This window comes from Pectinophora gossypiella, chromosome 4 (genome assembly GCF_024362695.1).
Source record: "Pectinophora gossypiella chromosome 4, ilPecGoss1.1, whole genome shotgun sequence".
Lineage (NCBI taxonomy): Eukaryota > Metazoa > Arthropoda > Insecta > Lepidoptera > Gelechiidae > Pectinophora > Pectinophora gossypiella.
This window is the reverse complement of record NC_065407.1, coordinates 15272773-15344861: the sequence shown is the minus strand read 5'-3', so window position 1 is coordinate 15344861 and position 72089 is coordinate 15272773. Positions and strand designations below refer to the sequence as shown.

The 72089-nt window shown below is 38.9% G+C and overlaps 1 protein-coding gene across 1 annotated transcript; it reads left to right on the top strand.

The window, feature by feature from the left end:
• The first annotated feature begins 24225 nt into the window (after window positions 1-24225).
• On the top strand, window positions 24226-40264 carry LOC126382413 (uncharacterized). The gene is made up of 4 exons (XM_050032286.1): window positions 24226-24351; window positions 32838-33044; window positions 37748-37890; window positions 39431-40264. Exons 1-4 carry the CDS (start codon window positions 24265-24267, stop codon window positions 39576-39578), a joined length of 585 nt encoding a protein of 194 aa, XP_049888243.1. The 5' UTR covers window positions 24226-24264; the 3' UTR covers window positions 39579-40264.
• The last annotated feature ends 31825 nt before the right edge of the window (window positions 40265-72089 follow it).

Here is a 72089-nt window from a genome sequence, read left to right as displayed (position 1 = left end):
ACATACATACGCGTACAAATTATTTAGAAATTACTTATACTAATATAAGACACAATATTAACCTAAACCTACAAACCACATTTAAATAAATTATAATATAATATATATTTCATAAATATATAAACATATTATATACTTTCTATATTGGTTTATAAAAAATACACACTATATACAATATATATATATATACCTAAATAAATAAGTAAACGCATACAAATACGACTAATGCAACTTAAGCAAGACTCAAATAATAATCCTTCAAGTTCCTTTTAAAACTACCCACCGTGTCACATTCCCGAGTGACCCTGGGTAGCGCGTTCCACAGTTTGACGGCCTGCACGGTAAAAGAGTCACCGTACATTTGCGTAGAATAGGGGGGAGTTTTCAGGTGCAAGTTGTAAAGGGGACGGTGAGTGCGACCAGATGAGGCGAAATACGTGAAACGCTCCCGCAGGTATCGTGGCGATGAGGGATTATTTAAAACATTGAAGAGAAGAACAAGTATATGATATCGCCGTCGATACCTAATCGGGAGCCATCTCAACTGTTTTCTGTGTTCCGAAACATGATCATACTTGCGAAGGCCAAAAATAAAGCGAATACACAGATTCTGAAGCCTCTCAAGCTTATTGACAAGCTCCTCAGTGGCGTCAAGAAAACAGGAGTCCGCGTAATCAGCTATAGGGAGCATGAGGGATTGAGCCAGAGAGATTTTAGTCTTAAGGGGAAGAAAACTCTGAAGACGCTTCAGTGAGTGGAATGCAGCATGCATTTTTCTGCTAACCTGATTAATGTGAGAGGTCCACGACATGTTGCAATCAAGCAGCAGACCAAGATTTTTTACCGACTCTGCGTATTGCAGTGGTGCACCATCAAAAATGACAGGTGGTAAATTAATATTGCGAAGACGCTTGTACATAGGTCGGCTACCAATAATTATGACCTGTGATTTAGCCGGATTAACAAGAAGTCCAAATGATTCAGCCCACTTACCAATACAGTGCAGATCATTATTCATGGTAGCGACAGCGGCGGTAACTTCGTCAACCGAAAAGTGAGAGTAAAGTTGCAGATCATCAGCATATAGGTGGTAGTTGGAAGTTATGACATTAGTGATAGAGTTAATAAAGGTTGAAAAAAGTAAAGGAGAAAGCACGCCACCCTGAGGAACACCGGCAGCCAGTTCACACCAGTCAGATGTCATGTCGTCGACACGAACACACTGCCAGCGACCTCTTAAATAGGAATCAAACCAATCAATCACCAGTGGAGATATGTTAAGAGACTCGAGGATACCTAGAAGCACGTCAAAGTCAACCGAGTTGAAGGCACTACTAAAATCAAGAAGAGTTAACAGAGTGAGCTGCCTGTGCTCCATGGCATGTCGGATGTCGTCAGTAACTTTGACCAATGCCGTGACAGTACTGTGGCCAGGACGAAACCCAGACTGAAACTGATTTAACAAATCATTTCTGACTAAAAAAGAACTCAGTTGACTATGGACTATGCTCTCTAGAGCTTTGGACAAAACGGGCAAAATGGAAATAGGACGGAATTGTGAGAAGGATGAAGGATTATAGGTTTTAGGAAGTGGAATGACGAGGGCCTTTTTCCAGACTGAGGGGAATGAGCATGTTGTCAGAGAATGCCCCAGAAGATGAGTGATGACTGGCAGCACTTCATCTATGATCAGACGTATCATCTGCAAACATATTTTATCATCCCCCACAGCATTGAAAGTGATAGAGAGGAGTGTCTTCTTAACATCACACATGGCAATAGAGTTGAAAGTGAAAGGAGCGCAATTGGGTTTAGAAGCGTCACGCAGTTGCCGAAGTGTAGCTAATTTAACATCTTCCGCCATGCGTACCGGGGGAGAGGAAAAATGATTATTTAGTGCATTTAAGTCAACACTGTCAGCAACAGACTCTGTAGTCCTTCCGACACCCAGCGATCGTAAAAACTTCCAAACCTGGGTAGGATTGGAGTCCTGAATAGTGGAAAATATGTGACGTCTTTTAGCATCTCTACACAGCCTATTGCATCGATTCCGCAGCTTACGAAACACGTTAAAGTTACTAAATCATATGAATATTTTATATATTTTTTTTAAAGAACGTCCTGCGCCGAAGTTTTTCTTGCCGCTTCTTGTCCCCGGCTATACAGGTTGTGAGAAGCTGCAGTAGTTTTAGGCGGATGAGACGTTCGTTATATAAGAATTGACGATTCAAAGTGTAACTAAGATATTTTTGAATTTGAATACGTGACAGACTAAGTATGCCCACATTCATGGATGAACTAATCGTGATTACATACCTGTTTCAGGTCACTGGACCTAAATTACCAGATGCGTGACGGTAATATCAGATATTAAAGACCGTGTGGTCACTTTGACAAATATCTATTTATCTATATATTCAGCTTTTATAGTGGTCTGAGAGCTAGTAAAAACAAAAGACGCGTTCGGCTGCTTATCTACCATTATAATAGGGGATAGACGTTTTTAAATGTCTACAATGTTGTTAATCTTATTGATATCTGTAACCAACCCAAAAGGAGGATTTTCTTTTGCAGCTTATTTCCCCGGCTATACAGGTTGTGAGAAGCTGTAGTAGTTAGGCGGACAAGACGTTCGTTATGTGAAAATTGACGATTCAAAATGTAACAATGTTACCTATTGAATAAAGATATTTTTGAATTTGAATTTAAGGGTTGAAAATTGAGTGCATTTTCATTTGACTGTACATTTATGAAACAAAATACAAAGTAAATAAACCGCTATGTAGTCATTTTGCGATCAAGTGCATTTGCGACGACACGTTATTATAATATCTAGGCGAAATGATATCTAGTCGTTTTGCGACACTTTCATGTAAGATAAGATAAGGATTCGATTCCCGATGGGGTCATTGTCGTAATCACTTTGTGAGACTGTCCTTTGTTTGGTAAGGACATTGCAGGCTGGAATCTCCTGATTGTCTGACTACGTAAGATGATACCGTGCTTCGGAGGGCACGATAAGCTGTTGGTCCCGGCTATTTGCCATAAAACAGCTGTAACAACCCGTAGTAGAGCAGCGTGGTGGAGTATGCTTCATACCCTCTCCAGCTGATTGAGGTGGGGCCTGTGCCCAGTAGTGGGACGTATATAGGCTGTTTATTGCATTCCTGATGTTATTACAGAGGTGTTACCTTTAACACCTCTGTAATAACATAGCATAACATAGAGGAAAGTACAAACAGGAACCCTGTGAGGGTACTACAACATAGCCAACACAAGTTGGTTTACTTAACATAAAATGCAGTAAATAGCAGTGTCGTGTTTTATTGAGCAAATTGTTTATAAGTGTATTGTATTCATTTTGGTTATTAATTAAAATCATAAAAAAAATTAATACATAATGAAAATAGAAAAATGAGAATAAAAAATAATTATTAAATTAAAAGTTTTATGAATTCATTTATTAATTAGTAGCTAACAGATTCGTTAAAAAACTCGTGCAGTTCTAACAACTGAACTAAGTAAATACGTAATAAAGAGAAATATTTTATCATTTTTATCATTCATTTTATTACATTTATTGTTTACTGTATCAATATAAATTGTGTAAATATTCCTTTTCTACTAGTTAAACACAGTTACTCAAGCTCATCTTACTTTAAAGAGAGGCTCTTGAAGATTGAGCCCGCTTTATAAGGCGCTCAATTCATTATTCTGAGCTGTAGAGCAATAAAACAGAGATAGAGAATTTGATTAGTACTAGTTAATTTACTTTAAAGCGTTGAGCTTTAGAAGAGTTGATTCATTAAAACGTTTTATTCCTCATAAACATACATCATCACTAATTTAAGAGCCACGCTCTTGTCGGTGTAGCATACTCCGTGGTATGTTTTAGGGAAAATAGGGTAGTTCTCTCTTGCCTTCTGCCTCGCAGTACTCGATTAAAGAGAAGGCGAACGTGTTAAGAAAGTGAAAGAGTTTTTTTTTAATTTTGAAGAATTCTCCATTCTTGTTTAACTTTGATAAACAAGAATGGAGAATTCTAAACCGACAAGAGTGTGGCTCTGAAATTAGTGATGATGACATCCGAATCGTGAGTCAACCACTCGACCGCAGATGCTGATAATGGACTCAAGCTAGCGACATTTAAATAAAAAGAAAAATATACCGATTCGTCACAGATGTCGCTAACTGACGTAACTGATTTTTTTACCGAATCTGATTTGCACCTTTTGTTATTGTCAATAAGACACAAATTATTTTAGGAAAAAAATGCAGATACGTCAAAAAAATAAATAATTCAAAAATATTTATTTTTCAAAATTGGCTTACAAAGTTGGCGCTTTTTGAACGTCAAAAAATTAAATTACATATTACGTAACTAGCTGTAAAACTACTACCACATCGGAATCTGTAACGCTGAGGGAAAGACGTGGCCAGAAAACCTCCCAGCACAGGGCCCTAGTCCTACTGTTTCATGTTTTCCTTTCTTTTCTTCCATGGTATTCCATAGACGTCAGTTTGTAAAGTCAGCCACGGATTGTCTGACGCGAGTGGGATGGCGCCCAGTCTATTTCAAACCTTACTAGGGCTCCTGTCCTCCACCTCTGAATAGTTCTGACAGTTACTGCTAAACATAAAGATACATACATAATAATAATGCCTAGTTCATACGTGACGGATGCGGGCAAGACAGTACATTCGGCTGAGTGGTTGGTGCGTATTGCCAAAGAAAAATCGACCTTATCTGATCTGACAAGTGAAGTTGAGCTAGACCACACCCCGGACATTCCATACAAAAATCTCGTTCTTATCATTTGTCTTCTAAAACGTAAGTGCGAGAGAGACAGATATAAGCCAGAGTGAACAGGCACCTACTGGGCGAGCTCCATCTTAGGCCTCGTCAATGCCTTCGGGCAAGTCTGGGGCTAAGAGCAAACCTTTGGCGGCGAGGGTGTGCTGCTGCCAAAGGATGTTTTCGGGGTACCGAACTGAGCATAGTACCCCGTTAGCCACAAGTAGGTAGTGTGACTGGGGATCGACGATCCAACCGGTGTTATGTTAGAAGTTGTATATACGCGCCTTGATGTGTAAACTTCGATATCGCGTTTCACGACTGTTTGACGACTGCATTATTGAATGTGGCGCCATCTATTGCATGTGGGCGGAACTAGGTGGCCAACTAGTTGGGTCCACCACAAATCCATCAAAGGTAAAAAAAGCGCGTTTCCCCTTACTCCTTAGCGGCTTAAGTAATACCCAGAGGGGGTGAAGTCGGCGCACGAACCGAATTGGTGCGGGGTAGAGAGTTACTGTTCTCTATGCTATGCCAACTGTAAGTACCTATAAACAAATAACTACGTCAAACAAGTCCATAGATTCTCTGTAGGTATAGAAAGGAAAATATTGCTAATTTAATATCGTTGTTCTCTGAATTTCACTAAGGTTGACTTTCCATAAGTAATGCTAAACAATACAGCACATTATTTATTAATATTGTTCCTTCAATGGCAAAGTTTACCCTGTACTTTAATAAAACACGACTCGGGCCATATGTTCCGCATATTGAGAGGAGTATTTACCTAGGGGAATGTAATATAATGAATACGTGTTACGCGACAGTCGCAGTTACGGATATTGACAGGGTGATAAATTACCGTAACATAGGTACATTACGCACATACTTACGACACACTTTAGACACAATTTTTATACATTATTTTCTATTATCGTGTGGGTTGTGTGATGGTACAACGCAAAATCCGCGTTGTGTGTGAATCTCCTAATAATTACGACGATATTTTATCAAAATGTTTGTCGCATAAATAGTTTTTGAATTCACTAACTTGATCAAAGATAGTTTTGACAAAGGTTCCTGAATAATTATTTTACAGTTTGGAATGAATAGTGTGTAGGCGGATAATGCCCACGCTTAATAATTAGTAAACTCGATTTATATTACAAACGTCTAACTACAAGTTAACATTGTTTTGACGTTTTCGTAGAATTATCAATACAAGGCAAATTAGTGACACGGTACAGAATGCTGAAGGGGATGATTCAGCTCATTTTCCGTCACTTTTTAAAATGTCACTAACACCGTGTATAATACAATGATGACAAGAGTGGACGCACATTTTTGATACAAGTTCTAAGTTTAAATAAAAAAAAATCTTATCAGAAAATAAGTAGGTGTATTATTATTAGTTGGTTTTGTATTCGCGGGTTTCATGGTCAGACAGACATCTGTAAAAACCGGACCTGTCAAATCTCCAGGTTAAGTGTACCCTGTGAAAAACGGGATAATGCTAGGGATGATAGTGATTATTATTAATGCGACCACTCAAATCCTGTCGGCTTCTGAATTCATCCCGCTCAGGGACGGCACTGAAAAATATCCAAGTAGCTTACGACGACCAACACTTCAGGACCCTGATATTGACTCCATCGGCGTGGTCGACGATTTGGATCATTGAGCTTATCGCGATCAACCAACTAGGTTCGGATAATTCTTTCAAATATAATCCACTCAAACAACGCCCTGAGCAGAGGTTTGGTTGTCTTAATTTTTTTACCAGGTGAGAGCTCTCAGCGCTCCTCATTTGTACGGACAAGTAGTTAATGCCTTTAGGCTAACCTACAATAAGGCACGTCAAAAAATTACAAACTCATACGTTATTCTTTCGGGTCTTGCGCAAGTCTCAATCATAGTTTTCCGACATACTTCGCAGTATCATCCAACCACTACGGCGTTTCATAACTGCCGTTTAACTCATAAACAATGTTAGGAGGTACTAACTTTATAGCCAAGTATTTATTAAGGTATTTTCATACTATGATACCCACATGCATACTTTCATTACATTTTCTTTCAATCTTACGAATCTAGACGATTGGTCAAAAATGTGAATACCTTAATGATACTGATGCTACTATTTGAAAAGCTTCCTTCTCTCTTTTGAACTTCTGTTTAGTTGTGCCCGAAAGGGTCTGTGATGTGAAACTCATATGTAACTTACAAACTTGTACACCATCATAGTATGCAAATAATTAATATTGAATATAAATCCCTATTAACGACTTAGGTTAATCAATCAATGAAACAAACTTTATTGCATAAAAACAAAACATAGAATCATTTATAAAACATTTAGTAACAGTACAAACTACTACTGGTACTTAGGTACAGTCATGAGCAATATCATATTGCACCCACTTTAGAACCCTGTCGCACTATCATATTTGACATTTAATGAGACTTACGATTTAATTTGTCAAAAAAGTCCAGTACCAATTACAAAATCTAATTACAATACCAGTTTTTTGTGGTCACCCATCCTATGACCGGCCTTTGCGAAAGTTGCTTTACTTCAACAATCGCAGACCGAGGGCGTTAACCGCTGCGCCACCGAGCTCCTCCGAGAATTAAGTACAAATAAATCTTAAAATAGCTAATGAATTGATTTATATCTACTACAGAGTTGCCGTTCTGTACGTAGTATTTGTTCCTTATTCTATGTTCGGGGTCAGTTTATAATTATGACGTACTTACTAGGCGAGACAGTGGTGCGTGTGTGTCTATGTATGCAAGTTAATGTATGTTTGTAGATATTAAACGCAGCATTATCGTTCCACATTCTAACGCACCCCATAAATGTGTAGGGGTCTTCACAATTCAGTCTTGTTCTGCAGAGATAAGGCTAATACACACTTAGTTTTGCAAATTAATGCACAGCGGAACTACGAAGAAGATTGCGTTTGTCCCCATAAACCTTTTATGGTAATTGTTTGGGGTCTTACTTTAAATAAACTATAAATATTTTAAAGGGTTTTATGATACTATTGCATACATAGTAATGAAACGGGTACATTTACATTTTGATTTTATTTTATAAACCCAGGACCTTAGATACCTAGACCAGGAGTCGAACGCCTTGACCACTAGACCACAGAGACTGTATCGCTTACACGTGGTAAACACATTGTAACTTGTTAATTAATTTGTTGCCAAATTGGGTAAAAGCTATTTGGTTGAAGAGTTGAAAACCTATTAAAACCTTGGGGATTTATAAATTGAAATCCCTTTGATACGAGTAATTAATTACATAAAACTTTTTTATGGAAACGTTGTTAGAATATTTTCATTAACTTGCATGTGTTTGTATCCGTACAAAAATCTCATTCTTACTGAGCGTCGTCTAAGCGCCAGCTCACACCGAGACGCGATGCGACGCGACGATCCGCGTACGGTCACGAGCATTAATATATAATATACACTTTGGTACCATGTCACATTAACTTTTTTGACAAATTGAACTGTAAGTCTCACTAAATGTCAAATATGTTAGTGCGACAGAGTCCTAAACTGGGTACATTATATTGCTCATGACTGTACATTTGAATAGAGTTATTCAAAATATACTATATTTACAACACAAAACGATACACATTTCATTTTGAGAATTTAGAATACGTCACACCACACAGCGCTGCGCCTCGTGATGCCTCGTAGCGTAGCGCGACGTATCGCGGCGCAGCGGTGCATCGCCAGTACGCGCGGCGTGTAGAGGTCGTGTTGCGTCTCGTGATGCCGCGCTCGAGGAGGCCGCTGTAGCGACATGTCTACTATTTCCGTTCAGACTTCGTTTAGAATTGGTGCAGTTCGGTCGAGTGTTCGAGTGAAAACATAATGATAGACTGGGATCTTGGTGTACGCATCCGCCACATGCGCTTGGAAATGGCAGACTGCACCCGCGGCGAGTCTACGATGCGTCTTGCGACGTCTCGCGGCGGATCGCGACGCCGCGCAGCGCGAAGTCGACCTCTTCGAGTATCGTCGCGTCGCGTCGCGTCGCGTCACCGTGTGAACTGACCCTAACGCGTAAGTGCGAGTGAGACACAGTCAGTGCGCTCTCCCCCTTAATCCTTAGCGGCTTACGGATGGTGAGGTCGGCGCCTGAAACGAAATAGTGCGGGGCGGAGTTACCGTTCTATACGTATAGTAGAGTTTTTTTTTTGACATGACTTATTGTAGATTTGCCGCTGATGGCATTAACTACTTGGCCGGACGAATGGGGAGCGCTGAAGGCTCTCACCCGGTACAACGTTTAAGACAATAGGGCTGAGGTTGCCCAGTTGGGCGCGAACCTCGGCTCAGGGCGTCGTCTGCGAGGAAAAATATTTGAAAGAATTAATCGAATTGAGGGAAATCGTCGACCACGCCGGCGGGGTCGGTATCGGGGTCCTGAAGTGACAAAGATAGAGTATTTTAGTGAAGAGAGAGTATTCTTTATTTTATGTCAAAAGTATTAGCTTTGATAGCTCTGGTATAATTTCATGCTAGTTCCTTGCACGTGTCAGCTACTTCACGTCTATTACGGACGGAGTCGCAAGCGTACAGCGCCCAGTAGGTAAACGTACTATTAGTTGTCAAAAAATGTCACTATTCATTAGAATCTACACGACACGTAATCACACGAGGAAGGTACAAAAAGTGTAAAAGTAAAAGTGAATTCTAATTACTTCAGCATGCGAATACTAATTGAATAGTTAGCATACTTTAGGTTCATTAACACTGGATGCAATAACAAGACATAGCAAGATAATTGGACACTTAATAAGACACGACGAATTTATTAAAAACAGCATAGGAAGACCAAGAAGAGCTTACATGGAACAGATTAAAGAGAAGGCGAACGTCGTGTCTTATAAGGAAGTGAAAGAATTGGTCTTTGATAGATAAGAATGGAGAATGATACACCGACAAGAACGTGGCTCTTAAATTAGTGATGATGGCATGATAGAGATCTCTATCTCTATTTTTTAATATTTCTGTTATTTTTTAAAAATAATTAGGAAAAATACACTTTATTACGGTTGGCAATCTTATCGATATAAGCGATCTTTTCAATTCTATAATTTTGCGACGGAAAACTCCACTTGATATCAACTCAGAATCATGGTCTGAATCATCCCTCGCATTATTCGTTACGATGTAACTAACACCCTCTATATATTTTCTTTCTATTCTATCGGCGTTAATGCTAATAGAAAGCAAAATCATTTAGTATACATATTGCTATTAGAACAGCATTTTCGCCAGCAATCATATTTATATAACAAGTTACAGTGATAATATGGCATTAATAGCAAAATTAACTGTTTATTGTCTGTTTGTGCGTGTATACGAGCGTTTAATTCGTGCACTAATGTGATTGTTGAATAATGTTCATAATTGTCACACGACACGCGAAACGAACGGCTTCCGACTATTTTGTTTGTTTTTTTTTTGTCATATTATGCTGTTTTTATGCTTGTTGCGCCCAAGCTGACTGCTCACCCCGGACACTTCATACAAACAACCTCGTTTTACACAGACACCACACATTGACGTTATCGTACACGCGCATCTGTGTGTGTGACGTTTGAAGTCATACGATTCAAGTTTAAAGAATGTTGGTTGGGGGGGGGGGGGGGGGTAAACCGGGGGGTATATAAAATGTTATAGGGCATGGGGGATGATCACCAAAGGGATTAAAAATCCCTTACCTCTAAAAATCCCTTTTTAAGCTGACTCAGAAAAATGCTATGAAAATGCCACAACGCTGATTTTCAGCTGTTCCCCAAAAAAAAATAAAACAACTTTAAACAATGAATAACAGCATGCATTCACGAATTCGAATATTATTGTAAAAGCAAGTTACAAACTTTACGCAATGAACTCAACCAAACGGTTCTTACAACGGCGGACAAAATAAAGTATACAAAATAATATATAAATATTATATATTATATAAAATATTATCGCATGTTAATAGTACGAGTAATAATTTATTTTTACTTTCTTAACAGTTAGGTTTAGGAATTAAAAAAAATTGTAGTAAGTAGGTAAGTGAAGTTTTTAGTGAAATCCACTGAGGTTGGTAATCTACCTCACAACCCACACGATAGAAGAAGAAGTTAGTGAGTAGTAATATTTGTTGGGCTTGAGCTTAAAGTAAAGACAAAAAGCTTTTCGTACACGTATACGTATTTTTTTTTATTTACTTTCTTTGTATTGTTCTATAAATAACATTATTAATGGCCGTATTCCTGGAGGTGGGGCCTGGAGACCTATAACACAGGGTATCCTAGTTTAGGCTCCAGCCTCTACAAATATTATTAATGTTCATGTTATAAAATGATTGTAAATTAGTATAAGAACAATGTTATTTGTAGAGGAAATAAATATTTTACTTTACTTACTTACTTTTTATAACCCGTCCGAATTAGATTCTTATATAGAAAAATGCTTTTTTTATTATACCACATAAAATTAACATTTAAACAGGTTAATTGCGAGCCCTGCACTGGGGTTTTCTCTGTATCGCAATAGCTCTATGAATGCACAAGTTTTATCCGTCCGTAAGTTTTATTTGCAAGCATCGTAATTTTGCTCGTCGGTGTACCGACTGGGAGCAAGTTTGCCGAAGGTCTACCCTGCACATTACGGGCACTTTCGCAACCAACTGGTTGTGATGGTTGATCTGGCCGCTAGGACTTTGACACTAACTAACTTTGCTAACTCTGTTGGCTGAGTTGAAGGACCTAAGCACGGAACCGCTTCGAACAGGTAAATCTGCTTTTAATTGATTAATTATACAATGCGCAGCGTGGTGGAGTATGCTCCATACCCTGTCCGTTTGATTGAGGGGATGTCTGTGCGTAGCAGTGGGCAATATAATCTGTTTATGTTATGTATTATACAATGATTTAAACAGTCAAAAATAATCACGTCTATCTTCAATGACAATGACGTCATAAATCGTCTGAAACAGACATATGAGATTTTTTTAAATAATGTAGGCCCGCGTTTGACCATAATCTCACCTGATGGTAAGTGATGATGTGGTCTAGGGTGGATCACGCTTACCTAGTAAATGCCTATTCATTCTAGCCTTGAACACTTCCAGATTATAACGATTTGAAAAAAACAGATGACGCAGGCAGATCCAATCTTTCGCTATTCGCATCAAAAAGGAAAGTCTATAATGATGATTATTATTTATCTAATGTTCGGAGGAACAACAGTTGCTAATTACATAATACGTAGTAACTTATGAGCTCTTGTCCTCGCTAATGGAATGGAAGGGACCAGTAGGTATGTTAGAAAGGACACAATCCTTCTGTTAGTTTTCGCGACACGCCCGTAAATTGGCAGAATGGATCCTAGATGATATTATTTTTTATTTTATGTATTTATTTAATTCGGTCAACTAAGGCCCATAATCGTATGCGTATAGGTATACATCGATATACCTTAACCTAAACATACATACAATACTATATTTAAAATATTAAACTATTTATGGACTTTATTATTCGCCTTCGTCTTCTTGAAGCGTCGGATCACCACTCCCTCTGGCCAGAAGTCCGCATGAAGCAGCTCCGCAGCGAGTGTGGCGGAGACATGAAGCTTGAAAGATCTTGAGCTTGTAGGCCTCTCAGGCTCGAGGAGAATAACCCCCACGCGCATCGGCTTCGTCACATTAGCCGCTGGGCTTCCTCGGCGCGTCTCCCTGATATGTCGGATGATATCCTCGGGTTCAGTATCCAGATGAAGCCTAGACACGTAGAGGAGAGTGGTATAGGCTCTGCAGCATATCCTCTTCTATCGTGTGGATTGTGAGGTGGAGTACCAACCTTATCAACCCTACAGCATATTGATTGGGGGTCTGTTAGGTTCGAATTTCAAAATGGTTTTAAAATACTCATCTTAAACTCAAGCACAATAGGCAAGCACAGCAGCTAATAAAACAACAAAATGCGGTTGGGATAGTGATCCACGAACCACGATCTTCATCAGATGTAATTATCTAATCTTCTATCGTGTGGATTGTGAGGTGAATTACCAACCCCATCAACCCTAACGACTACATACTTACATCAGTCAGTAGTAACCCGGACCAACGACTTAACGTGCCTTCCGAAGTACGGATCATCTTACTTTCGGACAATCAGGTGATCAGTCTGTAATGTCCTAACCAAACTAGGGATCATAAAGTCATTTTTGTGGTATTTACTACACTTCTGCCTACCCTTTCGGGGTTATAGGCGTGATAATTATAATTATAATTGAAAATTGTAACAGCGCGTACGATGTTCAAGAATTAAGATCTGTTTTTAGCACTAAACGGAAGAGACGCAATGACGAGTGCGTATCTGTGTAAAACCTTTTAAACAACTGACATCGACCGCAGTGTTGATAATTCACTAAGTAAAATAAAGTCAAATAAATCAATTTAACTTTATGATTTATTACTATTCATTTTATAGGTATTCCGAAACTCTATTTCCATTCATTTAAAGCAGAAATTAATTTAGAAATCCCAAATGAGAATTATGAAACTTAAACAAATCTAGATTCAATTAAAAGTTGAATGCAAGTGTGTGTTGTAAGAATCGCTGGGGAATATGAACCGTATAACAGAAAGGTTTAAACAGGGTATTGTTTGTGTTTTATGAAAACTAATATAATATTTCATTACTAGAATAATATTCAAGAGTCTCATAGGACTGACTATCTCAAATATTTATTTAAATTTAATATTGTCCAAGAGCTATTGCGCGGATACGGTTATTACCTCTAACCCGCAGTGGAGCAGCGTGGTGGAGAATACTTCATACTCTCTACGGTTAATTGAATTGAGGGAGATGCCTGTGCCCAGCAGTGGCATATATTGCTGTTTATACACACACACACACACACACACACACACACACACACACACACACACACACACACACACACACACACACACACTCACTCACACACACACACACACACACACACACACACACACACACACACACACACACACACACACACACACACACACACACACACACACACACACACACACACACACATTACTCCATACCTAGAAGTTTTATTTTTGTTAATTTTAAATATTTTTATTATGTTTCATTATTGTGTATTTTGATATAAGCAGTTATAATTTTTCATAGTGCTCTGTATTCTGTCCGTGTGTCCATTTTGTAAATCCTGACAGGAAATCGTACTCTGGCCCCTGCGATACAAGCTGAGCTTAGTGCAGGGACCGCCGCATATCTAGAGTAATTGGTCTTATTATAGTTGTCTATATTTTTATTAATGCAAAATTGTAAGCCTTTGTTCAATAAAGATTATTATTATATATATTATATATTATATATATATATTATTATATATTGTATGTATGTTATGTTATACATTCTAAATATAAGTAATATACTAACGAAAGTAACTCTGTCTGTTACCTTTTCACGTTTCTGTATGTTGAAGAAGATTAGACTGCAATAGTTATTCCAGATTATCTACTTATCTAACTGGAGAGAGGAGGTATAATTCCTCTTAATCAAGAAAATGAACATGAAGCCAAGTTATTGTAGAGTCACCATGCAACTTATTGACATAGACAGACAGATAGACAAAAAAAGAATTATCAAAATCGGTTCATAAACGACGAAGTAATCCGCGAATAAACATAAAAAAATATACGAATTGAGAACCTCCTTTTTTGAAGTCGGTAAAAAATCACTATTATCCCGTTAGGTTCTGTCGTGTGGGCTACGAGGTGATGGACCGGGACCAACCCAGGTGGCATAGACTTCTGATAAATGATTAATAAAGGATCCCAAGTAAAATCTCTCTTCGAATAAGATTTTACTATTTTTTGGCTTTTCTACCAACTTATATTAAAGAATGGATAGGTTAAGATGTTATCATTATTATTATTAGATATTATGTTTATAATTCTATTAAAATTAAAAATTTAGGGCTGTAACTCACTAGGACACCACGTCTGTGGTTGTGCCTTTTTTGTTGTTTTTTTCCGACGTGAGGTATTGTAGATTTGCCGCAGATGGCATTAACTACTTGGCCGGAAGTGGTTGTGTCACCAATGGGAAATTATTCGGTTGCCGGCAACCTGCAGCAAACTGATTGCGCAACCAGGGGAGGTACCTTTTGTACAACTGCATACATTGTGTTGGTGACGCCATCGTGGTATCCTGAATGATCATCTTATGCTTTTAAACACTCTTTTATTTAAGCCTTATTGTTGGCAACCCAACAAATTAACTTTTTTTATTATATTTTAATATGGCAATATTCTGTCTCTTTGCTACCAACTATTATAACGACGACATTGTGCTCCTCAATTTTAATTTATAATAAATTAATAATTATCAGTAACCAGTGCGTGTCATTGAAGTAGTGCATTAGTGGACCCACAACAGTGCTACAATCCAATATAATTATACAAGTTCGGTGTACCTAGTGCCGTACACTTATTACACCCAGGCACAACACATCTTCCATCCATTATTATTCTGATGAAAATAAAAAGAAGCAATATTGATAGCAACATAATTCTACACGCATCTAATCTAAATATGGAACAACAATTATTAGATTATATTTTTCAATATTTATATACCCCGAGCAATAGCAAAATAGGTGATAATCCGGTTAAATATGAACAACGCCATCTACATTTTTTTAGGCAACGTAGCCTAGAAAATCCCTCCTTGTACTTCACAATAGTCAAAGGAGACTTTAATCAATTGAGTATTCCAATAATCCTCTCTCCTACAAGACTTTGATGATTAAGAAAAAAAAAACACCGATTAAGATATCCCAAATATGTGTGATGTGTTGGTGGTAGAGCTGGCAGAGGAAGACCTAGAAGGACTTGAAAAACGCGGTGTTGCCATAATACAAAACATACATTTTAGTATGTACTACAGACTTATCACGGCGTTGGCATATCCCTTTAAGGTTATAATTAGTTTTTAAAGTGCCCTCCTGTATTGCATAAGGCATTTGGATGGCAAACCTCATAATTCTAAGGCACTTGCAGCGAACGAGTACGATAAGCTCATTTCCAACTGGCTCTCTAGAATACTCTACATCATGACACAGCTTATATCATTAACATGTTTACTATTTTAAAATGTGCACAAATGTTAGGCTAATGACCTAAATGGCTAGAATGGCGACCTTAATGCGATCATTGCAAATGTAATTGACTCTCCCAAAAATAGTTGACCAAATTGGAGATGTCCTTAGAAAAGGTTTGGTACGATCTAGTCTGATTGATGAACGTGGAGGAAGCAAGAGAAGTAAGTCAGGATCGAAGCAAATGGAATTCCATAGTCACTGATTACCTCGGTGGGGAAGGCGTGAGTTTATATATGTAAAATATCCCAAGCCTGAAAAGAATGATGGTCGTACTACACGAAGGCAACAACCCGTGAAAACTGAAAGCGTTCTTATCTAACTCATCACGATTGTTAACATAATGCTGTTATATCAGATTATATCAACTAAAAGATTATATCATCATTATGACTGCTTTATTCAAGAAAACAAATGATTCAAATTATAGTATTCTAACCGTCTTTATGGTTTGTGTTTGAACCGCATGCTATTTTTATCTTATGTAATACTAGCTTTTGCCCGCGACTTCGTCCGCGTGGCGTGTTATAAAAGAGAGATTTTTGTGTGTATGGGAGTGCATATCAAATTTCAAGCATCTAACTTATGCAGTTTAGATTTTTTCATATTTTTCAAAATACACCCATAACTAAACTTTATATTTACTAAGGTATGCATGCATGCTAGATTGAAAACATCTATCTTACGCGGTTTCGATTTTTTCATACAAATGTTTTTTCTCGCTAACTCCCGTTTCCGTGGGAATTTTGCAATATCCTGTTGCAACTAAGCTGTAGTGTATATATGCCTACTAACTCACCTGATAACCTCTTAGAGTTTAGCGAGTGTCTCGCTGCGATTCGATCCGTAATAGAAGTGGAAGAGAATAACGGTGTTGAGGCGTGTTATGTAATTGGGGACTTTAATGCTCACCCTAAGGAATTATTCTATAATGAAATGTTGAACTTTTGTGTAGACTATAATTGGTTCTGTGCAGATTTAAATATGTGTAGTAATGACACGTATACCTATGTTAGTGAGTCTCACGGCTGTAGAAGGTGGTTGGATCACTGCATTGTCACAGAGTCAGCGTGTAAATCATTACTTAACGTAAGAGTTATGTATGACGTGTTTTGGTCCGATCATTTCCCTCTAGTGATAGATTGTAAATTGAATAAGCTTACGCCTAAGATAATAAAGTGTCCTGAAAAAAACGATATGTATAACCGGGTCATATGGGGAGAGAGGCAATTGCAGCAAACTAATGAATACCATGACATATGTAATTCAAAACTCAAGCTGATAAATTTTCCACTACAACTGTCTGAGTGTTGTGATGGAAACTGTTTAAATAAGGAACATCACCTAGTTCTTGACAATATGTACTCACAAATTACAAACGTGTTATCGGAGGCAGCTGTTGAAACACATTATGAGACATGTTGTAGAAAGAAGCGTAAGCATGTTGTCGGATGGAATAAGCACGTCGCGGGCCCTCATCGGGAGGCTCGAATAAAGTTTCAGGTATGGACATTAGCTGGGCGACCGGCTAGTGGCTGTATTTATGATGAGATGGCAGAGGCGAGGAGACACTTTAAAGTCAGGCTAAAATGGTGTCAGAACAGACAAGACCAGCTAAAAATGGATATCCTCGCCTCTAATCACAAAGCCAAAGATTTTAAAAGCTTTTGGAAAAATACTAATAACATGAAAGCTAAAATGACCCTGCCGGTGAGTGTCAACGGTGTTTCTGACTATAAGCAAATTGCGAACATGTTCAAAGATAATTTCACCGTGTGCTCGCCCATAGATCCATCTTATTGTATGGATGGCGGTGATGAGACCATCGTGACTGACCGTAAAATCAAAATATCTGCTAAGGTGGTGGATAAGATTATAAGAGGCATGCAGCGTGGTAAATCCCCGGGTCACGATGGTCTCAGCATCGAACATCTTAAATATGCTGGGGTCCATCTGCCACGAGTTCTCTCGCTGTTTTTCAGGCTTTGTATAGGGCACTCATACTTACCAGAAGCCTTCATGCGTACCATAGTCGTACCTATAGTAAAAAACAAGACGGGTGACTCATCCGATATGAGTAACTATCGTCCCATCTCACTTGCCACTATCACAGCCAAGGTGCTTGACGGTGTGTTAAATGGGTGCTTAAGGGAATACATCAATGTGAATGATGCCCAATTCGGTTTTAAAGCAGGAGTATCGACAGAGAGCGCTATCCTTAGCCTTAAACACACCGTTAAGTATTATACCACTAGAAAGACACCGGTGTACGCGTGTTTCCTTGACTTGTCAAAAGCGTTCGATCTTGTTGTATACAATAAGCTCTGGGACAAGTTGAGGGGTGCGGGTGTGCCGGCGGAGTGTACCTCCATTCTTAGGTACTGGTATGCTAACCAGAAAAACCAGGTGAGATGGGCGGGTGCCATGTCGGATGTGTACGGGCTTGAATGCGGTGTGAGACAGGGGGGGCTCAGTTCGCCGCTCTTGTTCAACTTGTATATAGACCAACTTGTCGGGACGCTGGGCAGCACACATGTCGGTTGTCACATTGAAGGTACCTGTGTCAATAATTTGAGCTATGCTGACGACATGGTGCTGCTCAGTCCTTCGATAGCTGGTTTGAGGAAGCTGATATGTATCTGTGAGACATACGCGGAGGAGCACGGCCTAAAATACAACACAAAGAAGAGCGAGCTGCTTGTATTTAGAGCACGTAACCAGCCGCCACGCAGTGTACCACCCGTGTGTCTCAATGGTGTAGCACTTAAGAGAGTTGAACAATTTAAGTACCTCGGCCACGTCGTCAACAGCAGTCTAACGGATGACGATGATATAGAGAGGGAGCGTAGGGCGTTGGCGGTGAGAGCTAATATGATTGTCCGCAGGTTTGCTCGATGTTCCGCAGAAGTTAAAGTGTTACTTTTTAAGGCGTTCTGCCAATCATTTTACTCGAGCGGTCTGTGGGTGACACATACGCGTCGAGCCTATAACGCCCTACGCGTACAGTATAATAACGCTTTCAGGATGCTGTTGGGGCTGCCATGGCGCTGTAGCGCTTCTAACATGTTTGCGAAGGCAAGCATAGATGGCTTTCACGCCATAATTCGTAGGAATGCCTGGTCTCTGCTGCAGCGCCTACGAAACAGCACCAACGGCATCCTGAAAATGATTGCTGCTAGACCGGACTGCTTAATCCAACGGCACTGGGTCGAAGTAGCTATGGGTATAGTAAATAAGAAAAAAAAATAAGTAAATAATTAGATTTTAAATTAACAATACTAACATAGTTTATTAAGCACAATTGTTATTAACCTACTAATAATCTATGGACTGTTATACATATTTGTGTTGGTCTGAAATAAACGTTATATTATTATTATTATTATTATTATTTAAGTTAACTAAGGTATGCCAAATTTCAAGCGTCTATCTTAAGTGGTTTAGATTTTTCATACAAAAGGATTTTCCCGCTAATTCCCGTTCCCGTGGGAATTCCGGGAATTCCTTTCTTAGTGCACCTCTACGGTACCTAAGCTACGTCCCTTACAAGTTTCAAGTGCCTACGTTTAGCTGTTTAGGCTGTGCGTTGATATGTCAGTCAGTCAGTTTCTCCTTTTATATATTTAGATCTTTGCTAGCCGTGGTAGCCCAGTAGGTAGAACGGTTGCCTCTCACATTGAGGTCGCAGGTTCGAATCCAGCACAGGCCTAAACCAATGATTGTCGAATTTGTTTTCGAATTCATGTTTAGATCATAAATGATTATCACGAGCTCAGCGGTGAAGGAAAACAGTGAGGAAACCCACATTCCCGAGAAATTCATTTTCGGAGGTATGTTACCTAATCCGTGTTGGGCTGGTTTTTCCTTTACGGGTTGAAAGGTCAAACAGGCAGTCGCTTCTGTAAAAAACCGGACCTGTCAATAATTCTTCACGTTAGGTAAGCGGACCCTGTGAAAAACAGGTTAGGGCGATGATGGTGATAATGATAATATATTTGCTAGACTAGGAAATTTCACCTTCTCTTGTGTGGATTGTTAGACCAATGACCGATCTCATTACCCCTCGTGTCAGGGTTACTATTGAGTCGTCAAAGGACTCATGACTCATGTAACGACTACCGTACTGACATCAGTAAGTAGTAACCGGGACCAACGGCTTAACGTGTCTTCCGAAGCACGGATCATCTTACCTACAGATAATCGAGTGATCAGCCCGCATTGCCCTAAGCTAATAACACAAAATGTTTTTTTTGTGATATGTCCTTACCGGGATTTGAAGCTGAGACCTCTGGATCGAGAGCCCAACGCAACCCTCAACCATTGGATTGTAGAGGTCACTGAACTTGTAGCAGGAACATAGCACAAAGTTTCACTTCTGTCAATTAGTATGATGGAGTTATTAGTTGTACTTTTGTTTTCTAAGCGATGCAGTCGTTCCGGTAGACCGGTACTAGTACAGTCGCAAGCACAAGTGCTGCTCATGCGCAATTCATACTTGACACGTATCACGATAATAGCAACAATTATTGATCTCAATGATTTAACGGCCTCCGTGGTCCAGTGGTTGAGCGTTGGGGTCTCGGTCCAGAGGCCCTGGGTTCGAATCCCGGTGGGGACATATCACAAAAAACACTTTGTGATCCCTAGTTTGGTTAGGACATTATAGGCTGATCACCTGATTGTCACGACGAATTCATTAAAAACATCATAGAAGGAAAGCTAGAAGGAAAGAGAGGAAGGGGAAGACCAAGAAGAGCTTACATGGAACAGATTAAAGAAAAGGTTAACGTCGTGTCTTATAGGGAAGTCAAGGAATTGGCCTTTGATAGACTGGAATGGAAAATGCTACACCGACAAGAGCATGGCTCTTAAATTGATGATGATGACCTGATTGTCCGAAAGTAAGATGATCCGTGCGTGAACAACAGATTGCCACGTCTCTCGATTTTCGAGGTTTGGAACAGAGTTATTTTTTGACATGACTTACTCGTATAGTAGATTTGCCACATATGACAACTTTTGATCTGTGACGTGTGACGAGTTACCTATATTTTTCGTGTTGGGTAAACGTTTTAATAAGAGTTTTCCTTAGTAGTGTACCGTCGCAACTCGTCGGGCGCGTTCGGGATATTTCACCAGCGCGCGCGCCGACAATTACCGCCGGCTCTTGCGCAACCAGCGAAACCTCTAACGATCGTCCTCGTCCTGAGAGTAAGGCCTTTAAGGCTGCTGCTGATTCAATTTTTTTATTATTTTTACCATTTTATCATATACACTTACAGGTACATAGAATCACGGGTATTTCCCACTGGGTGAGACAGAGATAGATAGAGAGTAGATAATAGAGGTAGATAGAGTCATCAGAGAACTGTAGTTTTGCATGTGATTGTGTTCTGCGTATTGAATTGTAATTTGTATCTCGATTATTATTATTTTTACCACAAAAATGTGTACATAGAAATATATAAACCCATGCCCATTTCCCATCGGGATAAGCAGAGACAAAATACGAAAATGTGAAATTTTACTTTAATGGTACAGTTTGAACAGCCTCCGTGGTCTAGTGGTTAGAGCGTTAGGCTCACGATCTGGAGGTTCGGGTTCGATTCCCGATGGGGACATTGTCGAAATCACTTTGTGAGACTGTCCTTTGTTTGGTAAGGACTTTTCAGGCTTGAATCACCTGATTTTCCGAAAAAGTAAGATGATTCCGTGCTTCGGAAGGCACGCTAAGCCGTTGGTCCCGGCTATTAGCCGTAAAAACACCTCCACCAATCCGCATTGGAGCAGCGTGGTGGAGTATGCTCCATACCCCCTCCGGTTGATTGAGGGGAGGCCTGTGCCCAGCAGTGGGACGTATATAGGCAGTTTATATGTTTATTTATGGTACAGTTTCACATTTTCGCAGTTTCTGTAGACGAATATATATGAAATTACATTGTTTTAAGTTTACGCGGTTATTATCATAATTAAAACACATAATAACGGGTTCGGTTCATAATATCGGGAGTCTCATATCCCCATTTAAACGCGGTAAGAACCCGTTATTATGTGTTTTAATTATTTATGAAATTTTTTAGTGTAGCTATTAAACAAATAACCCTGCTGCTGCCTTGTGATTCCTTGACTATAAGGTTTATCATATTAAAATATAAAATAAAAATATATTATCACTGAGAGGAAATAAATAACATCATTTTCATCGTAGGACTTCGTATGTAAGTTGTCTTTGATTACTTGTAGCTCTGCCCACCCCATGAGGGATAACGGTAGTGAATTTATGTATATTTATTAAACAACTACATTATAGAACAATAACTTGTTATTATTAATCCAGTTTCTAGAATATTGGTGAAGTTCAACGAATTAAACAACAATGATGTAGACATCAACAACGATTAATTTATTCAATTCAAAAGTAAAATTCTGAAACTTATCCACACCAGTTTAAATTTATGTATTTACCTAACTATTTCTAATATTTATTGCGCAATAGCTTTCGTTTTCTTTTTTTTTACCATTTAAAAATTTTATATTCATTATATTTCCTTTTTAATTTGTTAACTTTAGTTTCATTGGCAGGCATACCGGAACTTTTCCTATGTGTATTTTATTTTGTGTTTGTGTATATACTTATGTTGATGCACCACAATAAATAATTATTTTCATAAATACTTACATGATTTCATTATTTTTAATGAATGAATTTTAATGAAATCATGTATCATACCGGAACTTTTCCTACGTGTATTTTATTTTATGTGTTTTTGTATATACTGCTGCACCACAATAAATAATAAATAAAATTTTCCTTAATTCTAGAACGTTATTCAATGGCAACTGAACTATGGAGAGAATGACATAAGTAAATATTGTTGTCTGGTCGGATGCCGACCTTTTGGTTCTTGACCCAGATGAAGACTGTTTACACGCTGGTGACTCAAACAACTGGCAGAAAAACTGCAAACAATGAATGATAGATCTTCTGTTTGAATCTGTATTGTCCATTTATGAAAAATCACACTGCGATGTGATTTTCTTCAAAAAACTTTCGATTTATTAAATTTAAACGACCACGAGAACGACCTCCGTGGTCCAGTGGTTAAGCGTTGGGCTCACGATCGAGATCTGGAGGTCCGGGTTCGATTCCCGATGTATGGAGACATTGTCCAAATCACTTTGTTAGACAGTCCTTTATTTGGTAAGGACTTTTCATGCTTGCGTCACCTGATTGTCTGAAAAAGTAAGATGGTTCGGAGGGCAAGCCGTTGGTACAGGCTATTAGCCGTAAAAACTCCTCCAACTCGCAGTGGAGCAGCGTGGTGGCGTATGCTCCATACCTCCTCTGGTTGACTGAGGGGAGGCCTGTGCCCAGCAGTGGGACGTATGCAGGCTGTTTATGTTGTGATGTTCCGCTTCTTTTGAATTCTTTTAACTTAGCGATTTTTCAAAAAGGCTCTTTCGAACTGTAATCCCTATGAGATGGGTGAAGCGTAAACAAAAAGGTTCAAGGTTGGTAATGGTTCAAATTGTTAGAAATTTGTTCAGTTACAAATACTTTATTAAAGATACTTAGATGGAGTAAGTGGTAGATAAGATGTCGATCTCATTATAAAGTATTCGATGTGCTTAAAGTGTGAAGATAAAATATAATTTATTCAGTTAAAACATTAAGTACGTATCTTTGAAAAACAAAGGTACAATCAAAGAGCTTCAGTTCAGTCACTGATCCCAGCGAATTATTTGTAAACAGTGGTGAAATTATGAACCATTAGTTGTCATAATTATAAAATTTATGATTTTGTTGGTGTTTTTGGTCTATTATAGAAACGACATCTAACCAGGTCTTAAGTGCAACCAGTTTTTTGCAGCACATTTGCACCTTATCGTACATAGACGTATTTATAGATGTAAGTGCCAGTGTGTATTATCTACCTTTCTCTTAAATAAAAGAAATTAAAAATCGATTAAACAAACAAAACAAAAACAAAATTAAAAACAAACATTGTCCAATAGACATGTGATAGACTGGAGACATGCATGACCTCGATTCACCGACAATAAAATTTAATGAAATGCCTATTCTCAATATTGAAATGTCAGAACAAATTGGGATTTCGTAAAGAACATTAAAGCGATCATCAACCCTACTACGGCGGCTTTGGCTTCTAGTGGGGAGTGTTTGGGCAATCACCACACAGTGTTTGAGCCTCAGTCGTTGTGCTGTCGTGCGTATAAGTAACTAAGGAGGAAATAGGTACAAAATGTGCGGAGAAATGGGCAAGGCAGTGCTAAGTGCGCTTACTACGGCTATACTCTGTGGCTTCGTGTCACATGCTGCTTATTTACAGGTATGTTATTGGTTTTTTATTCTGATTCGGCCTTTTTTCGTTTTTTTTACAAGAAGTTATAAAAATTAGAAACTATAGGAATCTTATAGACTCGTTAGTTAAAGTGTACAAGGTTACCCATAATAACGAAACGTTAATAAATTGTTCATACTTTCCAAGTCCTACTATTTCTGATAAATCTCGATAAAATTAAATGTTATACAATCATTTTGTTGTCTTTAGTTGTAAACTATGTACGGTCACGTCTCAAAACTTGCGTGCCTATATTTTAGGACTATGTCGCATTAACTTAACTCACAAATGAAATAAACTCTCACTAAATGTCAAACATGTTAATGTTACAAGGTTCTAACGTATATACGTACTTATTTTAGAATTGCCCATATCCGCTAAGATGGCTGTTTTGACTTAATGAAGTACAGCAATTCACTCCGTCAATGTAGTTGGAAATTAATGCGAAACTTTGTGGACATAATAAAGTACAGCTATTTGCTCTTTTGATGTAATTATCAATTCTTCTTCTTCTATCGTGTGGGTTTTGGGGTGAATTACCAACCTCATCAACCCTGGTGTCAGGGTTATTATTGAGTCGCCAAAGGCCCCTGACATGGCTCACGTAACGACTACTTACTTACATCAGTAAGTAGTAACCGGGACCAACGGCTTAACGTGCCTTCCGAAGCACGGATCATCTTACTTTTTGGACAATGAGGTGATCAGCCTGTTATGTAGAGATCACAAAGTGATTTTTGTGATATGTTCCCACCGGGACTCGAACCCAGGACCTCCGGATCGTGAGCCCAACGCTCAACCACTGGCTCTGATTTTCAAGAAGGCGCTGCTGAGGTGATTGTCACATAACACACATAAGTCACATCCTTATGTGGTACATGCCGTCACCTTTCACGATACTACGGTCACGACTTTGAAACCATGTCACATTAATTTTTTCGACAAATTAAACTGTACGTCTCATTAAATGTCAAATATGATAGTGCGACGGGGTTCTAAAGTGGGTACTCATGCTCATGACTGTACAGTCATGAGCAATATAATGTACCCACTTTAGGACTCTGTCGCACTAACATATTTGACATTTAGTGAGACTTCAGTTCAATTTGTCAAAAAAGTTAATGTGCCATGGTACCAAACTGTTTACATATTAATACTCGTGACCGTACCATACCGTTTTAGTTGGTTGTAGAGGGCTATATCTACCCTGGATAGATTGCACCGGGGTTGGCAAAGTCAACTAATAGAACAAACAAACAGACGTATAGCCTAGAGAATTGGCTTGTTTGTACAAGGGCCACAAGTTCGATTACGTGTTTGAATTATTATGTATTACTTAATTGCGTTATGTTTTGTTAGCGTAGTGATATCAGTCTTTGGTTTTGATTGTTCACACTTTTTATGGTATTACCCAATAGAATACATAGAACGCGAGCGTTAATATGTAACATGTACCATCTCACATTAATGTCTTTGACAAATTGATCTGTAAGTCTCACTCAATGTCAAATAAGTTAGTGTGACAGGGTTCTAAAGTGGGTACATGATAGGTCTTTATATAGCTGTTTATCTTCCCGGACATTTCGTAAAAAAAAATGTATAATTGAATAAATAAGTGAAACAAAAATCACTTTGTAATCCCTAGTTTGGTTAGGACATTACGGGCTGATCACCTGATTGTCCGAAGTAAGATGATTCGTGCTTCGGAAGGCACGTTAAGCCGTTGGTCCCGGTTACTACTTACTGATATAAGTATGTACGTAGTCGTTACAGGAGTCATGTCAGGGGCCTTTGGCGGCTCAATAGTAACCCTGACACCAGGGGTGATGAGGTTAGTATTTCACCTCAAAACCCACACGATAGAAGAAGAAGATTATATGACATGTGAAAATCCAAACAGTTATAACAATATTAAGAGAGGAAGGGGAAGACCAAGAAGAGCTTACATGGAACAGATTAAAGAAAAGGTTGACGTCGTGTCTTATAGGGAAGTCAAGGAGTTGGCCTTTGATAGACTGGAATGGAAAATGCTACACCGACAAGAGCGTGGCTCTTAAATTGATGATGATGATAACAATATTGTTACATCAGAAGTATAGGAGCCAAACTAAAACTAACTGCCTAACAAACGCATTCTGACTAACGACCGCAATAATTTTTAGCTTATAGCGCCTTCAGAACCAATTCATAATTCACAAAGGGTGAAGTTTTGATGTAATTGGTGTTTAAACTAGAGTTAGAACGATAAAAGGGCAGCGCTGGCGACCTTATAATATCTAGTAGCAATAACTTGCGCCCCATAAGGGAACAGTAACTTTTGCAATTTTCCTTTCTCCCGAAGTTCCCCCGAGCCCTTCAAAGGCGAATTACTCTTGGTTAAATTTACTTTCATTTTCGTGAAGAACGCCTGTTTTTTAGTTTCATTTCTTTGATCAAGCCCCTCGTGGAAATTGTTTGAAACTTGGCCGCGGCGCCAAATTGGTATTCAGGAGTAATTTCACAAATTCTCACCTTGCACGGATGTTTTTTGAGATACCCTGCTTATTGAGTTCCCAGTAATGCACTGCCCGTTTGATCTTTATGCGAGTCCCATTTCTTTAAAGCACCCTCACCCAGTCCTACTTGTGTTTGTGGAACGAATATTAATCAAGACGCGCGGTTTAAAAAAAAAAACAAAAAATCCATGTATTTGCGACTCACGTACTTGGTAATTTATTGGACTTGAAATAAAAATATACCACACGTATAGCCATGGGCGCTATCATGTACAGCCATGAGCAATATAATGTACCCACTTTAGGACTCTGTCGCACTAACATATTTGACATTTAGTGAGACTTACAGTTCAATTTGTCAAAAAAAGTTAACGTGACATGGGACCAAAGTGTATACATATTAATGCCCGTGACCGTAGATCCGCTTTAGGACCCTGTCGCATTGAAATATTTGATATGTACTGAGACTTACAGTTCAATGTGTAAAAAAGTTAATGTGACATGGTACTTAAGTATACCTATTACATAATATTACTTACACGTATACAAATATTTTAACTTAGAACCCTATTGCATTAACATATTTGACATTTAGTGAGCTTTTTTTTAAATTTTAAAGGCGTTCCCATTTTCCTTGCTACATTACCTTAGATTCTTTTATTTATTAAGTAGTAGTGGATATGACTCACGCGCGTAACCCTTAATGGGGTAGGCAGAGCCACAAGTAATCAAAGAGAAGTTCAGGAGACTTGATACGAAAACCTAACATGGATATGATGCACCTTATTGTGATAAGGAACCAGCCTATTGCGCATTAAATACTTAATTCTTCTTCTTCTCTTCTATCGTGTGGGTTGTGACGTGGATCACCAACCCCATCAACCAACAATACTTAATTGAATATTTAAGATACTAATAATATGATGCACGGTCACGAGTACTAATATGTATACACTGTGAAACCATGTCACATTAACTATTTTGACAAATTAAACCGTAAGTCTCATTAAATGTCAAATATGATAGTGCGACAGGTTTCTAAAGTGGATGATATTGCTCATGACTGTACCTCGATACTAGACACCGGATTTGGGTAGATTTAGTCAATTTAACGAGTACTTAAATATGACGTTTGAGTACTTACGTCTTTCAACTTTAGCATTTAAAGAAATACATACATACATACATAAACTCACGCCTATTTCCCGCCGGGGTAAGCAGAGACTATAGAATTCCATTTGCTTCGATCCTGGCACACTTCTCTTGCTACCTCCACATTCATCAATCGCTTCATACACGCACGCCAGTTCAGAGTAGATCGTATTGAACCTTTTCTAAGGATATCTCCAATTTGGTCGTCGTAAGTCCTTCTCGGTCTTCCTCTGCCAGCCCTACCATCAACTTTCGCTTTATATACCACTTTTGCAATTCTATTGTCCTTCATCCGCTCAAAGAAATACTAAAGTTTTTTTTAAGGATTGGTCATAAAAGTTGCTTAAGACAAGTTAGTAGCCAATATTAGATACCATGTAAGTGCCTAATAGACCTGTAGTTATTAATTTATGACATTTGACATAAATATTTACTGTCCACACAGCAAAGCTTTATTCGTTTAATTTCAAAAAAGGAATATTGCGAGCAACGTTATTATCATTTCCCTTAATGAATAATAATAATAAAATAAATAAAAAAAAAATTTTATTTCAGAAATCCATAAGAGTCATTATATAATTCCATAGCTTTATTATTCATCATTCCACACATAAACATATTTAAAGTAATAATGATATGTTTCATTAAATAAAATTACATTAAATAAATGAATATACAAAATATTTAGAAATGTGCTAGGTACAGTAAGTGTATGCAAATGTAAGTAATAAGTACAGGGTTAATGATTGGAAAATTACCGCAAATGGCGCATTAATGTTGAGCTCTAGACCTTTCGAGCTAGATATAAGCACTTTCAACGACTGTGCAACAGTGGATGACTTAGTAATGGATATTGTGCAATGAGCTATCCAATGAAGCGAACAAATCTGCAGGTACAATACGCGGCACGAATGAAGTCCCGCGGATTTCAATGAGACTAAACGACAAGTCATAGTAATTCTATGCAGATACTGCGACGCTAGCGCCGCCGTCGCGGGACTTCTTTCAGTGGAAACCCGGCTTTACAAAAAGTTCTTAGTCGATTCGTACCGCGGTCCGAATCTGGTATTTAATGTATTCCTGTAGATATTAAATAACTTATAATGTATACTTACGTTGTTCTAAAAGATGTGTTGCTGTTGCAGATTTTTGGAATTTTTTCAACTCCGCCATAACACGTTGCGAAATGACGTAGATTCAAAACTGTTAAATTGACTTCATCATCATCATCACCAGCCCATTAACGTCCCCACTGCTGGGGCACGGGCCTTCCCTATGGATGGATAGGGAGATCGGGCCTTAAACCACCACGCGGGCCCTGTGCGGATTGGTGGTTATTAACGACTGCTAATGCCGCCGGGACCAACGGCTTAACGTGCCTTTCGAAGGACGGAGGAGCTCGAGATGAAAACTTTTTTTGTGGTCACCCATCCTATGACCGGCCTTTGCGAAAGTTGCTTAACTGCAACAATCGCAGATCGAGCGCGTTTACCGCGGCGCCACCGAGCTCCTCACAACAAAAAAAAAATAACTGACAATTGACTTACAACAAGGTTATCTATGATCCTCGTAATTACGTTGGATAAAATGATTCTGATTCTGACCGAAAGGTTATAGGACCCGTAGAAGGGCTTCAAAAGCATAGGGGCATAGGTATTGTGACTTTAATGGACCGTAGGACAACAGGTGATCAACCTATCGCCCATTATAATGGTCCATTATTATAATGGACGATCCATCTTAGGCGTTGTATACAAAAGTGTCTGCAAATCGTTTGGTGATTACTTGTTGCTCTGCCCACCCCATTGGCTTTGCGTATATCTAAGAAGGTTGTAATGAACTAGCCTATCGGAACCGGGCTAGACCTTTCGAGCGACATGTAGACACTATCGGCTTGCGCCTGCGCAACGGTGGACGGCCGTGACGACCGCGGCCCTCTCACCACGTTTTCCAGTCCTACCACGGTATTACCACGTTACGATGTATAGTTTCATCATCCCCAGCATTTATCCCGTTTTGACTAAGTTTTATTTATTTATTTAATTTTCGGGGGAACAACAGCTATAATTATCATGGTAGCATCTTATGGTAAACACAGAAAGCTAATTATAGTTTCTCGTAGATAGCAACACATAACATGCTTAAGCTAACTACTATATCCCTCCCTCATTCAGCGCTTATCGCTATCGACCCACTAGGGTCGATTAATTCTTTCAAATATTTTCCTCCCAGACGACGCCCTGAGCCGAGGTTCGCGCCCAACTGGGCACCCTCAGGCCTGTTGTCTTAAACGTTGTACCGAGTGAGAGCCTTCAGCGGTCCCCATTTGTCCGGCCAAGTAGTTAATGCCATCTGCGGCAATTGTACAATAAGTAAAAAAAAATGACGCAACCGTGGTACCGCCACCATGGTGTCATATGAGATATGGCCCTTATAGTTATTGACTTAACGACGCGAAGAACTTATTATATAACGACCTATAATACGAACATTTCATATCATATACGAACTATCAATCAGTCGAAACCACAAGTGACCCACAAGCGATTAATTACTGAACGCATATAATAGCCATTTGACCACCATAATAACAAGTTTTATACTATAAGTACCGGTCACCTACACTGACCCCGATAACCACTGGCAAAGGTTATGTAAAAGCACACCCTGGACACTTCATATAAATAACCTCGTTTTACACAGACACTACACATTTATAGTAGACGACAGGTCGACATGGCAATTCTCTAGTGACGTGACGTTTTCAATATCGATATATTTTTATTATGTATGTAACAAAATGTGAATAAAATAATACCACGTTTTCATTTAAGTTAATATTTATTCAGCTGAATCATCTAACGTTAATTTTATTTCTAAAATATTATTCTTAGTTTTCAATTATATGTAAAATATATTTGCTATATTTATAATTTTGATTGACCATAGATATTTAGATTAGATTTCTTTTAAATCTATTGTTTTTCTTTTGTGTTAATGTTAATTTCAAATTCAATAAATTATGTGAGCGAGATTATAATCGATAAACGCGGTCGATACGGACTCGTGCGACACTAAGACTAAGACGCCGCGGGGACTGTGCGGGTGTGAGGGGCGACCCCGCCTCCGCGGCTCACGTCATACCCGTCGTACACGCGCATCTGTGTGTGTGACATCTGATGCCCATAAGATTAAAGCCTAAAGTAAGATCGAGCGGAGAGTTGCCGTTCTATACGTAGTATTATTACTTATTCTATGGTCTTCGATCGTGTGTGTTGTGAGGTGGAGTACCAACCTCATCAACCCTGGTGTCAAGGTTACTATTGAGCCGCCAAAGGCCCCTGACATGGCTCATGTAACGACTACTTACTTTTATCAGTAACCGGAACCAACGGCTTAACGTGCCTTATGAAGCACGGATCATCTTACTGTCGGACAATCAGGTGATCAGCCAGTAATGTCCTAACCAAACTAGGGACCACAAAGTAATTTATGTGATATGTCCCCACCGGGAATCGAACCCAGGACCTTCGGGTCGTGAGCCCAACGCTCACCGCTGGACCACGGATGTTGTTATTCTATGTTCAAAGGGCGATATAATGTAATGACAGACGCGAGCATATAACATAACATAAACTGTCTATATACATCCCACTGCTGAGCACAGGCCTCCTCTCAATCAACCGGAGAGGGTATGGAGCATACTCCACCACGCTGCTCCACTGCGGGTTGGTGGAGGTGTACGGCTAATAGCCGGGACCAACGGCTTAACGCGCCCTCCGAAGCACGGAATCAACTTACTTTTTCGTACAATCAGGTGATTCAAGCCTGAAAAGTCCTTACCAAACAAAGGACAGTCTCACAAAGTGATTTCGACAATGTCCCCATCGGGAATCGAATCCGGACCTCCAGATCGTGAGCCTAACGCTCTTACCACTAGACCACAGAGGCTGTTAAGACGCGAGCACAGCCGAAGTATACTCATATGTAGATCTAGGTCAAGGACAGATAATTAAGCTATGTCTTATGTCATTCATTCATAACAGGTTTTTTTCTCATGAACTACTTTCGCTAGATGTGTAAGAGATAATTGAGGGGATTGATATGATCAATGACTGACATGCATATATCTGACTAATTGTTGCGACATTAAGCTTACGTCTGGGATCTCTTATAGATACAGTGGACCTTTCTGTTACTAACCCCGTCAAGTTTGGACTCATTTGGCTCGTTTTTACTTATTCTGAGACGAGTTTCCCTCATTCAGCGTTAATATCGGTCCAGTGGGGTCGATTAATTCTTTCAAATATAATTCTCTCTCTTGAGGAGCTCGGTGGCGCAGCGGTAAACGCGCTCGGTCTGCGATTCTTGAAGTTCAGCAACTTTCGCAAAGGCCGGTCATAGGATGAGTGACCACAAAAAAAGAGTTTTCATCTCGAGCTCCTCCGTGCTTCGGAAGACACGTTAAGTCATTGGTCCCGGCTGCATTAGCAGTCGTTAATAACCATCAATCTGCACTGGGCCCGCGTGGTAGTTTAGGGCCCGATCTCCCTATCCATCCATAGGGAAGGCCCGTGCCCCAGCAGTGGGGACGTTAATGGGGTGATGACGATGATAATTGTCTCAGACGCCGCCCTGAGCTGAGGTTCGAACTTAACTGGCCACCCTCAAGCCTGTTATCTTTAATTTTGCAGCGTGTGAGAGCCCTCAGCACTTTCCATTTGTCCGGATAAGCAGTGAATGCCATATGCGACAAATCTAGAATAAGTCACGAAAAAAATATTGCCGAATTTACCTATTTTTTGCTGACCACTTTTTCCGTTCCAGCGGTATGAACCCTACGAGCTTCAATACGAGCAGGCGGTAGTTCGGAAGCCTCTTCGAGAGCACGAGAAACCTCAGGATCTCCGCAATGTGCCCGGCACCCCTGGGGTAGACTACCCCATTTACCACGAAGTGCCGGAAACCAGCTTCTCCTGTGCCCATGTGCCGGTGCACCCCGGAATGTACGCCAATGTTGAGACTGGGTGTCAGGTATGGCTTGTTTATTTTCTATTTTAATATATAAATTACATTTGTATTTCTTTGTCGTGGCATCAGCTGTACTTGAATAATAACTGTTCTTGCATTGTATTTCTGAATTAAAACAACGCTCTAATTAATGAGTTCAAGCTGCTTGAAATTCAAATCCTTTAATGTTTGACTGCAGTTTCCTTTAGTTATACGATTACATTTTTTATCAAAGACTTACTTCACTTAATTAATAGACCCAAGGCGGTTCTAGAGTTCATTAAATACAGTACCTCTTTAAAACGGTCTGGTATACAATCTCGACTTTTTAAACTGCGTTTTGTAATACCGAGCACATTTGCAACGGTATATTTCTTGTAGTGAATTCATTAAACCTCTGAAACTGCAGTACAATAGCACTATTACTCGGTCCGGTCGCAAAGCGAGTAATAATTTATTCCCTGGCCACTGGGAATATTCAATTGAGGTATGCAATGTGAACAGTCCGCTGTTTACACTGAAATTTGCTCGTAGATCTCTTTGACTCTGATGCATGTCCAATTGATAAGAAAACGCGAGTTTTACTCCGGAACGTGGTTTCACTGCACAAATTGAGAGTCTCTTTCACTATTTGCTGATAAACTTTCTGATAGCCTATCTGCCGGATAAGTGTCTAACTGGAGGATATTTATCCTACACTTATTAGCTAGTGGAGAGCCGTAGTAGTTCGGTTGAAGGAACATTTGACTCTCATAGTGAGAACGTAGGTTCGTTTCGAAATTGTTTTAAAAGTCATGTTTGGATCATTATACAATTATCATGATTTCAGCAGTGAAGGAAAAAATAGAATAGAAATTTATTTTAAAAGGACGCTACACACAAAAAAAAAACAAGACAATAACATCATTTAAAATTTTCACAAAACAATAACAAAAAAGCAAAATGGATGTTGGTCGAAATGATTACAAGGTGACGCAATTTAAAATCGTAATGGTAATATTGTGAGGAAACCTACATTCCCGAGAAATACGTTTCGGAGGTATGTGACCTAAGCTGTGTTAGGTTGAGTTTTCCTTCGCGGGTTCGATGGTCATACTACATACATAGATAGTCATTTCTGTAAGAAGTGGACCTGGTAAGGTAAGCGGCCCTGTGAAACCGGGATAACGCTAGGGAGGTGATGATGATTTATCAACGAGTGGGGAACAAGCTCTTTGTAAAAGGACTTCCCGCTTAGCAAAGTTCTCGCTCCCCGCTCTTGTCGATGTCGTATTTTCCATCTCCAAACACGACGTTATTCAATATACTGGAAAGTGACACAATCTTTCTCCTTGCAAAATATCTAACGCCCGGAATAATCCAATTCGCGTCCGACACACGGAACGCTCGCTGTCAAATGCAGTGCATCTACTTTATTGGAATTCGGACGGGGCTATCTTTTTGATTTGTTTCGGGCTATTTCGGTCTGTTTCGGCCTGTTTCGGCCAGTGTAGGGCTAAAAATACCTGCACGAAACTTTGTACACGGAAATGAGGTGTTGCGCTGGTGCTGAATTTTTAAAATTCCATTTACAATAAGTATGTGTGTTGCACAAATACGGATTCCGTGAGAAGCCCTCAGCTTTCAACAAAAACATTTTTAAATTGTAAGTCAAAAAAGAACCTAGCAAATGCAGCCGGTACTTACTAATGTTGCTTACATCGGTTTTATATTTGCGATATTTATATTTAAATACAACCCTAAAGGCCTCTGTGGTCCAGTGGTTGAAAGTCGGGCTCACGATCCGAAGGTCCTAGGTTCGATTGCCGATGGGGACACATCAAACAAAAAGTAGCTTTGTGAGACTGTCCTTACTTTCGTCAGGGCATTGCAGGCTGAAATCTTCTGATACTCCGAAAACTAAGATGATTCCGTGTTTCGTAACGCACGCTAAGCAGTTGGTCTCGACTACTATTTACTTAAGTAAGTATGTAGTCGTTACATGAGGCATGTTAGGAGCCTTTGGCGGCTCAATGATAACCATAATAGGGTCGATGAGGTCAGACATTGTTGTCACAACACACACTACGGAAGAAGAAAAACAAGAAAAAATGCAGCCCTTCATTTATAAAATATTGCGCTTTCTCTTTTTCTCGTGTGGGTAAGGAATAAAAGACAGAAGTAATTACATAGGAGGACTACGAAAGGGACAAGTAACGTCGAAAAATTAGTTTAACATTATGTGAAACTTAATTATATTCTATTTAACTTGCAAAGGTAAAGCAAGAACTCTTGAACTCCTTGATTCAGCAAGTACAAAAAAAAATGAATATCCTTCTTAAAGCTTTTTTCTTTTCCCTCTCTTCCTTGCGATCGGTTTTCCAACTATAAGCAGTTTTTTGCTCGCCCATTGTTGGGATGCCTGCCTGTAGATTATTGTAGATTGCTACAGGTTATCCCAGGTTATCTCTTCAGAAGTCTTGTTTGTAGTATTGTAGTGGCTCACTTAAGACTTGGGGAAGTTGCTTTTGGTGATGTGCAATTCTGTCCCTTTAGGTTGCGGTTATCGCTTTTTTCTCTTCTCGTACTGTAGAAATGTTTACGTACTGGTGGATTTCATCCATCTTTGTGAACCAAGGGCTTTGAGTACACCATTCTGATATTTCCTAAAGTAACGAGGAAGAAAATTGGAACAATGGTGGGAATTGGGACCCATAGCTATTGTATCCACAAAACCCTCAAATTAATTGTTAACAGTCTCCTAAATAATTATGTGCTGAATTCTCACGCAATGAAATTGTTATGGGGTACTCCCAATTTTCGTCAAGTCCACCAAATTGAATAAGTTTGTAATTATGTTCATGGCCAAGATACCTCGAATTCCCAAACAGTAATCTAAGATTATTAAATATCTTGTCCGATGGATTTAATTTGTGTTCTCGACATCAACTTTACGTGAAGGACATTAGAATAGATATGATAAACAACATTCATTCATTAGAAAACGAACGAATTTGCGATACATCAAATCCAAACTAACATTATAAAAGTGTTTTACCTTTTCACGCTTAAACCGCTGAACCATTTTAGATGAAATTTGGTATGAAGATAGTTTGAAATCTAGAAAAGAACTTGTGATAGTTTTTATCCCGAAAATCACCACTAAGGGGGTGAAAAGGGGATAGTAAAATGTGCCGCGCACGATAACTGAATTGAACTGAATTGAATTCCACATGGGTTCCGCCCGATGGAAAATTCCACTTGATATAAATTCAAATTCAAAATGTTTATTTTCAGACTATTATCCATAGATGTTAGTAACATAGTACTTAATCCTAATGTTAGTAGACTAATATATATTTATGAAATGAAATTATGTAAATTAGAGTCGTCTAGCGGGAGGAGGTATGTGTGCGTGCAGTCGCAACCATCGCGCCATCAATGGCGACTCCCAGCGGTCTGCCCACACACCCAGGATGCTGTTGGAGCTGGCTTCCAAGCGACGCATCATTTGAACGTTTCCTTACTATTGCAAAGAAACAATCCGTCTGCGTCTCAGCAAACATTAAAGACAACTCACAATTTATTGTGGTCTGATTCATCCCTTAAAGTTTTCGTTACGATGTCACTAACACGCTGCCACAGATTATATAACACTAAACCCTGCTTTGTTTATCTTCTTCTATCGTATGGGTTGAGAGGTGGATTACCAACCTCATCAACCCTGGTGTCAGGGTTATTATCGAGCCGCCATAGGCCCTTGACATGACTCATGTAACGACTACGTACTTACATCAGTAAGTAGTAACCGGGACCAACGGCTTAACGTGCCTTTGAACCACGGATCGTCTTACTTTTGGACAGAATCAGAATCAGAATCATTTATTCAACGTAATTATCATGGATAAACTTGTTGAAGGTCAATGTAACATTTTTGAATTTACGTCATTTCGCAAGGTGTTATGGCTGAGGAGAAGAAATGACAAGAAACTGCAACAGCAACACATCTTTTAAATCAATGAGGGTACATTACAAGTTATTTAATAACTAGAGGAACACATTCAATACCAGACATTTTTATCATTTAGGTAATCATTAATCTTATAATAGGCTTTTTTACATAAAGTAAGCTTCACGTGAGCTTTAAATTTGTTCTCAGACAAATTTAAAATATTATCTGGTATTTTATTGTAAAAACGTATACATAACCCCAAAAAAGATGAATTTAATTTACTTAATCTAGAATTTTGAACAACAATTTTATTTTTATTCCTTGTATTGTAAGTATGCCTTTCACAGTTTCTCGGAAGGAGAGATACATTTTTACGCACATACATAATGTTTACATAAATATAGGACAATCAGGTGATCAGTCTGTAATGTGTCATGTGCTTTGTTTATGTTACGTTGTAAGTATCATCATCATCAGCCCATTAACATCCCCACTGCTGGGGCACGGGCCTTCCCCATGGATGGATAGGGAGATCGGGCCCTAAACTACCACGCGGGCCCAGTGCGGATTGATGGTTATTAACGACTGCTAATGCAGCCGGGACCAACGGCTTCACGTGCCTTCCTAAGCACGGAGGAGCTCGAGATGAAACTTTTTTTTGTGGTCACCCATCCTATGACCGGCCTTTGCGAAAGTTGCTTAACTTCAACAATCGCAGACCGAGCGCGTTTACCGCTGCGCCACCGAGCTCCTCAAGTTGTAAGTATATTGCAGTATTTTTTCTTTTGTTCCCCAGGCCTACCACGTTTGCCACGACGGTCGCGAGGGTCACCAGGGCGCGTCGTTCCTTTGCACCAATGGAACCTTGTTCGACCAAGCCAAGTTCGCCTGCGACTGGTGGTACAATGTAGACTGCTCACAGGCCATCGCTCATTACAAGTAAGAAAATAATCATAGTCTATGCAGACGACGGGAATTATCATGCAAGATTTCTTATTGGGAATTTGAACATACACATACATACATAAACTCACGCCTATTTCCTACCGGGGTAAACAGAGACAAGGTAAGATAAGATAAGACATTTATTGCTTTCCTGATGTTTTTACAGAGGCGTCAAAAGTAGAGGAAGGTACAAACAGGAACCCAGGAGACTATGGAATTCGATTTGCTCCAATCCTGACACACTGATCTTGCTTGCTCCACATTCATCCATCGTTTCATACACGCACGCCGGTTCAGAGTAGATCGTTCTAAAACCTTTTCTAAGGACATTTCAAATTTGGTCAATGTACGTCCTTCTAGGTCTTCCTCTGCCAGCTCTACCATCAACCGTCGCTTGATATACTGCTTTGGTAATCCATCGTAATTTGATTGATGAATGTGGAGGAAGCAAGAAAAATATGTCAGTATCGAAGCAAATGGAATTCCATGGTGTATGTTTACCCCGGTGGAAAATAGGAGTGAGTTTATGTAAGGTCACGAGCATTAATATGTATACACTTTGGCACCATGTCATATAAACTTTTTTGACAAATTGAACTGTAAGTCTCACTAAATGTCAAATATGTTAGTGCGACAGAGTCCTAATGTGGGTACATTATACTGCTCACGACTGTATGTGTACGTTTGTATAATAAATCACAAATCAGAATCATTTATTCAACGTAATTATCATAGATAAACTTTTTAAATGTCAATTTAACATTTTTGAATCTAAAAAGATTTACTCTTCATTGACTCGTTCGTTTGTGTGATAACTATTTCTAGTTGCGTCTTGAGAAATTAAGATGAATAGAAGTGGAAGTGGAACTTTGTTGATTCACTTTTGTAGCAGTCTTGCAATAAGAGAGTTTACTTCCATTTTAGTTTTCTTGTCGTAATTAGTCTTATGAAACATTATTTTATCAGTCTTATTTCTATCACTGGATAAAATCTTCTTCTATCTTTGTAGTTGTAATCTTTATTGTACTCAAAGAGTCATATTAAGAGGCTCTGTGGTCCCGTGGTTGAATGTTGGGCTCACGATCCTGATGTCCCGAGTTCGGATCGCAGTGATGGGGAAATCACTTTGTGATACCTAGTTTGGCTAGGACAGTGCAGGCTGATCACCAGTTTGTCCGAAAGTATGAGACGCCATGACTGAACCGTGACTTCTTTCCTCTCCATCATCGTTAAAAGTGTAGCATTCTCCACTATTATTTATCAAGGGCCAATTCTTTGACTTCCTTCTAAAACACGACGTTCACTTTCTCTTTCATTTGTTCCATGCTCTTCTTCGTCTTCCCCTTCCTCTCTTTCGTTCTATCTTCCCTTCTATGGTCTTTTTTTACCTTTAATGGGTTTGCTCTTGGCCCCAGACTTGCCCGAAGGCCTAAGATGGAGCGAGCTCGCCCAGAAAGAAAGAAAAAGAAGTTTCTTTCCTTTGACTATAATTTATTTGCGTTGTCATCACTGATCTTGAATTCTTCTGTCACAGGTTGAACGCGGATCCCCTGAAGAATCCGTACGTGCCGAAGCCGAAGCCTGAACAGCACCTGGAGGAGGTCATTGCCCACCACCACCAACCACAGTCGCACCTGCCACAACGCTACCCGCACCGCCAAGCCATATACTACAGAGAATAAACATATCCATCCATCCACTCTTAAAAGAATAGTGAATTAGTGACCGAATTCAAAAGGGTCATTGACTTTTAGTAAAAGAGCGACTGGCACGTTATATAATGTATTTTAAAAAGCCTTTTTCTTATAACATACTTAATATAAACAACCCATTGCCCATGTCTCATTGCTGGGCACAGAGCAATGCGCCGTTCTCAGGAATGATCCCAAAGTGGGATGGTTTCTGTGGTAAAAACTCTTTAATAGGCCTTCCCATTAAAGAGTTTTTACTACTTTTGATACTGGCTGCTTTTTTTTTCAAATTGTTCTTTGTTATATTCTGATCCCATCTGCCTAAAGTCAAGAGTTCTTTTTACATAAATTGCGCGTTTTTGCTACCGGCAATGTTTCCACTTTAGCAATGGCATATCAGAGGCATAGTCCTCTTGTCAATCAACCGGCGGAGGAAGTATGGACCGCACTTTACCACGCTGATGCATTGCTGATTGCTGACAGTTTGTTACAACAATGAGGCATACAATTTATCAATCACCTCGTGCCCCCGTGTGCGGTCACGAGTACTAATATGTACTCTTTGAAACCATGTCACATTAACTTTCTCGGCAAATTAAACGCAAGTCGCATTAAATGTCAAATATAATAGTGCGAGAGGGTTCCAAATTGGGTACATGATATTGCTGTACATGTGAAGCTACATGCAAAAAGTTCTTATTACGAAACGAAATTATAACAGGCTAGTTTCCAACTAGTCAAATCAGTTACTTTTTACGAAACGTCAAATCACGAAATTACTACGGAACTTGTATGAAAAAACACAATGTGACGTCATAGAAAAATGTGATAAATTGTCGGACTTATTATTACGTTTTTCATGTTTAAAAATCGTAAATTGAAAAACTAAAATGGTTTTCGTTACTTTTATATCTGTCTTTATTTAGTAATCAGAATTGCATAATTTATCTTGAACATGGTACACGACCCAATTAGTCCGATTAATCGGACCAACAACAAAATACTTCATGCTGTCCGATTGTTAAGACAAAGCAGTCCGACCATGTGGTCAGAGGGTATACTTTTTACCGACTTCAAAAAAGGAGGAGGTTCTCAATTCGACCGTATATTTTTTTTTTAAGTCAAAAAGTTAACATGCCCGAATTTTGAGTTTTAGTCCTATTCTTTTAAGAGAACGCAGTGGCGGATCCAAGAATTTGCTTTAGGGAGGACAAGTCTCGGAAATTGTAGTACTAAAACAGTGGGACAAAGGCCCCGATTCCTGCAGACACCTCCTAGTTTTATTTGAAGTTATACCCGTCATTTTCTTATCCACCGAAAAAGAAAGGGATGGATGATTGAAAACTGTTTATATTAAAATGAATGTGTGAATGAAACCTGGGCGAATAAAATAAGCATCAACTAATTTGACGTGTGCTGTCAACTTAATTCTGCCGGGATATTGGCCAATATAACATTTTGGGAGGGCTTTTTAAAAGTCTGCCTAAAATTTACGTGTGTTCCATACATTTTATGCCTGTCGATTGCCCGTCCCTTTCGGTTTCGGCGGATAAGAAAATGACAGGTATAACTTATAATAAAATTAGATGGTGGGTACTGAAATCCGCAGCAATATCAAGTTTAATATGAAATTAGGTATGGATTCAGAATCAAATGCTTTTAGAGGCGCTCAATAGGCCCCCTCGGGATCTGTACCCCTACTCATACATTATAAATGTCACCTTGAGCACAGATTTGGGGATTTCTTAATTTCTGTCATAGAATAAGGAATAGTAATACTACGTATAGAACGGCAACTCTCCGCTCCCCACCAGGTCTGAGCTCGATTTACCTCACCCCCTCTCGAACATAGTTTAGACTTGAATCGTATGGCGTCAGACGTCACACACACGGATGCGCGTGTACGATAATATCAATGTGTAATGTCTGTGTAAAACGAGGTTGTTTGTATGAAGTGTCCGGGGTGTGTTTCTGTATCATGTCATTATTATAATCCTCTGGGATTTGTCTCGCTGTCTTGGTAAAAGAAAGCCAGCTCAGGTGGGGTGTCTTCGCAGATTGCGCAGGATTTGCATACTCATTTTTTACTTATTTACATTGAAGGAATTTGTTTCAACCTCAACTTAGGTTGGAATAAGTACCTAATGTCACTTTCGATAAAATTGGTAAAATATTCCGTCAAATTAACGAATAAGTAAATAGGTTAGTATTTCATTCCTGCGGGGTTAAAAAAGCCACATCGAAACAATTCATCTAACAAAACAATATTGCAATTTGACATTTGCGCATATAAAATTAAGTGCACAAACAAGATGAATTACTTCGATGTGGCCTTTTTAAACCCCCTTGTTCTGAAAGCATAAAGTTAAAAAAAACTGTAGTGGTTGCCAAGGTGACGATACTTTAGATGTAATTAATTTTATAGACTTCACTTCTCATTATTTTATTTAAATATATTTTCATTTACACGATAGCTTATTCGCCGAATGAACCAACGTACATTTTAAATAAGTTTCATTTAAAATATTATATTATTATTACCGTTTAGGTACTTTCTCTGTTTATTTCATCGCTTATCATTATCATTCACTATTCCATACATTTTCATAAAAAATCACGACTTTATTGTAGTTAGAGGTATCATGTATTTCTAAAGGCTTTTAGTGGTAGTGATTAGCGGATGAAGAATGTCAAATTATGTAATATATTTTTTGTAATAAGAATAAAAATAAATACTATAGTAGGACTTGTGTTTTATTATAAATAAATAATAATAATTTATTGCCAAAAATTGAGTACAATGCTTTTCTTTAACATAGCTTAGTATTAGACACAGATATAATTCAAATTAAATTCATAAATAATATCTTTATTCAGTAGGTAACGTGCCCTCCGAAGCTCGAATTGTTACTTTCGGACAATCGGGTGATCGACCTGCAATGTCCTAATCAAACAGGAGATCACAAGATGATGTTTGTGATATGTCCCACCGGGAATCGAACCCTCGATCGAGAGGCAAACGCTCTAATAGACCACAGAGGCCGTTATTTGCAATAGTTTGTAGAATACTTTAGTTTGTGTCAGTTTTTCGCTCGGTTATCAAGAGTCATAGAATAAACGAATGAGCGATAGCACGTTGCATCCACCCGCGCAATAAAGATTGCCATAATAGAGATGTACCTCACTATTCCTGGTATTGATAAATCCAATGTTTTGGTATTGCTTCTCCTTAGACATGTTACTGTTTACATGTTCAATAAAACGAAGATTAAAAATTACAACGCCGATTACCTGAAAACAGTGAACGCAAAGAAACAGAAGTTACTATTTGTATATTAAGGTCTCTGGCACCATAAGTGTTTTACCTGGGGGTTAAAAAGGCCACATCAAAGCAATTCAACTAAAAAGCAATATTGCTATTTGACATTTGTTTGCATTGCGCACTTACTTTTATTTGCGCAAATGTCAAATTGCAATATTGCTTTTTTACATCGCATGCTTCGATGTTGTCTTTTTAATCCTCAGTATTTACTAGGTACATATTTGCCAAAAGTACTCCCGTAACGATCACTAGTGTGTAGGTGTTTCTTCTTATTTTGCCATTGAAACACATGTTGCCCATACTGTCACCATACATCGCCGCAGTTTTGCACCGAAATTGCTTTGGCGCTTGCAATCAGATGTTGCTATGTTATTTTGTGTAGGCGTTTCACAAATTTTCCTTTTTCAAGCCTTGCTCCTTTTGGAAAGCATTTGGGAAAACCTGCGGCGTACATAAACAAACTCGAATGCGAAAAGTAAGTTGTTTACGAAAGGTCTAGTCGGTTTTATTTGGGGAGGTTTTCGCGCATGCTGTGCATCGTATTGTACGTGAAAAATGATGTGTTGTTGTTTAGTTTTTGCCTGTTTTCCGCCGCTATAATACCTAGAAGTATGAAAATAATAATTAAGTATTAATTGATTATTATTTTACGTAAATAATGAATATCTTCCCCCTAGCATCGTCCCGTTTTCCACAGCGTCCAGTTACCAAACCTGAAGATTTGACAAGTCCGGTTTTTTACAGAAGCGACTACCTGTGTGACCTTCCAACCCGCGAAGGGATAACCAGCCTAGAACACATACCTCCGAAAATGCATTTCTCCGGAATATAGGTTTACTCACGATATTTTCTTTCGCCGCTGAACACGTGATAATCAATTACGATTCAAATATGAATTCGAAAACAAATTCGGCTAACATTGGTTTAGGCCTGTGCTGGATTCGAACCCGCGACCTCAAAGTGAGAGGTAAGCGTTCTACCAATTGTGCTGCCACGGCTCTATGGCTATCTACTCAAATAATGAATATCACTATAGATAATTGAAAATGATAATTGATATCACGTGGAATCGAGGATTTGTGCCCGGTTAATGGCAATAGGCTCGCCCCCTATTACACGGGATTTAAACATAATAATGTACTTACTTTAGGACTCTGTCGCACTAACATATTTGACATTTAGTAAAACTTACAGTTCAATTTGTCAAAAAAGTTAATGTGATATGGTACCAAAGTGCATACATATTGATGCTCGAGACCGTACTATACACTTCCGCCTACCCCTCCGGGTATATTGGTATGATGCCATATTATGTTGATTGTATTTTTTTAATATTTTGATTTTGATTTGTAATATATTTTGATTTCGAAATAAAATCATAAAACGTTACAAAGTCAAGTGCCATACCGTTTAAGTTGAAAGATACATTACAATGTATCGTGAGATTTTTTATATTTTTTTACATATTGCCGCCGCCTACAATCCAAATTTAAATTAAAAAATAGGTACCTATGTTCAGTAGGTAACATAGTTACACTTTGAATCGTCAGTTTTTACATAACGAAAGTCTCATCCGCTTAAAACTGCTGCAGCTTCTCACAACCTGTATAGCCGGGGTAAAGAAGCTGCAAGAAAACCCTCAGCGCTTATCGCTATCGGACCACTAGGGTCGATTAATTCATTGAAACATAATACTCTCAGACGATTGAAGGTGAAGTTCGCACATAACTTCAGGCCTGTTGTCTTAAATTTTGTACCGAGTGAGAGTCCTCAGGGCTCCCCATTTGCGGTAAATCAACAATAAGCCGAAGTAGTTAATGCCAACATGTGTCTATGTGAAGGAGACATACAAATCCGGTGGAAATTCCCACTTCCAAAACTCTTTTATACATCAATGCCTTATACTGCCGCGTCCGGCCAAGTAGTTAATACCATTTGCGGCAAATCTACAATAAGTCACGTCAAAAAGCAGCATACAACAGAACACATCAGCACAAACGCAACACAATATACCATTCGTTACAAACAAAATGTTAAAGTTTTATTCAAAAGCTAGTGACACATGGAATTTGGAGGCCGATTGTAAAATTTTAGCAACGTTCGGCGCGTGCTCTGTAATTGACTCTGAAACAATAAGGGCTGATGACGTGATGCAATAAAAATGTTTGTGAAACGTTACCCAGTTACAGTTGTGAGGGTTCCTCTATGCTGGATTTGGTACAGAAACATTGTATAAATAAATATATTAACGAAAACCTTGAAGGATGATTCAGGCCATGATTCTGAGTTGATAACTGAAAATTTCCATCGCAAAAGTACGAGTCTGAAAATAACTACAAAAACCTTCATGAATTCCGACAGGAAATTCTCAGTATCATGGTTTGAATCATCCCCCTCAGTATTCGTTACGGTGTCACTAACATCCATACGTACTCGTACGGCTACTTGTAGGCTCTGCACGGTAACCGCACCGCGCGCGGCGCAAATTATATCGAGGCTTTCGACCAATAGCCGTTTGACGTCCATCTACGTAGATAGCATTCATATCGTTTATTGGTCGAAGCGCTCAATTTAATTCGCGCCGCGCGCGGCGCGGTGTTGTCGTGCAGACCCGGCAGGTACCTGTACGGGGTGTAAGCTAAAGTGACATCATAACGAATGCTAAGGAAGATGATCCAGCTCTTTATTCTAAGTTAATATCAAGTGGAACTTTCTACCGCAAAAGAAACGCACGCCTCTTTTCCACCGGGGTAAGCAGACTATGGAATTCCATTTGCTTCCATACTGTTTGGGTAACTAACATAGACTGCGGCAGGCAGCTCAATTTTTCAATAAATGATTCCAGTGCGTTTAACCACGTTCCTGCCTGGTCTTTAGTAACGATGTGCTCTAAGGTGGAGCACCCATACTTAAATAGAGCCAATTCACTCTAATGTGCTCTTCCACTCATGTGCACCGCATTAAATAGGAGGACGCGAAGCGTTTCGTGCGGATTGGTGGTGTTGCTGAAGTTTAACTAATATAAATATAAATAAATTAAAAAATAATATTCATAAATAACACTAATTTCGTAAACTTCTTCAAAAGCACAATACGTGAAACTATAAAACAAGAAGTTTCAAGTAACAAGATTTGTTTTAACCCTATTAAGTCACAATGCAACTTAAACAGTCACTGTTTTGTTGATTCTAGAGCCAAGTTCTGAGGATCTCTAAATAAACAAAGGTTCTTGCAAACAGAAACATGTTGATTGTTTCACACGAGCAAGCTTGCAGCCATGTTTCGGCGCGATTGGTCACGGCTTGTAAAAAAAGGTGTTTTATTTATTTTTCGTTGTTTTGAAACGCGCCGTTTCAGCCGCGTGTGAAAAACTAATTGATTTCAGGTTTGCGATTGAAACTGGCACAATCTTCGTGCTACATTCTTTGCGGGGCCGACAGGAAGTATTGCCCACACTATGACTACTCTTCATAGAGCTCGAATATAAATTATAATAGCCTAAATTACAATATAATTGAATATAATAGCCTAAGATAATTTTTTGCTGGTACTTTGTAGTTTTACCACAATTGACACAAATTACCTGCTTTACTTATCGGTTTTTATTTTTTTAGAATTTCGAACTCGATATATTTCAGAAGGTCAAAAGTATCTGTCACCAACATCAACTTGTTTCTGTTTATGGCTGCATCGAAAAAGTATAAAAAAGAAATCAATAATTCCAAATACAAAATCATAAAACATGCTACTTACAATAAATTAACATCGTCATTTAAAAATATTATCCCATTTTTTAATTTTTTATTTGTAATTTATGATATTTTTTATTTGTGACTCATTTATTGTTTTGACTAAGGTACTGGCCGATACAGCACGAATTTTTCAAAGATGGCCGCCGAGTTTAATGCTCTAAGTATAAAATAAATAATTTTCATCGTGCTACCACTAAGGTCGCAGCGGGCCAGCACAACAATTTATTAATTTTCAACAAGAAATATACACTTCTCATCAAAAAAATCGAAACACCTTGCAAGTTTACGTTTTGTCAGGATTATCAGAAAAATGTGTACAGTTAGGAATAAATGTTAAATGTCGTTTAATAGTGAGTAATATGAGCTTATCAAATCTTAATGTTAATGTTCTAAATTTAAATGAATTTTTCATAGGTTTCGTATTTTGTTAAATGAGTCATTTTTATTCCGTATGGAGTATAAAGTAAATGGATAAAACAACACACGTAAATGAAAAAAAAAGCTAAAAAACGTTTATTTAATAACTTGTATTCCCTCCCCGAGCTCTAATTACTGCTTCCATACGGTTCTTCATCGATCGGATGAGAGTCACGATCACATGCTGTGGTATATTGTCCCATTCCTCTTGGATTGCATCTTGCAGCTGGCTAAGTGTTTCTGGGGCAGGATCTCTTGCTCGAATTCGTCTCTTTAATTCATCCCACAGATGTTGAATGGGTTTCATGTCCGGGCTTCTTGCTGGCCATTCCATAATAGAGATATCGACTTCGTTAAGATAATCTCGTACGACGCCCGCGGTGTGAGCCCTAGCATTGTCGTGCATGAATATGAAGCCGTTGCCAATAAAATGTGCATAGGGCATCACATGAGGCTCGAGACACTCTTCGACGTACCGATGACAGTTTAGTGCAGGCAGACGTGGCCCAGACACGAAAGCAAGCTCTGTCTTACCGTCGGCGCTGATTCCTCCCCAAACCGTCCACGAACCGCCACCATAGCTGACCTTTTCTTCAATGCAGCATTGTGCATAGCGTTCTCCGTCTCTTCTGTAGACCTTGTTCCTTCCGTCGTTACCATACAGCATAATTTTACACTCATCAGAAAAGAGAACTTTGCTCCACTGTAGGTATGACCAATTTAGGTGCTCACGTGCAAAGTTAAGGCGCGCTCTTCGATGGTCTGCAGTTAATTTCGGCCCATTTTCTGGCTTATGCGGTACCAGTCCACGATCCTTCAACCTTCTTCTAATTGTAGAGTCACTTACAGCCACCCTTCGTACAACACGAAGCCGCTGCTGCAGTTGAAAAGCGTTAAGGCGTCGATTTCTTAAAGAAGTTGTTACAATAAATCGATCATCTCGCTCAGAAGTGACCCGATTCCTGCCAGATCCTGAACGGCGCGTGAACAAACCAGTCTCCCGATAACGTTTATAGACTCTATGAACAGATGACAGGCTTAGATGCAGTCTTGCAGCCACAACACGCTGACTAAGGCCAGAATCCAGCAATGCCACAACTTGGGCGGCTTCTGTGGGCGAAGTATCCATACGTTTTAGAAAAAAAACCTTTTTTCAGACGTCCCAAAGTCACAGTATTGAAATAAAAAACAAAAAGTTTAAGGATAGGCGCCAATTTTTAGTTTTTAAACGCTAAATGTACTCCAACCCTAAACACACATTTGTCTCAAAACAGTGATTCATTTCGTTTATAAGATAAACAAATGAAATTCTAATTTTGAATTTAGAATTTTCGCTTATTACTGTAATGGCCAAACTGCCAGCTATACATTTATGTATTTTTTTTCATCGTATGAATTCTTTTTTGTGTTAAATTCGGACAGAAACAATGAAAACGGAAGTGTTTCGATTTTTTTGATGAGAAGTGTATATTCCAATAGTATATTTCATATCTTGGAAACAATGCAAGTGTGTGTATGTACGTTTACGTGGGGTTTTCAGTGACATACTATAAAGAAATAGACTCACAGTCCCTGAGGATTTTTCTAAAAAAACATCCAAACCGTGTTGTAAATACGTAAACATTATACGTATACGTATATTATGTAAATTCGTATGGAGGTATGTGACCCAACCTGTATTGGGCTGGTTTTCCCTTCGCGGATTGGAAGGTCAGACAGGCAGTCGCTTCTGTAAAAAACCGGACCTGTCAAATCTTTCAGGTTGGGTAAGCGGACTCTGTGAAAAGCGGGATAACGTTAGGGGGATGATGATATAGTGTAAGTTCGTTCCCTGAAATAACGATATTATGGTTTTAAAATAAAGAGCAATACCGGTTGTAGTGTCGTCATTACGCCTATTGCGACTAAAATTCGATCTTGACATGCCGTCTCTTGTGACAAGATGCGCTGCGGACGCTTTATTAGAAAGATTAGTAGTCTAATTGTTTATATACGAGGTCAATGGGGTTTTCATTAAAATTCGCGTGTTCCGCGTGCGCCCGACAGCCACACTCCGCGACGCGCAGTCACGTTAATAAAATATGTTCCTCGTAAATAATTTAACTGCAACAACGTTTACTATTTTCACTAACATCTGTGGTCTAGTGGTTAGAGTGTTGGGCTCACGATCTGGAGGTCCGGGTTCGATTTCCGATGAAGACATTGTCGAAAGCACTTTGTGAGACTGTCCTTTGTTTGTTAAGGATATTGCAGGATTGAATCACCTCATTGTCCGAAAAAGTAAGATGTTTCCGTGCTTCGATGGGGATGTGAAGCCACTAATCCCGTTTATTAGCCGTAAAACACCTCTACCAACCCGTAGTGGAGCAGCGAGGTGAAGTAGGCTCCATACCCTCCGAATGATAAGATAGGACGCGATTAGAATGAGTTTTTTCTATGGAGTGTCCGGGGTGTGACCTTAGTTATACTTTATGAAGTATATTTGAAAATGTGCAGCTGTATGAAAAATGGTTGCACTCTAAAAATTGATATTGGAAAAACTGTAGCGATTTCAGAGAACTCTTCACTGAAGTATTTTATTAATTAAATTAAAATTTCCCCACGCGTTGTTAAAGGCCGTAGTTCGTTTGGAAATTAATAAAGTTTTTGACGGAATTCTAGTGAGTATTTAATTTCATTAATACTTGTATTTATTTGTACTTGTGTGAATTCGTGATTCCTGATCGAAGGAGGCGTGACTTACAAGGGTTTGTATCTCGATTCGGGGTCTAAACCACTCAATTCGACTTTATGAGTTTGAATTCATGTTTGGATCTTAAATAATTGTTATCACGTGGTTTCCAGGATTTGAGCACGGTTAATGGCTATAGGGTCGTCTCCTATTACACATTATTACTTTACTCAGAGCCACGCTCGGTGTAGCATAATCCAAGCTACTTTTTTAGAGCAAAATAGGGCAGTGGTTTGACTCTTACCTTCCGCTCCACAGTACTCTGTCTGACGCCGTTGGGATGAGGACTCTATTTCAAAGCCGTTTTATGACTCCTGTTCTCCTCCTCTGATCAATTACTGCTGCCCTCTGTCAGGTTCCAGGTTACAGTCCCTGTGAATTGCCCCTTCCGTCCGGCTCCCATCTCCGCCTCTGCAACCGTAGAGGTTTTCATCCGTATCCCTAGGCAAGGGTTCTACGTTATACACCGTAGGTTTGGGTTTCTATCTGAACTCAGGCACAATGTCACTCCGGCCTACTGAAGTGAGAGGCGCCCACCCCCGCGGCAAGGACGTGCCGAACAGAAGGTGACTCTGTCCTCCCTGAGGCCGAGTTGATGTTGTAAGAAACTAAAGGCAATTACTTTACTATGTATAGTATATACACCCAGCCAGCTATGTTTGTCCCATGTAATGGGGGCGAGCCGACAAAACACATAGGCTAAGGCGTAACTCTCCCTACCTCTTCTGGGATACATGTTTGATGTTATGTTATGTGTTTTTAACACCAAATTACAAGGCATACTGGTTTAATGACTCGCAGTATTTTATTTCCTAATAAAACCATACATTTTTATCCCCAACCTCGAGAACTGTTGATTCTCCCGTTAAAACAGTAATAAAAGGACACGACCCACAATCTCATCTGGAAACTTGAATCCAGCAGGTTTATACCCGCGGTATCAATTCTTAATAGCCGGGGCGCAAATTAGACATAAATGGAATAGCGTACTACACTAGGTCCGTCCCAACGACTCTTCAGGGCGTTGTAAAACAGCCATTACGTGGCCGCCTCAAATCCGGCCCTGGAATCATAATACCAGTGTAAATTAAATATGAAACCCAACATTAGGCCGTAGTGGGGCCGCGAAACATTTTTGTTAATAACCTTTGGATTACTCGAGGCCTTATGTGGGTTGGTGATTCGAAGCGTATTATGTGTTTCTTAGAGATACAAAATTTTTTGTCGACTTCGTTCATTCTTTTTATCTGTTTATAAATAGAAGTTCTTAAATTAGCAATTAACCGGCGTGCATGTATGAAACGATTCACGAATGTGGATGAAGCAAGAGAAGTATGTCAAGATCGAAGCAAATGGAAGTCTCTGCTTACCCCGGTGCGAAATAGGGGTGTGTTTAAATATGTATGGGTATGTTAAATTAGCATTATGAAAGATTAAAAACACTACATACAAAAATCTCTTTATTAAATTGATTAATCACGTGCTTAGCGGTGAAGGAAAACATTGTGAGGAAACCCACATTCCCCAGAAATGCGTTTTCGGAGGTAAGTGGTCAGACAGGCAATCGCTTCTGTAAAAACCGGATCTGTCAAATCTTCAGGTTAGGTTTACCCTGTGAACAACGGGATATTGCTAGGAGATGACATACAAAAAACTCATTCTCTTCGTGTGCCAACGAACGCGTAAGTGCGAGTGAGACTCAGCTGGCGCTCTCTCTCTCTCTCTCTGTCTCATGCTCCTTACGGTCATTTAAGACTAATACACAGATTAGGTAGTACTTACTATGTAAACTAAAGACCAAGAGGGGGTGAGGTCGGCGCCAGATTCGAAATGGTGCGGGGGCAATTATTCTTCATTCTAAGCTCTCGTAATAGGTTATAGGCCTTTTTCTTTTCAAATAAAAAGCTATATATTTTGTCTTACACAAATAAAGCTATCAAAAATCAGCACTCACAAAATCTTGTCATTTCACTGGGTATACGAACACCAGGTATGCTCAAAACTGACAGCTGGCATTTTCAAGGTCATCCGACCCTGGGTTGCCATTTCGTAAAAAATAAATTGCCTAGTCCAATATTTTTAATTTACTTTGCAAGGAAATTTTGTACTTTCAATAAAAGATTTACGTACAGTTTAAATGATTTTTGTATACGTGACAAATATTAGTAATTAAATACATTTGTCAGTAATTCACTTAATTTCCAATAATAAAATTCGCCTCCTTGGAATGTTGGAGATACTAATTGAATGGTAAGACTTACGTCATCAATGTCATAGGGTTAAGCATACCTGCCGGGTCTGCATGACAACACCACGCCGCGCGCGAAGCGAATTATATTGAGCGCTTCGACCAATAAACGATACGAATGTTATCTACGTAGATGGATGTCAAACGGCTATTGGTCGAAGGCCTCGATATAATACGCGCCGCGTGCGGCGCGGTTACCGTGCAGAGCCTACTGGTGTTCTTATACCATGGTCATTCATATCCTTCTATCTTAGGTATAACACGTATTCGGCTCTTAGCTGTATAATTCAAGGTGTTCTGGGCTTTGTTCCCACAGGTGTACCATAAATCCGAACCGCCGGGGTCCATGCCTCACACACCAACCGCTTTATAAGCCCGATAGATCCTCCGTTATCTGCAGTGTAGCCCCACCCTTATTTATTTATAGGGTTGGAACGATATGTTGTTATAGTATACTAGTAAGTAGTACTTATGTGTTGTGACTATATAAATACTGAGTTATTTTTATAAGTTCCATGTAAATAAAGATTAAGGTTATGTATTGTGGATGAGGTCGTTGTGTCAATCAGGATTTTGCGACGAATCCGCGCGGCTGTTTTATTCATGACTTAAAATAACTATCACGGAAGAGAGAAGGTTGATTTGTCTTCTCCTATCGTGTGGGTTGTGAGGTCGATTACCAACCCTAACAACCCTGGTGTCAGGGTTATTAGTGAGCTCCTGACATGACTCATATAACGACTACGTACTTACATTAGTAAGTAAGTAGTAACCGGGACCAACGGCTTAACGTGCCTTCCGAAGCACGGGTCATCTTACTTTTGGACAATCAGGTGATAAGTCTGTAATGTTCTAATAATGTCATGTAATTAAATTTATTAATTATTTTTATTAGGTTAAAACCTGTATAGGGCTGCTCTTCCTTTCGCGGGTTGGAAGGTCACACAGGTAGTCGCTTTTGTAAAAAACCGGACCTGTCAAATCTTCAGGCTCGGTAGGGTCCGATTTGGTCGGTGGTAAGTATTCATACTACCTATTATGTATTAATACTATGTAGTAATAATATTTTGATACCAGTTACACTATCCTAATCACATCCCTAGTAAGTCTCAGAAGACTATTCATTTACTAAGACGTTGCTTGTTTGGTTCATCCCTTATTTTTATGGGCTCGATAAAGTATAGGATAAAAGTTTCTCCGGCAATTGGATTGTTTTCCCCATAAGGTCCCTAGTTCCTGTGTTATGATAATAATATTCCATTACACATTTGTTATCCATCTACCTCTCGCCTCAGATACTCCCATACGTTTCAGCCATTTATCTTTATTGTTTTATCTTGGAAAAGTTTTCCTCGTCCTAATATGATTGTAGTAACATTTTTTTTTGCTGACCACTTTGTTTTTGCGGAGCCTTACTGGTTCTGGTGATCAGGAAGTTTTGGAGTTGGATTTATTCGCGGTCTTTAGTTCTAAACGATGACGTAATATCTATAAGTAGTTCTTTTTTCAAAATCTGAGATCAAATCTGTCAAATTTACAGGTTAGGTAAGCGGACCCCGTGAAAACGGGATAACGCTAGGGAGATGACTATATAGTCCTTTTTTTGATGGCAAGGAATTAACTTTTCAATTCGGTTTTGAGGTCATTGGCTATATTGCTGATGATGTGTGCTATTTATTGGAGTAGAATAGAATGAAATGGAGTCGAATATATTTATGATTTTTTTTATTATTATGACACATATCTGTTGACCTAACCTGTATTGGGCTGGTTTTCCGTTCGCGGGTTTTAAGGTTAAAGGCAGTCACTTCTGAAAAAACTGGACCTGTCAAATCTTCAGGTTAGGTAAGCGGACCTCGCAAGAAGCGGTATAGCTGTTAGTTTTTCATGCTTAAACAGCTGGATAGATTAGAGTAAAATTTGGCACCAAGATTGATCGAATGACAGACACAAATAGGATACAGTGTTGTTCCTAGGGTTGTTGAGGGTTGATGAGTTCCGGCTTATTAGTTAATGCCATCTGCAGCAAATCTACAATAAGTCACGTCAAAAACAAAAAAAATATGGGTTGATGAGATTGGTACTCTACCTCACAACCCAAACGGTAGAAGAAGTGTTATTTTCAGAGATAAAATACTAGAGTACTATATTATATTTATTTGTTTTTTGTACGAATATGCGGCGTTATTTCTTTGATACTTAATATTTAAATAAGATCAAGCTTTTCCTTTAAAATTCTAGAGTAGTCAGCTTCCGCCACACCTCATTGTTCCTCCTCTACAGTTTGTATTATAATTTACGTGCTGTAAAATTATTTATAGTGCCATTGGACGTATTGGAGCGGGGAACAGCGTGGATTTACGACTCCCACACGACCGTTTAGCCTCCCCGATATTACGCTGATCTAAGCTGACTTAGCTTGCTTAGGTACGAGTATAGTTGCTTTAAATAATCTTGCTTACTTCCGTGGTGTGTGGTCGGCTTATGTGATCGTTGCTCGTGACTTACACTATGCATATAAATGTGGCTTCATTGATTAAGTAAGTAAAATAATGTTAATAAATGAGTAAGTAAAATATTCTTAGGTATAGCTGCTTTAAAAAATCTTGATTGCTTCTGTGGTGTGTGGTCGGCTGATATAATCGGTGCTCGAGACTTACATCATGCATATAAGTGTGGCTTCATTGATTAAGTAAGTAAAATAATGTTAATAAATGACTGAGTAAAGGTATAGCTGCTTTAAACAATCTAGCTTACTCCCGTGGTGTATGGTCGGCTTATGTGATCGTTGCTCATGACTTACACTATGCATATAAATGTCATGGCTTCAACGATGAAGTAAGTACAATAATGTTAATAAATGTCTGAGTAAAACATTCTTAGGTAAAGTTGCGTTAAACAATCTTGATTGCATCTGTGGTGTGTGGTTGGTTTATATGATCGTTGCTCGTGACTTACACTATACATATAGATGATGTGACTTCATTGATTAATAAGTACGGTCACGAGCATTAATATGTATACACTTTGGTAAGTCTCACTAAATGTCAAATATGTTAGTGCGACAGAGTCCTAAATTGGGTACATTATATTGCTCATGACTGTACAATAATGTTAATAAATGGCTGAATAAATTATTTATAAAACAGATACTGTAAATAGTACAGATAGTTCATATCTGACACTACATAAGCTCACAACTATATCCCAATCGGAGAAGTCAGAGGTACTTCCATCCAGCCTTTTGTTAGACCAACGTGATAACATAAAAACATTGCAAAATGGATTTTGAACGCGAATATGTATGATAGTCTTGTCTTCCGAATTATCTTCAATTGTTATGTTATAATTACCAAGCAAATTAGAAGCGTGCTTGTTATAACAGAGGTTGAATTTCATTTCAAAACATAAGATAATAATGCTACAGAATATGGAAGATACAAACTTAATTTAATTTTAGTTTAGCATTTCTTAGACTATTTTTATTTATTTATTTCAACTACATACACTATCATTACAGGTAGGATCTAATGCGATAGAATAGTAGCTACAAAGAATAATTACACAAACACAAGTAACATACACTCACTCAGTACATAAAATACATAAGGTAACCCATCGGAATTCGCTCAGACTACAAACAAAGATATCAATCCTCTCTGCCACACTGTTAATCGTGTCAATTGCTATTGTGTATGGTGACTTGTTATGTAAATTGGTTCGGCTCTTGCGCATTTCTTTCTACTAACTCTACTAGCTCCATTTCTTTCTTGCATTCACCGTAAGTGAAGACGGCACTATTTATGGAGCTGTCAACCTAAAATTAAACTAAATCTTGTTTTGTATACATAACATAACATAAACTGCCTATATACGTCCCACTGCTGGGCACAGGCCTCCTCTCAATCAACCGGAGGGGGTATGGAACATACTCCACCACGCTGCTCCACTGCGGGTTGGTGGAGGTGTTTTTACGGCTAATAGCCGGGACCAACGGCTTAACGTGCCCTCCGAAGCACGGAATCATCTTACTTTTTCGGACAATCAGGTGATTCAAGCCTGAAAAGTCCTTACCAAACAAAGGACAGTCTCACAAAGTGATTTCGACAATGTCCCCATCGGGAATCGAACCCGGACCTCCAGATCGTGAGCCTAACGCTCTAACCACTAGACCACGGAGGCTGTTTTGTATCATGAACAAATAAAATAAAAAAGTCACTGTGGTGCACGGGCTTGCTTCATAAACGGGGAGCGCCGGTTCGAACCCCGGTACGGTCACGAGCATTAATATGTATACACTTTGGTACCATGTCACATTAACTTTTTTGACAAGTTGAACTGTAAGTCGCACTAAATGTCAAATATGTTAGTGCGACAGAGTCCTAAAGTGGGTACATTATATTGCTCATGACTGTACCGGACTTGGACCAATGAGAAATTAATTTATCTTATGTGCAGTTTTCATCACAAACATAGTAGACTCGACCATTATAGATACGGCTCACCACCTATCACGTTGGTGTAACAGAAAGTTAGGTGAGCTGTGAGTATTTGGTTCATCTTACGATGGATGTACCTCTGACTACCCCAATTGGGATATAATCGCTTCTTCTTCTTCTTCGATCGTATGGGTTGTGAGGTGGATTATCAACCCCATGGGCCCCTGACATCACTCATGTAACGACTACGTACTTACATCAGTAAGAAGTAACCGGGACCAACGGCTTAACGTGCATTCCGAAGCTTGGATCATCTTACTTTTGGACCATCAGGTGATCAGCGTGTAATGTCCTAACCAAACTAGGGATCACAAAGTGTTTTTTTTTGTGATTTGTTCCCACCGGGATTCGTACCCGGGACCTCCGGATCGTGAGCACAATGCTCAACCACTGGACCACGGAGGCCGTTATATAATCGCTTATGTTATGTTATGTTCGCACCGTAAACGGGCGTGTATATAGTTACTTCGTAGTTATGTATATCTGTTTTCTCTCATTAGCTCAAGCAATTCTATCGCCTCACTGGTACAATAAGCAATGCTAAATACTAAGGTTGCCTTGTGTAAATATTTAGCTTCCAAACCGCGTTCGTAGGCCTCGGGTTAATTAGCTATCGGCGACAGCCAAACAGACTATGTTCAACACCTCTCTGGTTATTCATTGATTCAAGTTTACTTTGGGTTAAGATACGCCGCTGCATATTCGATTTGGGTTTTGCAAATGAGGACGAAGCAATTTAGCTCAGCGTTTTGGTAAGCGTGAGTTTTCATTGAATTATTGAAAGGTGCTTTTTAAACTTTATTGTGGTCTAAAAATAGCGGGACCACAGTTTAACGTGTACATCTTTTGAATGAGAAAGGTACTAGATTTGTTAGTTTAAGCACCAAATAGTACGGGATGGGCACTACATCTAACAATATGCAATTTTAACACTAAGCAATTGGTGACTTATTTGGGTTCACATATTCACCAATTGACAAAATAACATATGTAATTATGTCGTCAGAATCGATAAAATGACCCACCCACCTACTGGACGCCCGCGCTGCGACGCCATCTTGCGTCTTCATTGTATAAGCGTCACGCCTAACTCTCGTCTGTTCTCAATGTGCTGTGCAGGTCTAATTACCGCAGATCATCCTCTTAGCGGCATCCAGCGAAATTAATACGCTGCTCTGTACAGTGTCTGTTTCAGTGTACAAGCGACAGCGGATGTACAGTACAATCATGAGCAATATAATGTACCCACTTTAGAACTCTGTCGCACTAACATATTTGACATTTAGTGAGACTTACAGTTCAATTTGTCAAAACACTTGATGTTACTAAAGTGTATACATATTAATGCTCGTGACCGTACATACACTCAGCGCACTAACGCAAGTAAGTGAACTTACTTATAAGGGAAATGTTAAGGTAGTGGTTGTAAATTAAGGGGTACTGACCAAACCGAGTTGTCATTTCAAATATAAACAGAAACGAATCGAGAACTTCAAAACGATCCCTATTACTATGTAGGAAGCCCTTACTGCTATCGGTCGAGTTCGAGCCGCATGAGACAATGCTCTGAGTAGAGCCGCGCCTTTCTAGGCACCCTAAGGCCCGTATTAATAGATCGATCTCAAACGTCATCTTAAGGGCGTCTCAGCTGAGATTGAGTTGAGACGTGAGCAACGTCTTAAGTGTGTCGCTAATTAATAAACATGACTTAAGCTCAACTCAGCTGAAATTGATCTCAAGTAGCAGCTGGAGACGAACTCATGTTTCTTTTTTATTTCTCGGCCTAGTTACTAAACTGTCAAGCCCATTTGAATGAGTTGCGCGTGAATAGACGACTTTTTTGTTGTTATTATTAACCAACAAAACGCAGATGTAAGTTGCCTACTGACGCTAAACGCAACTGACAGTATTTGACAGGCCAGACCGACATGTAGTCTTTAGTCTTTTTACCGGTTGCGAACGTTCAGAGCTTGACGCGATCGAAATAGTAAGTGCCAGTTCGAATCTCGAATTTAGAAAAAGTCATCGTTTAAGTAAATCTCTTGTCTCTTACACCTTGAGCCTTTAGAAACGCTACGGGATTAAATGCTCTATAATACACACGTATTGCACAGAGCTCCTCAATTCACCGGGGTGTATTGTGCGTAATTCGGAACGATTACTTTAAATCATGATAATCTGTGCCGAATGGGACGTTCGAAACGGTAAATTGTTGCCTACTTCATACGATTATTCATTCATTAAACTGTTTGCGACAGTAAATTTATGCGCTCGATTTTCTGAGGAGATTAATAACATCATATAAACACATACATACATTATCTAAGTCTCACCAGCAATCGCGAACGAGATGGGCAGGACATAATCTCTTAGTCAGTCAAGGACGATAAGCCATTATAGAAACATATTCATAGATACCTAATAATCCCTTCAGCAGCATTATCATTTCGAGCGTCTCCCCGAATGTAATGCCGCGTACAGACTGGCGAAACGTAACATGATATGTAACATTCTGTTTTTCCTTGCATGTTCGCTGCAAGCAAAGAATAAAAAGAAAAGAAAAGGTTTAGTACGATCTACTATGAACCAGCGTGCGTGTATGACGCGATTGATGAATGTGGAGGAAGCAAGAGAAGTGTGTCAGGATCGAGGCAGGGTACCCCGGTGGGAAATGGGCGTGACTTTGTATATTTACTGCAAGTAGTGCACTCCCCATGTGTACGCCCAAATCACGGATTGTTCCGCGTACCACTTGTAATGCTCATACTTGTAGCGCGAGCGAGAAATATACAGTTTGCGCGCGCAAGGTGTCCACATTATGGGAATTTGATACAAGTGTGAATTGCAGCAATTTAAACGCAAATTCTTTCACTGCATGTTACAAAGAAGAAAAAGATAAATTACTTATATATCTAGTGTTAGTAAAGCATGTTATTTTACATTATAAATAAGGGGTCTGTCCCTCATATGTATATCGTTCCAGTGTCCCAGAATAGGACACTGAAACCGCTTTGCTATCGGTTGGAGGATAGTGTTGGCGCTCCGCCGTACTCTGCTCAGCAATGAAGCGGATCTTTTACGAATGATTGGTTACATAATCATGTTACGTTTCACCAGTCTGTAGCATGATTTTTTATCAATATGGGTGATATACTGCTAATTATCACAATGCATCGTAGGGCACCCTTAACTTATTCGAGAGCGGCACGTTTATATCTAAAGTTAATGACCAATAGGAGTAGCGCTGGATCAACGTACTCGTAGATAAACTTCGTACGTCTATTGGCGTTGCGGCACTGGGTTATTCCCAACGGATCATATGATCCATTGGCGGTTGCAACGGATCATACAAAATGTTCCCATTGGATCATATGATTCGACAAGACTATACATATGTGATTCTTTTTTAGTCACACATTTTAACATTTAACATTTTGTGTGATCCGTTGCAACTGCCAACGGATCATAATGATCCGTTGTGAATAACCTGCGGAGTTGCGCGCAACAATGATCTCGTGCCGCGGACGACGAACAAGTATTTTAACAAAATGCGACATCGCGACGCTTGAAATGAAAATATATAATATTATATACTTTGTCAAGCAACTCAGGGTAAATTAAAACAGTATAAATTACGTTTACGTCTCTCTAATAAAAATCCCGACTGCCGCGGTAATTATAGCAAGAGGTGAGGCAATTAAGTCGAATCTCCCATTTTAATTAACAAAATTAAGATGGTTGAGATAACAAAATGTATTTCATTATTATGAGAGCGGAAGGCAAGTTTAAAATCATTTATGTTTAAAATAGGTTACTTGTATAAAATTTATGGTTTTGAAATGAAATAATTACCTTATTGTCATGAAAAATAAATAAAATATCTTCTAGTTAAAGTTAAAATGGATTCTTTAATGGACAGGTGAACTTGCAGCTACTTTTGAGGTGATGTCCTTAGCACACCGGACCCATCGTGGACGATATACTACCCATGGTTAATCATGTAAGAATTAGCGTTCTGTGGTAAATCAATCACGTAACACACAGGATACATCCTCTCTGTCACTTTTCAAGACAAGCCCGGGCCGATAACCAGCTGAAATCGTCCTGTTTTTATGGTTTGGAACATTGACGTATAATATGTTACTATAGGTTCAGAACCTTAAAATGAAAAACGGAACCCTTATAGGATTGATTTGTTGTCCGTCCGTATGTCAAGACACTTTTTCTCGGGAACTATGTCGCTAACCTGAAGATTTGACATGCCCGATATTTTACTCAAGCGGCTGCCTGTCTGACCTTCCAACCCGAAGGGAGACACATACCTCCGAAAACACATTGCTAAGGTGGGTTAAACATTCGAAAAAAAATAGAAGAGTATAGAAGCTAGCATATATAACTTTATTTGCTTAATAATTAGTTAATTACAGTCAACAACTTCATGCATGCTCCTTAATTATGACTGTTTCAGTTACTCCAAAAGTTAGTTACAGACAATCTTAGCACTAATGAAAAACTGAATCCTATAATGAAGAAGCAAACTTTTGAATTATAAGTTGAGCAGACAGCGAGACGGCAAGTTAATTTCAGCTCTTGAATACTTCACTGTTGAAGACTAGTTTTCTGTATGTACTTTGTTATGTTTCCATTAAATAAATCTTAAAACTCATTTTCTTACTTTTATTTCGTGTTCTGTGTTGTTGTAGTATTTACCTTCTCTAGCGTCTAACAAAAAGCTCGCTGCGGTGTGGGCACTAGTTCATCGTGCGATGGATGTACCTCTGACTATACTAATTGGGATATAGTCGTGGGCTTTGTTTTATTTTTCATTATGTAAAGATTATGGAAAAAAATGGGTTATCTAAGTAACTTGAGTCTCTGAATCATCCATCATACTTTACGTTAGGCGGATGAGACCTCCGACAAAAAATATAATGTATGTACCTAATAAGACACGACGAATTTATTAAAAACATCATATTCAGTAGGTAACATAGTTACACTTTGTATCGTCAATTTTTACATAACGAATGTCTCATTCGCCTAAAACTACTGCAGCTTCTCACAACCTGTATAGCCGGGGAAAAGAAGCTGCAAGAAAAACCTTGGCACAGGGTCCTAGATGTTCTTTGGTTCAATCTCAGCTCAGTACAGATCCCTGAAAAATGTCCGTCTCAATCTATAATTCACGTTCAATACCCTCAAAGATAAACAGAAATCATTAGCCTTTGTCTCAAAGCGAACTGAAAAACAAACAAATATTTTTACGAGTTAACAATCGCCTGTAGATACTTGGGGAAATAAAAGTGGAAGTACTGATTAGTCTGTAAAGTCCTCACTCCGACTTGGGGGTAACAAGAAAACTATTAGCAATTATCAGTACTAGGGAGGGGACGACACTTTGTTCACTCCAACTTTCGAATTGAGATCTGCTTGAACGAAATCATTAGACACTTTACGTAAGAGACTGGTCTCAGATAAGACGTACCTAGTGGAAAATAAAAGAATTGACATTTAAATTCTTCTCTTCGACTGAATTGTGCCTCTAGGTAAGGTAGATAGATAGGTGGTGGTATGTGTTGAGTCTTGAAAGTATAATAATGTATTGTTCGTTGATTTCTCGGATTGATATTTTTTTTGTGATATATTATTAATTTTAACTTAACGTACTTTCCGAAGCATGGATCATCTTACTTTCGGACAATCAGGTGATCAGCCTGTAATGTGCTAACCAAACTAGGGATCACAAAGTGATTTTTGTGATATCCCCCACCGGGTTTCGAACCCGGGGCCTCCGGATCGTGAGCCCAACGCTCAACCGCTGGACCACGGATGCCGTTGCCGCTGCCATTGCAGGAGGCATCGTAAGTGACTCGCTCATAATTGGAGTCAGTTCGTCCATCACTAGTTTTGATGTCGTTTCAATCAATTTACAAGTCTGAATGAAGGCTCTTTGGTAAATACTGCAGCAAACTTACTAGTGCAGTCAACACCGGCCTTTTATAGGGCGATAAGGGTTGGAATTGTGTTTTTTGTATCTTTTAGTTAGAAGTTGGAATGATAGCGGTGAAGGCGCGACGGGTAATTTTCATTCTTTGCATGTCTGTGGCGACGGGCTGTGTATCTTTCGGCTGTATTGTATTCTGTTTTTCAGACAGTTTCCGGTTGTTAATGGTATTTTGTGATTACAGCCTATATTTGAAAGACAGACATAATTTTTCATATCCATCCTTTATACTTCCCTCGTGTGAATAGCTGTCTCATTATATCTATGAGGAACTTTCCATGCTACGTTCTCCAAAAACAATATACTCGTAGCTGGCGTTGTACAGTTTCAATATGAAAATCGCCTATTTTCTCATTGCTCGGGTACATACATAACATACATACATATGTATAGAAATGTTGCTACCTAAAAAAAAAAATAATAATAATAAAGTTTATTTAGGTAAAATCTACGACACACATATACATTTACAACATTAAAATATACACACATTAACATTAATATTTAAGTAGTTGGAAAACATAAAGGTATATGGGTGCCGCAGTTCACCAAAAAAGGCCAGGGTTCAGTGAAAATTTACCCAGAGGGCAACACTGATACAAATGTATCTACCTATAATAATAATGTATGTACCTATACTGCTTCTCTTTATTTTGACTAGAATAATACTGGGTGGGAATTGTAATACCTTGGTGTAATAAAAAGCGTCATCCGAGGAGCTCGGTGGCGCAGCGGTAAACGCGCTCGGTCTGCGATTGTTGAAGTTAAGCAACTTTCGCAAAGGCTGGTCATAGGATGGGTGACTACAAAAAAAAAGTTTTCATCTCGAGCTCCTCCGTGCTTCGGAAGGCACGTTAAGCCGTTGGTCCCGGCTGCATTGGCGGTCGTTAATAACCACCAATCCGCACTGGGCCCGCGTGGTGGTTTAAGGCCCGATCTCCCTATCCATCCATAGGGAAGGCCCGTGCCCCAGCAGTGTGACGTTAATGGGCTGATGATGATGATGATATCCAAAAACAAAGATAAAAGATGCATATGTATGTTATCCATGAAAGTAGAAGCTAAACGAAGGAAAATTTGTAAAGCGCCATCTGTATTGTATTTGAGGAACGTACCTACTCTAGAAAGTCCCTCATTCAATACATTTGTATCACTGTCACTGTTGATTGTTTTGTCCGGCCAAGTAGTCAATGCCATCTGCGGCAAATCTACAATAAGTCACGTCAAAAAAAAAAAAACAAAAAAAAAAACAAAAAAAAAAACTGTTGATTGTTTTGTCCGGCCAAGTAGTCAATGCCATCTGCGGCAAATCTATAATAAGTCACGTAAAAAAAAAAAACTTGATTGTCATTTGTTTGGAGCATAGCTAAGCCCCATTTCTTATTCCAACTTTTAATACAGTAGACAATAACATTTACAGTATTAAATAACAGTTTTATACCTTTTAGGTATACAGAGCGACTGTACCTAAGTGCTAGCAAATTTTATTAAACGCCCTGAGTACCTGCAGGGTCGGATTAGGTACCTTTTTTACATATTTAATGGCACCTTATAATGGAATTTACTTGCTGCCTTCAATGTTTTTAAAACAGAAAGCTGATGAAAAAACGATTTTGACGCGGAAAAAGGTAAGATGCTTTCACGTTAATTTAATTACGGTTTTATATCGCTTTTAGAATTAGGATAAAACTAGAAACTCAAATAAAGTTGCAGCTCTATTGAGCGTCCTTAAATTTTGACAGTTTCCCATACAACATACGTAAAATAGGCAATTTTTAGCCTGATTAATAGAAATTTATCTACTTTTTAGCGAACAGGGAACATGTTAACCCGGCCACCTATTTTATTTAGACCAACTATGTCATTTCCGCTTACACTCAATAATATATCAATAGAGAATTTACTTGAACTTTTGTTCTTTCATCGTACCAATACATAAACCCACTAGGGTCGATTATTCTTTCAAATATTTTCCCTCTCAGATGACGCCCTGAGCCGAGGTTCGCGCCCAACTGGGCACCCTCAGGCCTGTTGTCTTCAACGTTATACCGGGTGAGAGCCTTCAGTGCTCCCCATTTGTCCGGCCAAATGATTAATGCCATCTGCGGCAAATTTACAATAAGTCACGTAAAAAAAAAGAATACATAAAATTGAACGAACATATTATTATGTTAACGTAGCAGCCTCCGTGGTCTAGTCTGGTCTAGTCTCGATTCCCGATGGGGACATTGTCGTGAACACTTTGTAAGACTGTCCTGGTAAGGACTTTTCAGCTTGAATAACCTGATGACTAGGGTAGACAGTTATGTTTGTCCTTATACAATTATGGATCTACCCACTCCACTCCTATTTCATCAGTCGTCCCGTGATCATGGCACTTGCAACTCTGTTGAAATATCGGGAGTCTCATATTCCTGATGAACGCGGCAAGAACCTGGTATTATGTGTTTTAATTATGATAATAACCGCGTAAACCTCAAACAATGTATTATTATTTAAATATTATGTTATTAAAACTCCGATCAAATAAAGTTATTGTAAAGAATCAAGTAAGTAATTATAAATCACAGAGGCAATAAGATATTGACGATAATGTTATAGGAGACAATGATTACTAAATGTTATAGGAGTTCAATGAACCTGCATGTAAAAAATGTAACATTTTATATAATTGTAATTACTTTTAATAATTAAGTGGATAACCGGATCTGATATAAATTAAATTTTATAAGATACTAAACTTCAATGATAAAGAAGCCAATCTAAGATGATTTACTTAAACAATTGTTTTTATATTTCGCAAAGGGTATCTGATTTGACTAGGTCATTCAGTGCATTACCATTTTAACAATTACAACTTCCAATAATATTCGGTGTAATATAAAATGAATGATGCTGTAATACGAGTTTTTATTGAATTAACATACATCGCTGCTAAATCCAGTGAACTATTAATATTGCATATATAGAGAGAACATTCGAAATAATGGACAATGTGACAACCTTAAATACCTCTATATTATAATTGTATTAGTATTTTAAATAATAAGCCTGTCTCATTTTCATTTTCTTCGACAGTTTTCTTAAATAAGCCCTCAAGTGGCGGAACAACTTTACTTAATTTCGCCACTAGAATATACATTAAGGAAAGCTCTTCAAAAATATAAAATTTTCACCAACTAGTTAGCAGGGACGGGTGTCTTAAATAATTTAATGTAAGACTTAAACGTAGGAAATTAAATACAGTTTTCGAGCGCTATGTCCTACAATAAAGTGAAGTAACCGCCTTGAGTCTAGATTTTAGCTGAGGTGGGATAGTAATGGAATATTCATCAGATTCCGTACAACATTGTACTAGATTCTGAATCGCGGCGCCCTGTTCCGAATACGGATAGAATTAAATAGAATAGGTAAGCATTTCACAGGCTATGAAACTACGTATTTACTTAATTATAATTCCAAAATAGACATATTGATAAATCAAATGTGGACCTGTCAAATCTTCAGCGGTTAGGTAAGCGGAGCCTGTGAAAAACGGGTTAATGCTAGGGAGATGATGATGACGTATCTTGATCTATACACAGCACAGGTTCGTTCTTATACGGAGTACTGCTGTCACCTTTGGCGAGGCTTTACCATCTCTCAGGTAGCCGCTATCGATGGAGCGACGAGCAATGAAGCTCGTAAAGTCGTTGGTGAAGACTCAACTCCAAGGTCTAGAAAACAGACGAAGGGCAGAAGGGCACAAGGAAGGGCTTGTCTGACGTTTTTTTTATAGGATACACTTCGGTGAGTGTGCGCAGAAACTTCACGAGGTAATTCCACCCAGTCGATTCCATCTATGGACAACTAGACGTCGGCAGGCATTTCATCCTTATGTTGTGGATATACCACCGATCCGCACTAAACGTTTTGCCTCTTCCTTTTTAATACGAACAGCAAAAGACTGGAACTACCATCGTCTGTTTTGCCAACTCGTTATAATCTGGGAATCTTCAAGGTTAGAGTGAATAGGCATTTGTTAGATAAGCGTGATCTAATTAAAACACATAATATCGGGTTCTTACCGCGTTTAAAGCAGGGATATGAGACTCCACTCCAATCTCATCAGTCATCCCGTGATCATGGCACTTGCAACAGTGTCGAAATACCGGGAGTCTCATATCCCTGCTTTAAACGCGGTAAGAACCCGTTATTGTGTGTTTTAATTATGATAATAACCGCGTAAACTTATAGTCAAACACGAGCCTATATTATAAAAGACATGTACTTATACGTTGCAAAGTGGTGTCAAAGCCAGCATTAAATTGACGCTATAGATTGAAGCATTGAGGTATTGGCTGAGGTTCGGTTTGTGGTGGAGTACATCTGTACATCGTCTGACTGACGGTAGAATCTGTGGTGAATGCTGGAAGTGAAATACTTAAGTCCTTTGAGGGATGAGTGTACCCGTCTGAAAGACCGGCTTTGAAATTTATTGCACGGTAAGTTGTCGATTATATAGCGGAAACGTCGGGAATTTCTTCGTGTCTCGTGGATTTGTTTAAAACACATAAAATGAGATGGCTGATGTAAAATGGATGAGTAAATGATTGCTGAATATGTCGTGTCATAATATTATCTTGGAAGATAAAAATAAAGTTTATTTTCCTACAAGGGTGTTTTTTTGACACTTTGTAACATAGCTCATTGTAACATTACACGTCAATGCATTTAAGGATGTATGCATAACATATAATTATGTATACATACAAGAGACCCCCCCCACACTAGCGTCTTTCGAGCGTCGTCGTCGTGCCAGCGTCTGCGCGTCGTCGGCGCCTCGGCGACGCGACGCCAGTGCGGGCCGGCTGCCGAACGTCGAGCGTGCACGGCGCTGGCGTCACAATCAGTGTGAAAATGGATTTCAACGAAGAAACACTGTTTTTGATAATACTGATCCAAAAATTACGTAAACGAAAAAAGAAACATCGTCGTCAACATTGGGAACATCCATCAGAATCATTATTCAACGTAATTATAATCTCGTTGAAGGTCAATTTCACATTTTGAATTACGTCATTGAAGGTGTTAAGGCCGAGGAGAAGAAATAACAAGAAACTGCAACAGCAATACATCTTTTAAATCATTTGAATACAACCTATTTACGTCCTCCGGTGGATTTAGCGCGCACCCATCAATAACTGTTGACTTTTCCGATCTTCAGGCAGTGGACCTGGGATTGCCTGTCAGGGGGAAAAACGTTCCATCCTCAAATCGGTTATGCGCAACTCGGTGACAGATGAGCGGCAGAGAGCTAGCACTGTGCAAACAGGCGGGAATTTGGAACGATCCCTCACACTGTGTTTTCTCACCCCAGCGGCACACTCCACAGAATAATCCTAAACCCGCAAAATATCAAAAATAACTTGCAGACACAGTCAATACGAAGTCCTAAGATGGATATGATGAACCTTATGGTGACAAGGGATCAGCCTATCGCTCATAATATAGGACACAATCCCTCTTTCGGATGTTACTCGTATACCATGCCCGGAAAAACAAGCAGCTGAACGTGTTGTATGTTCTAACAAAAAAAAATACGTTCTAACGTGAAGTTACAGATAAAGTTTATTTCCTCCACTCTTCACGATCTTTTGCAGTCCCATATTTTTTTATTTCTCTGAATAAGATCATTTCTTCCTTTATTTCAAATTCTGCCACCTCCACCGTTTCACCCGCCCGTCTACAACAACCAAGCACAGGAACTCGATAGAGGCGTGCTGGATTCGATTCACACCCGGATATTGAGGCGTGACAGGTTTTGAAGATGTAACTCCAAACCCCAAACCCCGATACATGCAATATTACTGTAGACTAGGGAAATTATACGGAAATTTGTTAGCAACCGGTTCGGGCCGGTGATTCGGCGGTATTGAAAAATTTATGGTGACGGAATGACAATTTTCGATGTCTACGGTAATAAGCACTTTATACGAGTAATTCTTTCGAATCGCACGAACCATCAGCATTTTCACTTTTAGTGTAGTCATGAGCAATATAATGTACCCACTTTAGGACTCTGTCGCACTAACATATTTGACATTTAGTGCGACTTACAGTTCAACTTGTCAAAAAAGTTAATGTGACATGGTACCAAAGTGTATACGTATTAATGCTCGTGACCGTACCATCTCTATGCGGAATGTAATAAAAACATAACGTATATATCGTGGCCATATCATAGAATTGATCATTTCATGAAATGATCGACCATTTCATGAAATGGTCGTATTTCATGAAATAGAACAACATTCGTTGGCCACATCATGATGTGGTTTGGCCAGATCAATGAACACAAAACGTTTAACGATATGACCAACTAAATGCATGATTACTTCATGATATGGCCAAACGTTAGCGATCATATCGTAAAATAGTAACATTATCCACCGGTAGTGGCGCTGGTGTCGCTTTGTTTATGTTTTGCATAATGGCGGCGGACAATAATTATTCTTGTGTGAACGCGAATAATACGAATAATAATGAGCAAATACAAGATAAAAGTGCATTGAAGCAATATTTTGACACTAAGGTGAAAAGAAAAACTCGTATTAACAGTAGACAGCAACTTTATTTTTATTTTTAGGTTATATGGCAAATAATGAAGGTCGAGTGACCACGCTACGTAAATCAATGGACTATTATTGGATTTCAAAATATGATATAATTAAAACTGCGAATGAAGAGATATTAATTTTAAAAAAGAAAAATATAGACGACCCTACTGTCCGTAAAGTTTCTTTTTTTGACGTGACTTATTGTAGATATGCCGCAGATGGCATTAACTACTTGAAACAGGATTCTATTAAAACGCATATTTTTGTCATAATTTAAATTATCATAATCCTTTTTTTTATAATTTTTACAAGGCATAACAGTAGGTTAGGGTGCGGCGGGGGTGGCCCTTGGGCCACCCCTACGCCGCCAGTATGTTTATCTTACACACGAAAAGTATACTGAATGATGACCAATGGCATGAAATAGTGTCAAAAAATATGACGACGACTTCAAAGCGAGATGCAGTTACGGCGTATATGTCAACTACATCAACACTCCGTTAATCGAAAATGACTTTTTAATTTTTAATTGACTTTTAAACATTTTTGTACTTTGTACTACAGTAATACATTATTTCCTACCTTATTTCGCGTTTTTATTACACCACTTATCATGGACACCCTACATTAATGATATGGCCAAACGTGGATGGAAATATCATTAAACGCTGACGTTTAAACGATATGGTCAGTTGAAGTTGGCCATTTCATGAAATACGACCATTTCATGAAATGGTCGATCATTTCATGAAATGGTCAATTCTATGATCTGGCCACGACATAATATATACTATGACGTGTGTTAATGGCCGTTGTTTGGTTTACGGTCGTATTATTTTAAACTTGTATTTTTAATGCTTGTGAAAAACGTCTTGATTGTTCTCCTAGAGATTGAGTCAGGTAACCGTCGGCGCTGAGCATGTGATACATTTTGCGATGGCTGTGGAGTTCTCCAAAAGCGAAAACCTTCAGAGCTTCAGTAGTTTGAGGCTTTTTATTCAGTAAACTGTTTTGCAACATAAATAGTGGCTCATTATCTCTTATCACTGAGTCTCTCAAACTTATAACACTACTTAATTTAATCCCCTTAAGTAGCTTTTGATTTCCTCGAACCCACCTAACCTTGAGAACCCGCAGAACGTACAATATGCAAAACAAACATCACCCCATACGGTTATCGAAACCCACATGCTGTTACAAACCCGATCTCGTAGCATAACAAACAGTGAGGCATACATATTAATTTCAGGGTTCATTTCAATATCAACAAGCGAATCAAACATCTGAACGGTCCGTGTAGGTAAGTACCTATAGGACTTATAGGTACCTAAGACATGACACGCTCCGCACTTACGTATTCTGTGCGTTGGTGGTGTAAGTTAAAAAGAACAAGTGTGAAATAATATTTTTTTTCCTAGCCTAGGGTCTCCGGTACGAACTTGCACACAATAGTTATTAATTTATGTTAAGTGCGGTGGTCTAAGAGAAAACTCGGTGAGGTGCAAACCTACCGTTAGTGTGTAGTTTACAATTTGTCAAATAATCCGAAACATACGTAAGTTTGTCACATACAACTAAATTCATAAGTGTTCCGAGTGTCACCTGGTCCAAACGAACCCATTACACTAGCGGCATTGCCGCGTTGCACAGCCACTGATAGGCGTTGTACCAGGTAAGACGCAGACCTAGGGTCACCCCCACACTAAACCAAACAAACTAAAACTAAAAAAATAACATAACATAGACAGCCTATATACAGGCCTCCCCTCAATCAACCGGAGGGAGTATGGAGCATACTCCACCACGCTGCTCCACTGCGGGTTGTGGAGGTGTTTTTACGGCTAATAGCCGGGACCAACAGCTTAACGTGCCCTCCGATACACGGAATCATCTTACTTTTTCGGAAAATCAGGTGATTCAAGCCTGAAAAGTCCTTACCACACAAAGGACAGTCTCACAAAGTGATTTCTACAATGTCCCCATCGGGAATCGAACCCGGACCTCCAGACACAAAACAAAAACTAAAAACTAAAAAAACAAAACTAAAAAATACGAAACTAAAACTTAAATTATAATTAAGTAACATGAAAAATCCCTAGCAATTTTGTAACCAATTGCGCCCATTTGTGGCCAGAGTCCATTAGTGGCAGGGACATTTAAATACGCTGGTTCTTATACTTTGGCCCCCACTTCGACAGGTAGAGTCAGGGAGACGTCGCCAATAATTTTATGCATGAAATTTGCTATACACGGGGATGTATTTAGTTTAAAGAGCCATCAGGGATCGCTGTCGTGTTCATTGACTTCCATTCCATGTTCCCGTCGCTTTACGTATTTAAGCTTACTAAATTCTTTTAAGGTGTTCTTCTCTCGTATGGCTTGTGATATCAATGACTGACTTCATCAACTGTGGTGTCGGGTTACTATTGAGTTGCCAAAGACCGATGACATGGATCATAATATAACGTGTAAGGGCCAAAGCTGGGTTCCACGTTTCAGCACTCCTCGTCCTCCTAGTTATGTCAATCAAAATATATAACCACCTCCCTGATACTATTAAAAATGAAACCAACGTTAATTCTTTTATAAAACAACTAAAGCTACTACTTAGCACTAAAAGCTATTATTACACAGTCAATGAATATATAAATGATAAACTAAAATGAATAAATTTTAATAATATTTTATAAGTTAAATCATAATAAACATATAAAACAATACTTAAAATATAAGTGCAATAATATTGTTAAAATATAGTAAGTATAATAAATACAAGTTGTATCGCTGACTAATAATTAAGTATGTTGTCCTCTCTACCAGTTGCAGTGCCCTTACCGGGTCCATGTTGATACTATAATACTCACTTCTGTATTTTTATAACAACACAATTTGTACGAACACATGGTCGCAATAAAACATTTCTATTTCTA

Coding starts and splice junctions, on each gene's coding strand:
- LOC126382413 (XM_050032286.1), top strand. CDS start 24,265: ATGTGCGGAGAAATGGGCAAGGCAGTGCTAAGTGCGCTTACTACGGCT. Junction 24,352..32,837: donor CACATGCTGCTTATTTACAG/GTATGTTATTGG, acceptor TTTCCGTTCCAG/CGGTATGAACCCTACGAGCT. Junction 33,045..37,747: donor ATGTTGAGACTGGGTGTCAG/GTATGGCTTGTT, acceptor TTTGTTCCCCAG/GCCTACCACGTTTGCCACGA.